This window comes from Gracilinanus agilis, chromosome 3 (assembly GCF_016433145.1).
Source record: "Gracilinanus agilis isolate LMUSP501 chromosome 3, AgileGrace, whole genome shotgun sequence".
Taxonomy (NCBI): domain Eukaryota; kingdom Metazoa; phylum Chordata; class Mammalia; order Didelphimorphia; family Didelphidae; genus Gracilinanus; species Gracilinanus agilis.
Genome location: NC_058132.1, coordinates 393,497,912 through 393,564,332, shown reverse-complemented (window position 1 = coordinate 393,564,332; position 66,421 = coordinate 393,497,912). Strand labels below are relative to the sequence as shown.

The following is a 66,421-nucleotide window of genomic DNA, read 5'->3' as shown; positions in this document are numbered from 1 at the left end:
GTGTAGAGGGTGATCTATGGATCCTTTCAATGTCTATATTGCCCTCTTGTTGTAGAACTTCAGGGCAATTTTGCTGAATAATTTCTTTAAGTATGGAGTCCAAGTTTCTATTAATTTCTGCCTTTTCTGGAATACCAATGATTCTCAAGTTGTCTCTTCTAGACCGGTTTTCTTGGTCTGTCACTCTCTCATTGAGATATTTCAGGTTTCCTTCTATTTTATCAGTCTTTTGACTTTGTTTTATTTGTTCTTGTTGTCTTGAGAGATCATTGGTTTCTAAATGTTCGATTCTAGCCTTTAAGGACTGTTTTTCGGCTTTAATGTTTTGGTTTTCGGCTCTAATTTTTTGGTTTTCCTTTTCAATCTGGTCGTTTTTGGTCTTCAGTTGTCTTGTCTCACTTTCCAATTGAGAAATTTTGCCTTTTAAACTGTTATTTTTCTTGCCAGATTTCTTCCATCTTCCTCAGCATTTCATTTTTAAACTCTTCCATAGCTTGTGACCAGCTTTCATTTTTTGGGGGAGGTTTGGATTTTTGTTTTCCTTCCTCTGTTGTCTGGATTTTCTCTGTATAGAAGTTGTCCAGTGTTCCAGAGTTTCTCTTGATAGTCTTTTTCTTCTGTACTTCCTTATTGCTGGCCATTTTTAGCCCCGCCCCTTTCAGCTTTGTATTTGCACTCAGGGTCTGCCTGTGCCTTACAAGCTCCTGGGGGCTCTGGTCTCCTTGTTCTCGGGGTCAGGCCTCCTGGTAGTTCGCGGTCTGATCCTCTGCCCGAGGTTCCTTCAGCAGTCTTTGGGGCTGCTTCCACAGCCACACTCCAGTCTGCACAGGGTCCTCACTGGAGGTCCAAGCCTGGGCTGGAGATAGTTATTCAAGCCTAGGGCACTGCCTTTGCCTGTGCTGATGCTCTTAGGGCACTGCCTTCACCCCTGCAGAAGGTAGTGAAAGTCAGTGGGCTGGAGATCTTTATTTGCACCTGAGGCAATGCCTTCAGCGTTTGGGAAAGGCTGTGTTTTAGGGGCCTTTGTCCAGGCCCGAGGCGGTGCCTTCACCCACGTGGACGCTTGGGGAAAGTCTGTGCGTGCCCCCAGCCACCTGGGGTCCCTCCTCTTGCAGCACACAGGTACAAGCCCTGGGGCTGCCAGTGATTATCTGGTTGCCCCAGTCCTGCTTTCCCACTTGTGTGTTTGCACGTTGTGTGAGGTGTGCGGTGGGGGGGTGGGGGGGAGGGGCTTCATCCTCCCGCGTTTTAGTGAGAGCTGTTTCACTCCTTTATAGCGTGGAAATGCCCCGATTCTGTATACCTTCAATGCTGCGCCCTGTTGTGGGATTCCTTCGTTCCTCTGGACTCGTTTTTATTTTCCCTTGAGGGGTCCTGTGTGGTTCTGTCAGGAGAGATTGAGCAGCTGCTCCTTACTCTGCTGCCATCTAAACCGGAAGTCTCCAAATTATCCATTTATCATTTTTGATAGGAGTGAGGAAGTATCTCATAGTTCTTTTAATTTATGTTTATCTAATCAATAGTGAATTAGAACATTTTAATACAAATATAAATATATCTTATTTCTTCTGAAAACTATAACCTTTGATCATTTTTTAATTGGGGAACATCTTAGTTTTGTTTTGTTTCTATACATTTGACTCAGTTCTATGCTCAGTATATATTTGAGAGATAAGGCCTTTATCAGAGAATCTTGATGTAAATTTTTCGATACTACTTCATTGACTATGGTTCCTTTTAGAACAATAAAGTTTCCACAAGTAACTCTTTAATTAGGTCTCATTTTGATTTTGCTTTGTCTGAGATCATTATAGCTACTCTTGCCAATTTTATTTCAATTGAAGCATATTAGGTTCTGCTCCAGCATTTTATTTTATATTTTAAATTATAACTTAATTTTTCCATGCTTAATATCAATACAATTTTTCAATGTTTATTTTTGGATATTTACAATCCATGTTCTCTCTCTCCCTCCCTGATATTCCCCCTCCCTAAGAAGTCAGGCAATATGATATAGATTATAGATATTATTCATATAATATATATTGAAACATTCATCATGTTGTGAAAGACATATATTGCTTTCACTAGAGAAAAATTCATAGATCTCATTTTTGAGGCATTATTTTCTTCAGTGAGCTTTTGTATACCTCTTCATGTCTATTTGCCAGTTCTTTATTAGTAGTTCTCATATGGATTTTATTTTATTTTTTGCCTCTTTTACATTTGGTCAATTCTGATTTTAAAATGGTATTATCTATGGGTCGTTTAGGTGACTGAGTGCTTTGAGAGCTAGGACTAAAACCAGAGGTCCTCTGTTCAAATCTGACCTTGGGGCCCTTTTTAACTGTGTGACCGCATGCCACTTAACCCCATTGTCTAGCCAATATCACTCTTCTGCCTTGGAACCAATACACAATATTGATTCTAAGATGGAAGGTAAGGGTTTTTAAAAATGTTATAACCTTTAGTCTTTTTTATGCCTCTTTTACCAAGCTGTTAATTCTCTTTTCATAATTTTCTTACATCATTGTCATTTCTTTTCCCAATTTTTCCTCTACCATTCTTATCTCTTTTTCTAATTCTTCCAGGAATTCTTGTTGTGTTTGAGTTCAATTAATTTTTTTTCTTTGAAAATATTTTCACATTATCTTCTTTTCAGTTTATGTCTTGGTATTTTCTTTCACCACTGTAGTTTTTTAAAGGCCTGATTATCTTTCTGCTCCTTCTTCTTCTTTTCATTTTCTTCTCCTCCCTCCTCCGTTTTTTAAATTTGATCATTTTTATAGGCTATTTTTAAAATTTTGAATTTAATGTTCACAGTTAGACTCTATTCACTGGGTGTGGAGAGGCATTTCCCCAAGCTTCAGGTTTTTTCATGCTGCTGTTTTCAGAGCTAATTTTGTGGGTTTGCAAGTTTTTGGAGCTTCCAAGATGGCATCATCCTGGGAAAGGTAGAGTCATTGTTTTCCTGGTCTGTCTTCTGGTCTTTACCCAGTATACACTCATAGCCAAAGTGGGAGCAATTGTCCTTGCTTTGGCACTGTGACCAGGGCCCCTGCTCCTTTGTGAGTGACCACTAGTGTTCCTCTTTTCCCTGGAGCTGTGTCCCTGAATTGCATATGAGCATTAGTTTTGCCAATCAATGGAGCTATACAGAGTGGCAGCAAAGTATTTCCTGTACTCTTTTTTTCTGACCAGTTCTCCCACATTCTTACTTTATCAGAGCTGAAAATTCCCTAAATTGATATTTCTGGTGCTGGTGTTACAGGGGGTATTGGTCCATACAGTCCTCTACCCCATGTCATAGATTTCTTCTGACCTTTTAAGGTTGATTGGGCTGAAAAAGTCTCATCCCAACCTTTTCTTGGAACTGCCACTCCAAAATTTGATTTGATGCATTATTTTAAAGATGTTTGGAGGGTAATGTAGGAAGAATTCAACTGAGTGGCTGTCACTAATCTGCTATCTTGGCTCTAGCCGAGTAATCTGGAGGGGTTTTGTTGTTGTTTTTAGTAAAATATGTGTTGAAATTCTCATCTTAGAATGAGGGGATACAAAGATAAGTTTGAGGACTGATTAAAAAATGGTTTGGGAACCCTTCTGTGTTGAGTACATAGTGAGTAATTTAGGAAGATTAAAAAAAAAAGATTGTCTAATAGCATACAGGGCACTGTTGAAGTTGTTTAAACATAAATTTGTATTGAACACAGAATGGTTGATGATTTTTTTCTACCTCCATTCAGCAGCAAGTGTGTAGAAGTGAAGGCATTGAATGGTGGAAGTGATCCAAGCCTGAAGTTTAGCAGGACACAATGAACAATATAATAAGGAGGCAAGGGACATAAGAGGAGGAGACCACTGAAGTGATTCACTAAGGGATCAAGATGGGGAAAGGAGCAGAGTGTAGTTAGTAGAGGGTTGATTACTTAGGAGAGAAAACTTCAGAGTCAAGATGTTGGAAGTCACTTTATGGATGAAAAGCAGGGTTTAGATTTGTAAGGCAAAGGGAGGGTTTTAAAACTTATAGTTTTTTCCTGTTAAAAAGATTTTTTAATTCACGAACATGTAGCTGGTATATTTATAGATGATGGCAAGATAAAGGATATAATTGTATGTGGCTGAGGTGACATGGAAGAATAAATTTATAGAAAAAGAATAAATTGAGGAATTGAGGAGTTAGAGTGGGAAAGCATCTAACTATCAGAATTGAGAGGAGAAAGAATATAAACAAGGTACTAAACTCATTGAAGAAAGAATAAAGCATCACAGAGAAGGTCTGCAGACTAAAACAACTAGTATTTAGATTGGGCGATAGATATGAGTTGTATGAACTTTAAAGGAGAAGTTATTGAATGATGGTGGTATTGCCTACAGAGTAGATTTCCAAAAGGTACAATAGAAGGCATGAGTAGTTTTTGGTTATGCCTTGGGTCAAGAGGGTTGTAGAGGAATAGGAAAAAGGAATTGGGCAGTTCAGTGGAGGGGATGGGGTTTGAATGACAATCTTTAAGGGTTGAGAATTGCTGGAAGGAGGATGCTATGTAGGGTCTTTATTAAGTTAAAATTTTAAAAGAGATTTTCAAAGTAAATAGTATTTTGACTTCTTGAGAGAGTCCTTTCTGAGCCTTTGGCAGTTCAGACAAAGAGAAGGAGTAATAATACTCTCCCTCCAAGGCAGGAGAATAGGCATCTTCTCCCCTCTGTGGCTGGAAACTGCTATGCTATAATGATGCTTCTCCTCTCCCGTCAGGAGGCTGTAGATCAAGAGGAGGATTTCACATAGATCAGACAGAAGAGTGGGGCTTTGTGGTAAGGTGCTCTGCTCTCCTCTTTCAGAGGATGGATATCAGACAGGAAATATGAGGAGCATGATGCCATGGCATTTATTTCTTCTCTGTCCCACTGCCTTCTAAGGCTGGAGACCAGGCAAGTGTCTCATGGAGATGAGGCAGGAAAGGCACAGGGCAAGATTATAAGGCACAGTATTGTTAGGGAGGATGGGAAATGGGAGAGAAAGGAGACAGTTTGACAGTTTCTTTTTTCACTTTTTATTGTGCTATTTAAGTCAGAAGATATGTGCCTATTACAGAACAACATAATCCACTACTCAAATACTTTCAGTGTCTACCCATCACAGGAAGTTCACACTTTTGTCTAGCTTTATGATTCTGACAATCTACAGACTTTCATCTCATTCCTTTCTCTCAAACATTCTAAACCTAGCCATTTGGGGATGCTCTCCAATCCCAAACACTTACCATTTTCTTTGCTTCACTCATTTCTAAAACACCCAAATGCTCTCCTCCCTCTCGACCTGTTGATATTCTACTCATCCTACCAAGCCACCTTTTCCAAAGCCTTCAATGATATGCCTCAGTGAATGATCTTCTACAGACTGTTCTTTGAATTTTTCTTATTGTTTATGAACTAATTTGTATAATAGTTTATTTGTACGTTTTTTTTACTTTTTCTGCTCCCTGAGGGCATGACTCTCTATATCTATATCTAGTCCCCCCTCCCCCCCTTATACATACTGAACTGAGTAAATTCTGTTGAGTAAATGAACTTCACAGACTAGCTCACATATGGAACTTTATGCTGTATAAGGATACCCTTCTTTGTTTCTTTTCAAAAGCATCTGGGACATCTGTTGTAGCTAGGTGCCTAAGAAAAGGCAAGTCAAAAGAAGAAAGAGCATCGGATCAATTGGGGGTGGGAGAGAGAGAGAGACATATGCTGGGAAAAGCAGAGGGGATGAGGTTTGGAAAAACAAGACTGAGACCACCCTAGGTTAGAAAAGTAAAGAAAAATGTTAATAACTTTTCTTTAACACACCAACACCTCTCCATCACACCAGAGGGCAGGGGGGATGACTGAATACTGACAGTGCAGCTGATAAATTTGTTGCCAGTAACAGCTGCGGATAGGAAACCTAGGAGGAGTTAAAAATCTGACGCCTTCTAGAAAAGGACCCCTCCTTCCCCGCTATAAAAAGAAAAACCACATGACACGGTTTGGGGGAGGGCGAGGTGACAGAGAAAGTAAAGGGTTGGTGGGGGATGGGCAATGAATCTTCTAGGAATTGTCCAGTAACAGCTCAGTGAGGAGCCTACTAAACCCAAGAGAAAGAGTTTGTGTCTGGGACCCCACCCCACCGGCTGTCCTTTGGCTTTCAGGGCTTGGGGGCGACAGAGTTATCCGCCTTTTTTCTAATCCATCCTTGGCAAAGCCCGGACAGTGACGCTGCCGCCCTACCCTGCCTCTCTCCCTCCTTTTCTCCTCCCCGCCTCCCTGCAGACAGGAGGAGGGGAAATGGGAGGAGTGAGCGAGCTGGGCAGAGCTGGAAACTGGGCACTGCACACAGTGAGAGAGCAAGAGAGCTAAAGCGCTGGGGAACCTGGTAGCCAACGTTCGGAGCTGCCGATGCCTCTGTTGCCTTCCGTGGGTACAACACCTGGAAAAGACGCTAAAGGACACTTCACCCTGTATCACATTTCACAGCTGCTGCATTCTTGATCGTTTTTCCCATCCAAGCAGGCAGATTTGGGGGTGGGGTGGGGTAAGGAAGGCAAGAAAGAAAGTGTAACTCTTACTGGATTGGTTTGTTATTTGTTATTTTTGTTTTGGTAGAGTTTTATTTTTATTTTATTGTGTGCGTGTTTCCCCCCATATCTCTCCTGGAATCGTTGTTGCATCGTCTCCTAACCCCAGAGGGGGCCAGAATTGCTGGGGGCCATATCTATTAGCGGCTCCCCTGGGCATGGCTTCAGCTGGCAGCGGGATGGAGGAGGTGCGTGTGTCGGTACTGACCCCGCTGAAGCTAGTGGGACTGGTATGCATTTTCCTGGCTCTATGTCTGGATCTGGGAGCGGTTCTGAGCCCGGCCTGGGTCACCGCGGATCATCAATATTACCTGTCTCTGTGGGAGTGCTGCCGGAAACCCGCCAACGTAGACATCTGGCACTGCGAGTCCACTCTGAGTAGCGGTGAGACCTCTTCTGTAATGTACCTCCTCCTCCCCTCTCCCGCCCCGCGCTCCTCCCTGTGCTCCTAGCTGTTCCCATGCCACAGCGCATTGACTCCCTCCCTACTTCTGCTAGTCACTAAGTGCTGCCCCCGCCTAACCCCGCTTCTCCCCCAAACAGTATCTGGTTCCTTGCAGGCTAACCCCTGCTGGCTCCCGTGTGATTCTCCCAACTAGTGGCTGCAACCTCTTTCCAACTCAAATCCTTAGTCCCAGGCTTCCCCCTTGGCACATCCCAAACGGCTTTTCCACCCCAGGCCCAGGGCCAGATCTCCCCAACCAAGCTCTTCTTCGATCGAGCACTTTCTCCACTACCCCTTCCCCCTCCCCAAACCTTACTGCTCCTTTCCTTTAACCATTCCTCTAAGCTCACGAGTAACATACGTTATTTTCTGTAATTGGCATAATTTGCGGCAAGGACCATGTGGAGGTTTTAAAAACAACGCCTCCTTCGTTCCCATTTTTGAAGGTGAAAAAGCAAAACAACTCCCCTCACCCAAGTAGTATTCCTTGATTCCATGCCCCATTTCACCTTCTTTCTTAGTCTGAGTAATTTTGCCGAGATTTTCTACCTCCTTTCTTTCTTGCTGTCCACTGTTCCCTTGTCTGGGTTTTCCCATCCCAGTTTTTGTTTGGTGTTTTATTCCAATAGCCTTGGAGAAATAATAGAGTAGCTGACTGAGAAAAAAAGTGGCATGAATTTCCTTTTTTGGTGGTACAATAAGTGATTCCCACCCCTCATCCCCAATTTCTCTTCTCTCTTTTCTCTACCCTCATCCCGCCCCACCCCCCAAATTATTCTTCTTTCTCCGGGTGAACTGCTCACAGATGGCTAGAAAGTTGTGACTTGTGCCCGCCCTATGTATAAACTGCAATGATCAGCTTCATATTGGGGAGTGAAGTGGGAGAGGAGAGCAAGTCAGTGGCTCACCTTCTCCTCCCATACAAAATATCCCTTTGCTACCCGCTGCCGCCCCTCCACACCTACCTAAGCCTGCTTCTCTCCACTCCCTTTCTTCCCACCACCTCCACCAGGCGACCCTACTGGCCCCCTCTAGCCCGGGCCTGGTGTGTATTCTCTCTTGCACAGGCTGCTGCTGGCCTCCTCTGCCTCCTCCTGATTTCTTGTAGCTACTCTATTGTCACCATTCTAGATTCTTTGGTTGTTCGTTTTAGCCCTAAGAAAAGGTAGAGTTAAAAAGGATTTTACTATTAAAAGAAATAAAACTTTGGGTACTAAGAACTGACATGGTATAACACTCCTTAGATTTCATTATGCATGGGTTAGTTTAGGCTTTCTTGAGACAACTTCGTGAAGCTTCACTAAGCATGTGGGCAAGTTACACCCCAAAACTTACCCCTGCACTAAAAACTAAGTCCCTTGGATATGTCTTTGTCCTGGTTTCCTTGACATAGAGGAAAGTAGTTTTAATTGGTCGAATATCTTGCCTTAGTCTGTTTTTCTTTTTCTCTCTGGACAGGACTTTGGAAATGTGTACTCAAAATAAATAGTAATAGTTTTGGTGGTGGAGTTTAATTCACCATCAAGAGGGCTGGCAAGAGGACACTATTTAGGGCCTTCATTTTGGCAGAAGGTTACTTGTTTATGGCTGAAGCATGAACTGGATCTTTAAAACATCTTCCTTAAGTAACAGGGTATCCAAACAAACTTTGGAAGAAAATACCTTTTCTTTCTTCTCCACACTATAAATGGAAATTTATGTAGGAATGTTAGCTTCAACATGTTTCCTTAGCAACGTGAATCTTTTGCCCCTTTCTCACTGTCTCCTGAAATAATAGCCCCTGATTGCATAAAGACTTTTTCAGATAGGTTAAAAAAATAAGGGCTTCAAATCTCCTCTTTCTTTTCATATTCTTCCCCCTTTATGTTTCCAAAGAATGTGGGGAATGGAGAGCAGCCAGATTGGGCTTGTTGAACAGTATGTTATGTTGGTTAAGCTTTCCCTAATTGCCTCAACAGGCATCTATCGCTTAATTTAAGAAATAAAAACGGAAATAATTTTTTTAAAGGGAAGGAAATAGAGACATATGATTTAAATATTTGGAAACTGAACATTTCAAGATAAAAATTAAAGGGAGACCCAATTCTTTTCCATTCTCCTTCTTCTGGTCCCCAGAAGAAATTCCTATCATTGCATTCATTTCTCTTAACATACCTAAGTATCAACTCAGTTTTGTGTTAATTAAAAAGAAAATAAATCCCAGAAGAGCTAGAGTTAACAAGCTCCTAAAAAAGAATAGTGATTGTTTTATTTTAAGGGTATTTGAACAAGCTCTTTATATCTGTTTCTTTCCTTACTATTGTAAGGAGAGGAAAACTATCCTATCCCTTTCTCCTCTCTAGAATATTGTGTTTTTCCCCCAAATTTCAAGAAAACTTTTAAGCATAAAAAAGGCATCTCTTTTTATGAAAAGAGATAGAGCCAGCACAGAAGCTTGCAGTCCTTTGCTCTCTTGTTTGTGTTCCATAGTAAGCTGCTTTTTAGCTGGTTTGCTGTGAGAAACTGCAGGAAGCAGGGATAAAGCATCTTTTCTGGTGCTTTGAAGAGATGGACTTCATTGTCCCTTGAAGTGGATTACCTCAGATAGCACTATCAAGGACAGAGTTTTCCTGAAGGCCCTTAACAGCATCTTCAAGGCTTAATTAAAAAACCTTTTTCTAAATTAGAATTAGAACTGCCATGAAATGGAAAGTTCATGTTTTTCTGAGCAGGAAATTTTCAAGAATATTTATACTGGCAGCAGCAACATGCCCTCTTTCTGTCCTGCTTCCTCAGCAGATCCCTTACATTTCAATGCAGCGTTTTAATTTTGATTCCAAAATGTGCACACTTTAATGTTTTTAATCCATTTTGTAGTTTTAACTGAGCAGAGCTCTGTTCCTATTTGCATGACCTATTGAAGCCAGAGTCAGCACTTGTAGTATGAACTAGTAATTCTGGGAGTGGGTGAATCGGCTATAATGTCCCTCTCCCATATACCCTCTTGCTATCATGCCCCACAAACATACACCTACTTGCTCTCAGGTGGGAATTCAGTGTGCAGTGAGAGAATTAGATCTAAAGGAATCTTTCTTTATTTTTCTGTGTTCCAAATATCAGATTAGGAAAATAGAGAATTTATCATCAAGTTCAAAGTGGAGAGGAAGAAAAACATTTAAAGTCTACAAACTTGGAACCATTCACATTTGTGCTTATGTGAGCATAAGATGTTATATTCACAAATATATGAGTCACTGGATTTCTTCAGAAGTACGTAGTAGACCACTTGGTTGTAGGTACTCTTTTGCCAAAAAAATTTTAACATGTCCTTATAGAGTATAGCAGTAACAATAGCCCTTGTAGATGATCATTCTTTTTTTTTTTTTTTTTTGCTACTTACTTATTATTGTAAAGTTAAGGTCTATCAAAGCCATGAAAGTGAGAAGAGATCAGATATGCCAACTAATTATATATAGGAAGATATGCACATACAAGGAGTAGGCATAAAATTTTAATCTAGTCACTTATAAAATGGTAAAGGCTTTATGTTGTGATATTTGGGAAAATGTGCATATTATATTCATGGACTTTTAAATAACTTTAAAAAATAAACTCAGACTGTCTTTGAGGTCAGTGACCTTATTGAGTAAGCAAAAATTAAGAAAAGACCCAATCAACATGGTTCACCCCTGTAGAGTCTTTTATGATATATGAAGTACATTTATCTATAAACTATTCTCCAAGTATGAGCTGATTATAATACATAGAGCTTCCCCCTCCCCTCACCAAGGGAGATGGTTATAACCATGAGTGAGGAATCCTAAAAATAGCCATTTTTGTAAAGTGAATCACTGACATAGTTTTGGAAGTTTCCTAAAGTCTATGCCAATTACAGGCAAAATACATTTGATTTTCCATCTGTAAAAGAAGTTTATTTGAAAAAGTGCTTTTGAAATGTAGTGTGACACAATAATCTTTTTTTTTTCCTAAACAGGGCATCAAAAATCTACCCTCAGTGGTGGAATGTTAGTTAATTGTTAACCAGCCGCCTGCCACATTATCAGAACATTTCTCAACTCTTGAGATTTGGTGGCTTCATATCCACAATTGCCACATCCATGCTGGCTTGGAATCTAAAGCATCCTTTTGAAACAAAATTGCCAGCTCAGAAGGTGTCTTCCTCCAGGGAAGCTGTGGCTCATTGCTTTAAATGAGTTGATGTTGACTAGTGTTTACAAATAGCTCAGCAAGATTGGTAGGCGCTACCATACACTCTCTTACTGGAAAACAGTGTAAGTAGAAGAAAAGCAATTTTGTAAAGTCTAAAAAAGAGTCAAACATGGAACACTAATAAATAGTAATTTCATTTAGTATCAAACACTTTGAAATCAATTACATACCCAAAGCAATTCTTTTAAAAATATATTATGGACTAAAGACATTAAACAGGTCATTTCAACTTCAGCAGAACCTTTTCCTCCCACAGTCTCTCAAGTTTCCAAAGGCCTTCGTTAGTTTATTCCAGTAGTGTAAAAGGACCATGAATTTAGAGTTTATAAGGAGCATTAGTGTTTTAGTCTAAGCTTCATTTCATGAGAAAACTCTGAGGTTCAGAGAAGTTGGTAATTAACTTGCACGGGGTCACACAAGTTCCAAGTAGGAGAGTTCATGTCATTTGATTCCAAATCCCATGTTCTCTACCCTCTAACATACTGAGTCTCCTGCTGAAACTTAATGAGAAAACAAATTAATATTTTGGGGAGTATATTTTCTTCAGAAACCTCATAGTTTAATCAAGACATATGCTAAATCATATTAATCAATTTGAGACAGCTAGATGGTGCAGTTTAGAGTGCTAGACCTAAAGGCAGGAAGACATCAGCTAACATCTAGACATTTACTAGCTAAGTGACCCTGGAAAAGTCATTTAAACTTTGTACCAATTTTTCCATCTGTAAAATAGGGATAATAATAGCATTATCTCCTAGTTGTGTGTGCATAAAATGAGTTAACATTTGTAAAGAACCTTGTGAATCTTAAAATGGAATGGAAACGCTATTTATTTTTCTTCCTGTAAGGAACATTTACTTAAAAAAAAAAGAAATCAAAATGGATTTTACCTGCCTACAGAGATTAATAATTTGTTACAAGTTAAAGTTAAATCAACATGAACATTTGGAAATTCCACTGAAGCATCCATGTCCAAAAGCATACTGTTGAAAAAGACCTTTGTTTGCCATTTTCCCAATAATTTATTATTGTTGCTTATTTTAGAAAGCACATGCATAAGAGCTATGTTGTATTTAGATTAGTTTAACCTTACTATAACATAATTAATGATCCAATACATGTATATATGTGTATGCACAGATATATTATTAGCTATGTAAAATATGTTAACTGTACACACACAGATGCACACACACAAATATTAGGATTACAATATTACTTTCCAAAATATCACAACTCCAGTACAAATTCTAAAGGTTTTGTATAACATAGTGCACTTCTAAATTGGGATTAGTCTTGTTTTCCACCAGTAGCTTATGAAAGAGTTCCATTGTATTTTCTGTAACATAAATCAAATGAGAGGTAAATCTTTGGGGCAAATAAGTCATCTCCTTTTTTTTAACTAGCAGAATTTTGAGTGCATTAAAAGAATTTCTCTAACAAACTCTTTGGTGCTTTATTAGCTATACAACTACATTTGAGTATTACTTTCCTTGGCAATGTAATCTTTACAATTTTACAAGCATATATTAAGGGACTGTTAAGCACCAGGCAATGGGGCAACAAAGATTCTAATTAGGAGGAATTTAGAGTCATCTAGGGATAAACCAAATATACAATGACAATTGTAGCATATGATGGTATACAGGAAAAACAAAGACAAATTGTCTTGGGAAAATTTGGGAGAGAAAGAACACTTCCAAATATAGGGATCAGGACAGACACTCTGCAGCAGATAGAATGAGAGCTGAACATTGATGGAAGAAAAAAATCTACTTTGAAGAAGATGAGGTATATGTGCATAAGGTATTAAGAGTTCAATGGAAAGAATTGAATCTGGAGTTTGAAGACCTGAGTTCAAAACCTGTGCGTGCTGCTTAATACTTATGTGAACTTTGTTAAGTAATTTATCCTCTACATACTTTAGTTTAATCTCTTTAGTCTCTTCTAGCTCTGAAATGATAACCTTATGATCCTAATCATTTAGGCATGGAATTGGGCTACATGAATGCACAGACAGAAGATGGCAGGTTAAAATTAATTTATTTGGAATATAGAACATCTAGGTGGGAATAATGAGAAATGAATCTGGAAAGGTAGGATGGACATCACATAATGATTGACCTTAAATAACAGACTAAATGTTTACCTATTCTGCTAATATGAATCATGTTTTATTTAACATTTTCTATATAACATCAACACAATCACAACATTAGGTCATATAGCAATGTGTGGCCTCAAATAAATGCCCAAGACATCTTGAATAAGATAGAAATTGGCTATGATATTAGATATATAACTTTCATTTTTCCTTTTCTAAGATATAGAAATAATAAGAATTTCATTTGTAGCTATATTCCTGGGGCTTTAAAAACATTTTTAATGACAAAGCAATTCAGGAAACATTTATTGAGTGCATATTAAATGCAAGGTACTATCCTAGGTGCTAGGATACAAACATGACTGAAGTAATCCATGCTTCTCAGTTGTTTAAATTCTTTTGGGATGAGGGTATATACCATGTTCACAGTTAAGAAAATATAAATGACCAAAATAATTTCAAAAGAGAGTACTAATACCATGGGGGAATGAAGACATAGTTCAGGTAGGAAGGGGTATCTATGCAGATTTTTGACAGAAGTTTGGGAATCTATGATTATAAAGTTAAGAGTAAGGGCGGTTTCTAAATGTGCAAAGGCATGAAGGCAGGGGTTTGTGTGAAGTAGCATTTATTCATTCATTCTACAAATGGGGATTAATTCCATACTCTGTAAAGAGCAGAAACAAGCACATTTTTATATGAGCAAAACACATATATAGTAATGAATGAAAGTAGCTGAAACTGCAGTCAGATTGTGTGGAAAATATCTGACAAATGATTAAAAAAGTTCTGGGCAATTGCTGAAATTTTATATGACCTAGTTGGATATATAGAGAATATTTCTTTAAATCAAAAGAGATTTAATCACCTCAGTTTTGAGTAGAGGGTAGATACCTTGCCAGTATTTGTTTCTAATCTGAACTATGTTATTTAAATGCTCACACAAAGTTAAATATTCAAGGTAGTGATTCCTATGGCTCCATTGCGTTTTTTTTTTCTTATCAGTATTTGTGGATATTAATGTTATTACTGACATTCTAGGTAGCCAGAAGCTTGTTTGGATGGTAAGGTATATAGAAGACTTTAGTACTGAAGTTAAGCAATACATAACAAATAGTTATCTTCCTTTTCCAAGAAAATATATGCCTTCAAGCCAGACCTAGAGATAGGAAGTCCTGGGTTCAAATATGGCCTTAGATACCTCCTAGCTGTTTAACAATGAGCAAGTCATTTAACCCCCATTACCTCACCTTTATTGCTCTTCTGCTTTAAAACCAATATGCAGTATTGATTCTAAGATGGGAGGTAAGGGTTTTAAAAAAAGAAAATATATGCCTTCAACACTCAAAGTCTCACATGAATTTTAAACTGCTTGTTCAATGTATCAAACAGAATCTGTTTTATAAAGGATCAGCTTTAGTTATACAGGTTAATTATTCATTTTGACTACCTATATTATACTAAAAGCTGCCAAAGTGTAGCACTATAGTACTGTCTAAACACAGTGTGTATGCATGCTTGTGGGTGTTTGGTGTATATGCACTTAGGTATAAAATAAAATTTCTTCATTTCTCTTACTTATTTGTATTATGGGAAGCATTGCCACAGTATTTTCATTATAGAAAAGAGCAATATATTCAGTCAAATTAAAGGCAAGCATGAGAGAGACAGAAAGATAAAGACACACACAGAGCTTACACTAGAATTATCGCAGAGGCTTACTTAGCAAAGTACACAAATATATTTTCAAATCAGACTGTCCTTTTTCATTACCAATATAATAACTCTTAATATTAATTAATCTGACAAATATTTGTTGAACACCAGTTGTGGTCAAGTCATTGAAATGGGGTATAGAGGAAGAGATGAACAATTCTTGATCCCTACCCCCAAGGAAATTGGGATCTTGAGAGACTTGTGGATAATTATGTTGTATATAAAACAATGTCACTGATGTCAAGTCCCCAGGTTATGGCTACTATGTCTCCTTAGTCTTGGATGGTTAGTATAGGTTCTTTTCTGGTTCATGCTCCTATAAATGTGTCTTCTCACTGTACTGTTTTCTCCTTTGAAGGGTGCTCAAGAAGTTCCTGTATTGTATATCATAACTGTACAACTCTGAATATGTTGATTGGAGATGTATTGGTATATGGTTAAAGTATTACATTTTATGATATATTTTCGGTAGGGTGAAGTAATTTGATTGATTTACTCAATTACTACCCCCCCCCTTATACTAGTAGAAGGCTAAAAGGTGCTAAATACACTAAGAGAAATAAATCAAGTACTATAAGAATTGAAGGGAAGGAGAGATCACTTGGGTTTGGAGAAATGTGGGAAAGTTTCAAAGAAGTATTGGTGTTTGAGGTGACATGTAAGTAGCTATATGGCACATGTATGAGTGTGTGTTTGCTTATTTTGCTCCTTTTTTTGGCTTCCCAGGAGCATACCATGAGTTTCAAATTAATTATCACAGTTTTAATTAATCAAGACATTCCATTTGGAGGATGTGGCATGGCTCAAATATAGGAAAATAAGGAGAAAATTTAGGGAAATGCTGAATGGCCCAGTTTTGGATAACTGATAGAGTTTATGTCTAGAGCAAGATCATATTGTGGATACAAAAGAAAAAGTGTAAAATAAAGCTGTAAATGAAGATTGTTATTAGATCCTAAGGAGTCTTGAGTATTATTTTAAGAAGTAAAGACAATATTTAGTAGACAATGGGAAGACACTGACAGTATAGGTGGACTCATCTTTGGAACTACAGATTCAAAAAAAAATTAATCTGTCAGGACTGTATGGAATACAAAATGGAAAGATTGCATCAGAGAAACTGAACACAAGAATAATGTGATACAATCTTGGAAAGAAAGTATAACAGTTTGAAGTAAGGTAGTCAGAGTGGAAATGGAAAGGAATATATAGATATGGGAGACATTATCAAGGCATAATTGGCAGGACTTGGCAACTCCCTGAATTTGGAAGGGAAGGGAAAAGAAAGGAATAATTTCTAGAGTGCCTACTGTGTATCAGAAACTATACCAAGTGGTTTTTAAAATGTTTCACTTGTCCCTTACAAGAACCCAGCAAGGTAGGAATTTTTATTATCACCATTTTATAGTTGAAGATTGTAAGTTGAATAGAAGAGAAGTGGCTTATCTAGTAAGCATATGAAAGTGGATTTGAACTGAAGTCATCCAGACACTAAGCCCAGCACCCTATCTACTGAACTACTAGCTGCCTCTGAAGAGTATGGCTTAGAGTGATGGAAAGCTGAAATATAACATTAAACTATTAAAATTGTGTGACTGAGTATATGGTGTCATGTCATTGACAGATATATAATAAAATAAAAGAGAAGCCCAGGGAAGTGCAGATTAGTGGTAAAAGATATTCATTTCTATTTTAGAGCTAATTATTATGCTATAACATTTATATGATTAAAACAAGTATTTTATAATTATAAATTCTTCTTAGAACTCATTTAAAAAACCTTTAGAAATATATAGATCTGCATGTCTATATTTAGAACTAAAAGATGTTTCATACAACTGAAAACTTCTCTTTTAAAGCACTATTATGACTGCTATTGTAAATTTAGTACCAAGTAAAGCAATTTATGGAAAATTCCATTAGTTTAAAGGTAGGGAAAAATAGTATTAATGCAGGTAGATTACCAAATAACAAATCAAAAATATTCTGAGAAGGGAAGAAAAAAAACCAACCACCATAAAAACCAATGGAGTTGGTGTTTTAGTAGTCATTAAACATTTTTACAGAAACTAGAGATTCAGCAATACTCAATCAACTTGATTTTTAAATCCCCCACTCTAACACATCCCCTACTTCTCAATAGAATGGCTTGTTATCGAATTGATTAGTGGTAGATTACTTGTTCTAAGGAACCAGTTGCTTTTTTGGTGTTGGCCAGCAGATAAAAGTAAGGAGAGCCAGGATGTATTGGCTGATATTTATAAGTATGATCAATTTTTCTCTTGGGTCAGAAGTGATTTACTTAGATTTAAGAAAAAACGTTATGATATAGGACAGATGAAACATTTTATTACCAAAACAACAAACAAACAAACAAACAGCACGACTTGGAAGTCCATTATTGAAGAGTGGTTTAGCCAGTATATTTCTGAGGAAGTTTTCCAGAACAGGACTTGTGGAAGTGTGCAAATTCTTGGGGATAAAGAAGAGGGGAGGATATGAAATATCTGTGTTAAAGAACCATAGTTTTTTTCTCTTTTATTCTCATTGGAGGAGGAATGGAGAGGGAGAGAAGATGAATATTCACTTGAAAATAAAATAAAATTTAATGAAAATAGAGTAACACTTTAAAAAATCTATCCTTTGTAAATTTTGATGAGGTATGAGTAACTTCTTATTCTTTCTAGTATTATTCTATCAGATCACTAAAATGAGAAATAAAAAGATGAGACTCTTAAGGGGGTGAAAAGAATTAATAATAATGGAAGAGGGGAGCTCTAGATGAAAATAATTTGCTTCATTTTTGGTCATTGGATGCCTATCATCAAGTACAGTCCCTCATGTTTAATAGATCCTTAATGAATACTACTTGATTGATTGTTTAAATGGCCAGGTTAATAAAATAATAGCAATGAATGCTGTAAAATCCCCACAATGGTCCCTTAATTCTTGACAAGCTATTTGGAACAAAGGAGATTGTATCACTGAAGGGAGTAGAGAATTTCATAGTTGGAAGAGGGCTCAAAGACTAACCAGTCCAAAATTTTTCTTTTACAGATGAGGAAAATGAAACCAATTAAATACAAACATTTGTTCCATGGTCATAGAAAGAATTATAACATTTTGGACTATGTCCTAAATTTCCTGACTCCCAATCCAATTATCTTACCATTACATTACAGTGTTATCTGGGTATAAAAGGGTCAACTCAGAAAGAATAAATTGTTATTGAAGCAGTTACTGTTGCTGCCAAGTCCTCCTAAAATAGTTTATTCACAAAATATTTGTTAATAACCCCATATACTGTCTGCATCTAGACTTAAATTGAAGATCTGAGAAATTTGAGTTATCTTGTCTTAATTAACTATTGAGAAGCTTGAAGGCAGAAATCTGTTCTTGTCTCATTTTCTTTTTTGTGGCTTCTCCAACACTCAGAAATGACTCGTACCCACGCTGCCAAGTTGCATCAGAATATCCTCTCTGTCTGTGGTATGTCCTTCATTCTCCCATCAATATAAATATTATTAGCAGCCTTATTCTGTGTGGAAAAAATATTTTCAGAAACCGACAGGAAATGTACCAACAAAACTCTTCCTCTCCTATACTTTCGACCTCAAGTTTTTTTTTTATTTCCTTCTTATTAAAGTACTCCCAGGGATAGTGATTAGCTGGTGTCAATCAAAAGATTGGTGGTGGTAGGGAAACACAGAAAAAGAAATTCTGCGTGTGTCTCGCTGTCTCTGTCTATCTCTGTTTCTGTCTCTCTTTGCTCTGTTAGGGGAAAATGAACAAGATTTTGGGCAAGCAGAAAAGAGTTGTTACTTGCATGGATGGAGGGCATATCCACTTCAATGATATCACTAAACTTGATTACTTGATTACACTGTAATTACCACACATGTTAATTATTTGGCTCAGGGCCAGTAAAGATGAAATTTAAGATGGCAACTTCTTTCCCTGAATCTGAAATAAAAGAGGGGTTTGCTGATAACTATCTCCTTTCTAAATACCATCTGTCTTATTTCCCTTATATTTGTGTGAATTAGACAAATGAACTTGGATATTTGCTACTTCTGTTCAAATTTTTTCTAAAAAGGAACTTTTTTGAAAAGTTATAAGATGCTTCTTCATCTCTGTGCGATTTATCTCTCTTCTCCAACTCCACATCAGTAGGCAAAAATATGTTATATATGCTTTGTATTCCTAAAAAGATGAGACTGTCTTTAGTGTATCCCCAACATAAATATTCCTAAATGCTTTTGCTGAATTGCCTGGGTCACTCACTTGATTTCTCACTTTTCTCCTAGCTGTGCAATGTAATGAAAACCCAGCTTTACTGGAAAAAGTCCATTTTAATCTAGAAATCATTCAAACCCTCCTTAAAAAACAGAGGACCACTGATGTTCAAATGTTTTGTCAAGTTACCTTCAGAAAAGCAAACATATAAGACCTCTCAACCCCTCAAATATGTTACTGCTTTAGTAAGTGAATATTTAGCTAAAAATATTGCCAAAGAACCATTATACAGCAGTATATTAGTCATAAGCTCATAAATATAAAGTTAGGAACTACCTTAGAAGTCATACAGGTCAGGTCCTTCATTTGATTGATGAGAAGCTGAGGCTCACAAAGGTTGGTGACTTAAGGTCCATAACTAGGATGTAGTAAAACTGAGGGTAGCTACATTACAAATCACAATTTTACCACTTTTTCATGAGGCAGAATTATGTGAAGAAGTCATTTTTTTTCTTTGACTGAAATAAGCGTATCTTCAAATGATCATTTTTGGTTCTTTGCTTGGAGACACAAAAGGAATAACTTCTATTCTGTCTGGATTTTCCTTGCAAACCTAAAACAGTTCTTTCAGATCTACATGATCATTTAGCAGCCAATTTGTGTTACTGCATTATATATTTCAGTGATAATGAGGGATTGTAAAGGAGACTAAAAAATCATTTGATTTTTGACCAATTTGACCAATTTGATTTTATGCTATAGCTTACCTCTTAACTATGGTTATTTAATACGTAAATTGTGAATTTAGTTATTGTATCAGTAATAAATATTTTTGTTAACTATTTGTCCATCAGGAGGGAAGTTAATTAGCTAATGTAGTCTAGAACTCCATTTTATAGTGAAACTCTCAGGAAGAGACCAAGGTATGTCATCAAATATCTCCCTTCCTCATTTTGTATGTATAGACAGTCTAAGAAGTTGAATATAATTTTTAAACTTTCAGGAGCAAAACATCAATTATTGTTAGCTGTGGGGACCCCATAATGATCTGGTAAACATTTTTTAAACAAAACACAAAATAGTCCTTTTGCCAGCATTTAAAGATTGTCATTTCCTTATTGTGAAAGAGTTATAAATGAAATGTGATTTTTCTATTCCAGTTTAGACATATGTATCATTAGACATCTTAAGTTACTTATGAGGAGGAGATTATTCAAAGAACTTTTTTATGAACTGGAAAGGGGAGGAAAGCTTCTTCAGTGAATTTATCAATAGACTCATATTCTAGGATCTGTAGATTCTGAAAACATGTGTTGACCCACTTTTCTGCCTTAAATAAGACACTTAACCTCCCTGAATCTATGATTCTCGATAAACTAAATGGGATTAGCAAAGTGATATCAATCTGTCTTCATGATAAGTAAAAAATATAAAACCTTTGCACTGAAAATCAGTATACATAAGGAATTTGAAGTTTTTACTTTCTTTGAGAATGATAGTGTTCTATGTTTATTAGGGTCTGTAGTGCCTACATAGTTGTAGAAAAGCTCAATTCACTACATTTATATTTAACTTAAGGGAGATACTACAAGTAGACAGGAAAAGATAACTTTGGTTAAATGAAGCAGAATGATCATTTCAGGGACAATTTTTGTTAATGCGTTTTGCTTGATTGTTTCTAGACAATGAAAATGACAGTTAATATTTCTACAATCCTGTAGGGGTCACAGAATACTTCATATATGAAGGCTATTTTAAAATGTTAATTTACCTCACAATTTTTGGAAAGGATATACTCTTTGAGTAAATCAAAGAGTCAATGTTACATTAACATAGGGAAATATGTAATTCTTGGAGGCTGGATTTTTGAAACATTAAGGAAAAAAAGAGTATGAAAGAAAGAAAAAAATTGAGACTGGTTATACATTACTAAGCCAAGCAGTGTGAATAAAATAATTGGTGATAAAATCTGATTCTTCACTGATGTCTAACTATAGTTCTTGGGAGCTGGCTATCATCAGACATTCAACTACAGAGCTATCTATATATGCAGCTTAACTAGAAATGAGTGAAAGGGGATTTTTTGAGATTTTTTTTAAACACTTACCTTCTGCCTTAGAACCAATACACTGTATTGATATACATACATACATATATATATATATATATATCAGAAGAATGGTAAGTGCTAGGCAATGGGGACCAGGTGACTTGCCCAGGGACACACAGCTAGGAAGTGTCTAAGCTCATATTTGAACCCAGTACCTCCTGTCTCTAGACCTGGCTCTCAATCCACTGAGCTACCCAGTTGCCTCCTGAGATTTTGAAAAGGAATAGAGGAGTAGTAAAAAATCTCTGGGATAAGTATAGCTATTTGGTCCAAAAGAAATCACCATTGACTCATTGACAATGGTCTCAAAGTCTGGAAGGGATATGATGTTAACTGAAAATCCCTACAATGAAATGTTCATTCTCCAGTTGAACCAGTCATAAATGGCCCCACAGAATTTTCATTTTGCAGATAGGATCTCACAGCAGGTTAGATGGTTTAAATAAATAAATCACACCATTTTATAGGATTCAGAAATAGAAATAAACATGAAAGTTTCTTGTACCATCTAAGAAAATATGCCATGAGAGTTCTTTATTAGTGCTATTGAATTGTATTTTAATGACAGATTTGATACCTTCTCAGGATGTTCAGGGGATGTAAATACATTACAGGGACTTCTAGATTGTTTTTGCTACTGTTTCATCTATCTGCCTAGATAACTACCTACCTATTTCACTATTTAGTTATTTGTTCACTCACTTGTTCATTATCCATCCAATAATTCACTCACAGTGTATTAATTTATTCATTCATTTGCTCATTCATTTATTTGTTTATTCTTTCAATTCTTTATTAGTTTATCTATTTATATATTTATTCCCTTGCTTAATTTTCTGGCAGATTCAGAAAGAGATTTTTTATAGCATTGCTATAGAAATAAAGTGCTGAGCTGCCATATTTCTCCTCTTTATAGCAATTTTAATGCCTCTACTCTCTCCTTAAACCTATCAGGTAGTACTTACAGTGAGATTTGGTCTAGAGAATGGCAGTTTAGTTTTAGCTTTGCCTCGTATCTTCTGAAGTTTTTCCTGGGACATACTTACTCTAACCAGTTTAATGGCATAATTTAATGGTCACAGGGGCTCATATTACTTTCCCCAAATAGATCAGCATATGTTCACTGCAGTCAAATCAACAAAATTCAAATTCCAAATGGGGTGAACTGATGGTGAACAACTACTAGTTTTAAGAGTACCGTGCTTTCTAAGACCATTTGGTAACCATTATGCCTGGGTCATTCCTCTACTGCTGCAGTGTAATATTTATAAATGACATATGTTTGTAAATACATGAATTAAATTTTAAGTAGTAGGTCTCTAAGAATCCGTCCTTCATGTAACATAACAATATAACACTAATAATTGGCAACTTTGGTTTTATACAGAATTCAGCTGATTTTAATAATTTAAAATCCATCCAAATTTTAGTGTTAATGGAAGTGAATAGAAGCAATTGTACAATATTTATTTTCTTGCTGTGAACACAAATTATATGACATTAAATATTGATGGAATATAAGATTCTTGAAGTCAAAAGCATAGTTGAAAAATTTTGCTGTTTTAAGTTTAATTCAGTGTTTTGATAATTTATCATAACTATCAGTATTGTTTGGTAAAAAATTTTAATTCGTTGTGAAGATATAGTTAATATTAAACTTCATTTTAAAAGTTATTTTTAAGTTTATGAGGTAAGTAGACCCTAGTTTTCATTTCACTGTGATCTAGGCAATACACTATTTTTTAACAGACATTTAAAAATGAGTGGGATGGAAGTCATAACTGGACAATGTAATGACAACATTTTACAACATGTATGGCCTCAGATATGGTACCTTTACATATGTTTTGGATGTAGCTAGGAAAGTACTAAAGCTTTAAGGATTCTGATAGACCTAAGAATTATTACTAGCTCCACCTGAGGTCACCTAACCACCTAAGTTTGTATCCTAGGGCACTTTGACAACACATTTATAGACACACACACACACAGATACATACACTCACACAGATATGTGTATATCCAAATATACATAGATAGCCACGAATGAACTCAAAAATTTTCTATTCCCCTCATGGTAGAATATTTTTCGCCATGTCTATTGGGAAGAAAAGTGCAACTTAAAATCAATAGCACAGAATTGGAATAAACCAGTAGAAGAAAGGAAATCTGTGCCAATAACAAATCTAATAGCCTTAGTATTTCTTGTGATTGATTGACTCTATACCTCACTTCCCAAAATGATTACCATATTCAAGCAATAAGCATTTATTAAATACCCGTGGTATGCCAGGCACTCTAGATACTGGGATTACAAACCTAAATATAAAATCTTTCTTGTAATTGAGGATCTTACAGAAGAGAAATACAATAAAAATGATAGAAGCTTCGCCTGCTGTTCTATTCCTTATAATTTCTTACATTCTTAGAATTCAAGAGCCTACAGGTAAATGGCCTTGTGTCACATAGTTCATCTCTCTCTGTTATTTAGGAACTTGTAAGAGTTATATTAGTTTTTTAAAAGACCACAAAAAGCATCTTTTATGATTCCAACCCAGTTCCTTTAAAGTCAAGATGAAGTCTTAGCTATTTTAGACCAAGGTTCGAACCTTTGTCCTATTCAATTTCATATATTCTAAGCTATTCACTAGTTTCTTCCATTACAGTCCTTTTGTACACAATTAATTTAAAAAGATAAATCACAGAGCATTTATTATTAGACATAGTTTTACATAAAACATGATCAGGAACTAGAAACAACTCAAATAAATAAGAGAAATCATGTAGGAATGCTTGACAACTACAGGCAAAGTAAAAGAAGGAAGATAGTTAAGTCTTTACTGTTCTTTGACTCATTTCATGGAATGACAACAGCTTATACCTTTTGTCTGATGCAGTGACACTCAGCACTTTTTTGTTTGTTTTTTAGTAAGGGTACATCATGGCTTCTTGTGCCAAGTCTTCAGTGCCTGTACTCTAATCTCTGAATTGCCATCACAAAATATTTGAAGGGGATTCCCCAATCCCTGACTGTCAATCTCTGTCTCTCAGTTTCTTTCTCTGTCTCTGTCTCTTTCTTTTCCCCTCACATTTTCCTTGACCTAGAATTAGGAAAAATACATAAACATGAGGTTACTCTCTGGCTATTATGTTGGTTCTAGAACCTCAGGCCCCTCTGCATCTGGAAAATTAAACACCATTTTTCTTCTTCTGCTATGAACTACAGTTCCAGCTCCATAACTATTCCAAAAAGTGCTCCTTCGCCATATAGTTAGTGGAGTGGAACCACTTACAGAATGTCTGTACCTGCTTCGAATCTCTCCAAGAAATATCTATAATACCATCATTTCTTCTGAAAGCAAGCTCCTTAGCCTTTTCCATGTAGGAAATAGTGTTGTAGTATAATAATAATAAAATGAATAATATCTATGATTAAAATAAAGAAGAAGATTGTTTTTCAATCATTTGTCATGTCTGACTCATCATGATCCCATTTGGGGATTTTTTTTTTTTTGTCAGAGATATTTGAGTAATTCTCCATTTCCTTCTCCAACTCTTATTTGCAAATCTTTCTCAATTAAACTGATCTGCTTTGGTTGTTGTGATTTTTATTTTCATTGTTTCTGACTCTTCATGACCCAATTGGGACTTTCTTGGAAGAAATATTGGAGAGGTTGTCCATTCCTTCTCTAGTTCATTTTATAGCTGAGGAACTGAGGCAAACAGATTTATCAAATGACTTGCCCAGGGTCACACAGCTAGTAAGTAGTTGAAGATTCTTCTGACTGCAGGCCAGTGCTCTATTCATTGTATCATCTAGTTATCATAGTCGTAGTAGCAGTAATTGTAACAGTAGTAGTAATAATATATAGATAGTACAATAGATTATGAATATAAAGGACCCAGGAAAGAACACATATGCATGCATATGTCTATGTAGATGAGAGTTAAGTTGACAGTGATTAGAGAGGCAAGGTCTTTCTTGATTCAAGTCCTACCTTTAAAATTAATAGATATGTGATCCTTGGCAAGTCACTTAATATCTTGCATGGAAGTGCATTAGTAGAGGGAATTTTTCATCCAGAAATTAAAATATAGTTACGAAATCACAGGACCAGTCATTTTCTTGTTAGTATATACATGTACTTTTGTGTATTTTATTTTCATAAAGAAATACATAGCTTGAATGTTTTTGTTTGACTTGGGTTGTGTACTTTCAGGTGACATATTGATATTTTCTTAATCCTATAATTTTCACTAGCACAAACTTTTATAACATCATAATCTTGTGGAATTGTCTTACTTGATGTGATATTTAAAAATAAAACAAAGCTGCATAGCCCTGACGCACATAGAATATTTTATAGCACTTATACATGAGAAATAATCAACCTGAAAGAATAACCTTATTGAACTTATATGCTTAGCACAGTACAAATTAAATCACCAAAAGTGCATATACTTTATAGACCTAGACAAAAGCATGACAAAATTCATTTGCCAAAAGAGTAATCTGGACTGTTAAAACTCACACTTGAATTACTCTATATCATATAGACATCAGATTTTATGCATACTAACATACTTAAAGTAGAGGTGGTTTGATATAATGACAAACAGGTAGTTCTTGGAGACAAAAAGATTCAAATCCTACATCAGAGAATAGATTGACCCTGAGCAAGTTACTTAACTACTTTGTTTTATAGGCAACTTTCTAGCATTTCTTTAATGTCATAGACTGCTACCTTTGTGAAATGAGCATCTGCACTGAAAAAATTAAATTACTTTGTGATAAACCACACCAAAAGCATTTTTATATTTAATATATTTTCTTATATAACTCCTTTATTTGAACAAATCCAACAGGTGAAAGCCCATAATTATTTAATAACACATTCTTAATTTTTTAGAAGTCATCTTAACAAAACAAAACATTTACTCTGCTACTTCATTTCAAATCTTGATTTACATGCAAGCTTTCAGGAACACATCTCTTAGAGTAGCTGAGATATATCTATATTATACATATATTTTCGCAAATGTATTTGGAATTAATTTTAAGCATATTCTTTTGTTAGGCTTTTTATTCAAATCCATATGCTACAATACTGTTATAGTATATAAAAGTTACTTTACAAATGTCTCTTTTACACACAATTGGAAGTCATGTTCTTTTGTTTTAAAATATATCACTTTAAAAAGTGAGCTGCATATATACGTATTTTTAAAGTGATGCCTTTTCTTAATATTTGCCCTTTTTGTTTTAAGGACTTTACTTTTGTTTTTCTCAACTTTTTTAAATTAATGTGAAGAATGATAGAATATACTTTTAATTCCTTTTGCTAATGGGAGACTGAGGATGATAGATCACTTGAGCTTAGAAGGATAGTAGTAGTTTGCTAAATCTAAAGGGATGTCCTAAGATTGTCACTATTATGTTGACTACCAGGAAAAAGAAGGAAGCTTCTTAAATAAGGTTGAATTGGCCAACGTGGAAAAAAATGGAGTTGATTAAAACTCTGCTAGGTAGGGAAACTCAATCTCCAATAATTCAATGAAAAATAAACCAAATAAACAAACAAGTAAATAATAAAATAATAGAAGATGCTTAGGTTATAAGAAACAGTTCTTTTGTTTTCCATCTCTGTGCCTCAGCATCTCAAAAAGCACAAGACCTTAGAAAATAGAAGTAAGCTGAACACCTACTGCTCCCACATATGGGCCACAAGCCCAGCAGTTAATTATCTTTTCCTTTTCTAAAGATGATAGGCAAAAAAAGGAAAAAATACTGAAAAAAAATAATGAATGAATGAACTCAACTCTAGAAAGCATTACAGTTACAAACCCAGTTTGTAAAAGGTAAAAGATAATTGTTGCTTTGTTTTTTTTCCTCTATGAAAGCTATGCACAAACAGAAAATACGTTTTACCTAAACCCAGAATTGTTAGAGAAACAAATTTTCTAATGTTTCAAATTCTGCAGGTGGTGATGGGAATGGAGGTACTTCAGTGGTTAAAATTTGTAAAATGCTTAGTTATTACCATACTGAGCATGTGCCTTGTAGGCTGTTGTCATGGCAAAAAGCCTTTCATTCAGTATGCAAGGGGACTGTGAGCAAACATCAGACCTAGCCCTGCTTTGATCATCCTTATTGGCCGTCATTGAGTAAAACAAGTGGTTTTTCCTGAAGCAAATGGAGTAGCTTGCCACTTGCAACAGGATGCCTGGTTATCTACCTTGTTCTTCTATGAAAAACACACCAGAAATTTGTCTTTGACATTTTCACCAGGGCTTATATTTTGGAGTGAATATTTCAAAGTATCTTACTGATGCATACTTTAAGAATAAAGAGGCTATGTAAACCTAGACACCAAAGAGATAATTTTGACACAGAAAAAGGGAAATGAGTTTACAAAGCAGTGAAAGACTGATTTTTTAAAAAGTAGACTCTCTGTTATACCCACAAATGAGAAAATTTTCTCAACACCATGACTAACTGCACTCCATTAATTAGTAGTCTCTAACTGCAGTAGATTTTATCCTTCAAAAATATTGTTGTGAGTAAGGAACTCATTAAAATATTGGGACTAAGTAAGAAAAAGTCAGAAAATAAAATAAAATCTTCTGGAGGAGAAGGGATATATAATAAATAATTATCCAAAATTTATTCAAGTTAGGATTCTGAATTATATGTAAATTAGCTTTCATTTATTGTACAAATTTTGGTACAACAAAAATCATTAGAAAGGAAATCAGGTGACCTTCTTCTACTATATATATATATATATCTATTTATTTGAACAAGATATTACCTGTCTGTGTTTCAGTTACTTCATAAGATGGAGACAGACAAGATAATGTCTTAAATCCTTGCCAACTCGAATATTCTAATTATTGGTCTTAGAAAAGCAGCTTAGAAATGTGTTGCATGTCAAGGTTGGGATTAAAAATAAATTATATCAGTAATAACAGTAAGAATCCCCTGCATTTATATTGTACTTTTAACTTTATAAAGCTTTTATATAGGCTATTCATTTCTTCAAATTACTCATTCTGACTCTAGGATAATAGAAAATGTGGATGAGACAAGATTCCAACTATCCCATTTATTTTTTTTCTTTTATACTAATGGAGGAAATTCAGTAACCTTCACACTTAGTTTGAATGAAAAAAAATCTGGAAGCATCTAAGCACTGAGCTTTGACCATAGAAAGAACTCAATAAACATTGAATGAATGAATGCATGAATGAATGAAAAATAGACCCAATAGCTCTATATAGTTTTTTGACTCACTGTGCAATCTCAATCTTAAAATATGTTTCTTAAGTATTAATGGGGCTATTATGAAGGAGATGTAATAAATATGGAAGGGAGGGAGAGGGAGACAGACAGACAGATAGAGAGAGAGAGAGAGAGAGAGAAAGAGAGAGAGAGAGAGAGAGAGAGAGAGAGAGAGAGAATTGACATATATTCCCAGGAAAATTCCCCAAAAGAAACAACACAACTCTTCTTTTAGTAATAAAAATTAGCACTTATAAAGCACTTACTATGTGGCAGAAACTATGCTAAAATATTTCATAAATATCTCTATCTGACAGGAAAATTATGAAATAATATTACAAGGATAAAATCCTCTTCTGTTGAGTTTTGAGGAAATAAGAAACATTTTAAAAATGAAATCTGAGAATCAGGATTACTCTTCAGAACTTAAATGGGCTTTATGATCATTAGAGTAGGTACTTCCCTTCACTGCCTTCTCACCCTGTAGGGTTCTTGTCTAGGTACTTTTGTAAATCTTGAACAAAGGATGTAGCTGACACACTGGAGGACTTTTCATTGAATTTTTCATAGTATGTGTGGACTACCGCTGAACTTCAACTGTCCATCTGGTACTTTTGCTCTCATTCCATGACTGACCCATCTCTTTTTTTCCAGTGATAAAGTTTCACGATTTTAGTTTATGTTACTTCTTAGATGCAAGTTATCATTAATAATTTAGTGTAGCCATCTTATATCCACTCTATCTTTTACATTGTCCTTTAAATGGATTCAGCATTGATAAATATTTGTGGAAAATACTGTCTTAAAGATCAGAGAAGCTTTGGTGAATTAAATTATCCCAAAGAGTACAAGGAATATATGATCCCGGATCCAGATCTAGAAGAAAAGGACATGCCCAAGGTCAGAGAAATAGTCATCTTCAGATGGGGATTGGAAACAAGACCCTCTAACAGAAGAGCAAGTACTCACTCCACCATATCAAGCTGCACACCTCAAATGGATTTTTCCAGTTCCACCAATCAGTTAGTTGGGCCCATTTAATTACATCACTGTATGAACTATCAAATGTTACCCCGCTTTATAATTTGTAACTTATCATTTGTTATCATTTACTTTCTTTTCCTTTTCTAGACTGGCAGATTGCTACTCTGGCCTTACTCTTGGGTGGTGCTGCCATCATTCTCATTGCCTTCTTGGTTGGTTTGATATCAATCTGTGTGGGATCTCGGAGACGTTTCTATAGACCAGTTGCAGTTATGCTTTTTGCTGCAGGTAAATATATTCATAATTTCCATGTCTGTATTAAAGTTTCATGAGGCTATCTACATCTTCATTGCCTGTGGAGAAATTGCATACCTATATTGCACCCTATAAAAAATTGGTGACCTATGTAATGTCTTAAAATAAATTGGATTAGGCATTAGCAGATTATTCATTTTTTAGTGTGTTAAATATTTTAACAGGCATAAGTTCTAAACTTTTAAACAAAAGATGAACAAATAACACTCCTTGAATGTATTGCTTGCTACTATTAGTAATTGTAACAAATTTCTTTACCAACAGCCTTTTCAAAAATTTTTCTTAGAGAAGATTTTATTTGTGATTGATCTCTTGGTCTTATTGAAATCTTATTAATCACTATTCGTTTAACTCTACGACTTGAAGCTAAGAAATTACTTCCAAAATATATGCCATCCTATGTAATTCAGTATGAAAATAAATGATTTTTTTTCCACACTGACCCACCATGAAAGTCAGCTGTGATTTTAATTAATACATGCTCATTAATTGAACAACTTTCACAATATGAAACTTTGCCCAAATTAAAACATCACCAATGAATGGATGATATTTTAAAAAAGCACTGACTAATCAAAAAGTGAGCCATTTTTTAAATGAGATTTGTAATTTCCAACAATATAATAATGATCTGAAATATATATATTTGTATCTTGAGGTGACTTCCATTCATCCTGTCAATCACATTTATGTCAAAACCAATGTTATCAGCTATCCAGGAGCCAAAAATGAATAGACTGATAGAACCATGTAAACTGCTGCATGGATTTTTAAAAGACATTTAAATTATAGGAATAGTTGGATTCTTGAATTTGAAGGGTATTGAGAACATAAAAGAAAAAGAAAAAGAGGGGGAAAATGATGAAGTGTTCTGCTGCCCCCTACCGTTTATGCTCATGGTTTTACTCTTCAGACAGTTGTATGGAAGTGAAATCTCTTTAGTGTCAGGAAGGATACTTATAAAGGACAATATTGTTCAACCAGAACATTTTAGGGATAAGAAAACTGCATCCCAGAGATAAAGTTATTAGTTACAGATCACAAACATGGAAGAACCAAAATGAGAGGCTTAAAGCAACACTGATTTCAATTTAGAAGGGGACACTTAAAAACTTTCCTATTTACCAATTAGGAAATTGAATTTTAAGACCTGAAGTGACTTAACCAAAGTTTCTCAGATAATATATAGTGGATTAAGGATTTAACTACATGTCCTCCAGGAGTCATTTTATAATCAAGGGAGTTAATTAACTTTAACCTCAAGATTGTAATTTCCTATTTTATCATATCATTATTATTAATACTAGAAATAATAACAGTAGTCATTTAATTGTTATTTATTAAAACAACTTCCATTTCACTAAACAGATAGTACTACGGAAGAATGACAAGTTGATAAAAAGAATTTCTAAGTCCAGGAAACAAAATTCTCCTATGACTAATTTAATAAACATTAATATGCCCCAAAGCCTGTAGAACTAAAGCCTAGTTTTGACTTTGAGGCACATTCTGACTCAACACTATTAGGAAAAATGAAATAATGTGGATCTCCCTGGAAGTCCATTTTAACTGAATTTGATCTTTATTGCTATTTATGGTTTGCTTCTTTAAGTACACAGAGAAACAATTATTGCTATAATTAATGATACATATTAAAGTCTTATTATTTGGGTGCATATCACATATGTGAACTTATGTTATCTCTGTATACATGTAGGCATATGTGTACATATATATACATATATATATACACACATATATATGGAGAGAGAGAAAAAGAAAGATAAAATTTTCATAGTATGATATTCCATGCTAAGCAAGTAAAAAAATTGTACATCTTTTGGTGACTTTCAGTTAGCCTTTGACTTCATCTTTAATAACCTATGAAGATATGGTGAGGGAAAAGAAATCATCACATATATAAAAGACCATTTGTCATAACAATTCTAGTTTTCAAATTCTCTTTCAAAGAAAATTCTATGCTTTTTCATATGCAGCTTAAAATCAAATATTGCTTTCCTTTTCTCTATAGCTTTGTTTTCAAATAGCCAATTATTATGTCATGCAACACGAGTTAATGGAAATTGTTCTATGAAGTCAGGAGACCTGGATTCAAATCCCAACTTGTAACATTTAGTAGGTTTGTTACTGTGGATAAATCACTTTCTTTCTCTATACTTTAGTTTCTCTACCCCAGCAATGCTCTCATAAAGAGAAGTGCTATGAAAATCTAAAAGGATAATTTATCTATGCATTAACTGGAAAATAAATCTCTTTTAAAAGCTAGTTTAATCAAAGTTGTGTAAGAATAAGAACTTGATAGTAAGTGCTTCCACAACAAATCTTAATTAATTGTTAATTCCTGAAATTTAATTAATACACCTAGCCTTTTTCAAACGATGATAACCCAAACTGAAAATTATAATAGCATCATTCCATATAGTATCTTTATAATGCTGTCACTTCATTTAACTCAATATCTTTTGACAGGCTGTGAATATAGGAGTTCTAGAATGAATCATTAACTTTGGGCTTATTATGCATTTAAATAGGGTAGAACTTCATGGTTATTTGTAACACAGCAGGTCAGGCTTTCCCTTTTCATTTGGAGAATATCATTAAAAGTACTCATAGCTGATTCCTGGAAAATATATTCATTAAAATACATCCATCATTTTCCTATGGGCCAAATGAAGGCAAGCATAGGAAAATCTGCTCACTAAAAATAAGGCAAGGTCAAAAAATACTTTCTCCTAAAGGTGCTAAAGTAATGTACCTATTATTATTGATGTTATATATGAAAAGTATTGGGGTAGCAATACTTGATTAAAATGCTATCTGCTTCTTCCTATCTCTGTGACAGTGGATGAGTTATTTAATCTTTCTCAGTCTCAGATTCCTCAAGAATAAAATGAAATGATTGAGCTAGTTACCCAGCCCCCAAGTATAGTCTATCCCCTATCTTCTACATTTTTCATTTGCTTTCCTGTATACCCACCCTCATATGAGGAAACTTCAACATTTTGATGATTCTCCCTTCAACACCTTAACTACTCAGTTCATCGACTTGTTCACCTCACCTCCACTCCATCTCAGCCACACATATATTCTTGGTATTTCCATCAACAAATGCACCATGACCATATTAAAGAATTCCAAAATATCCTTAAATAACCATAACCTCTTGGCTTTCTACTCCTGTCTTCCCTTACTAAATGCTGATTTCCCTCCACAATATATTTTCCAATTCCTTGACTCTTTAATTTTCTCCTAAGCCTCTCTCTTGCATGAGCCACTCTTCCTTTCCCTAACTTTAACTCTTGGTGAACCATTCTACATTGTCCTGCTCTCTTAAGACATTTGTACCCTTATTTATCACCAATCATACCCTGCCAAGTTTCAGGCTTGATTTATTCCCAATATCCACCACTTTTGCTCCCACATATGTGCTACTGAAGGAAGGCGGAGATCATACAATGCTTCTGATTAAACTTCTTGACAGGACCATCTATAAATACTACCTTAATTTTCTTTCTTTCATTCTCTTAATCACCTACAATCTAACTTTTGACCTCATCCAAACGACTCTCTCCTAAATACCCAATGAGCTCTTCACTGCCATATCCATTCCTTTTTTCTCAGTCCTTATCCTTCTTTGCTTCTCTTCAGGTTTTGAAATTTGGTCACTCTCTTCTCCTCGATATCCTGTTGAAAGAAGTAAAATTCAGAGACTGGCCTTAAATCTAGTAATTTTGTTAAATCAAAAGTAGTAGGAGGAAGAAGAGGGAAAAGTAGGAGAAGGAGAGGAAGGATACTTTCCTTATTGCTGCCTTTGCTGATTATCCTCAGGCCAACATAATGGTCTACTAGCTACACCACTGACCAGCAGGTCCAGCCAGAATCATCAACACTCAAATCAAAAGAGCATTTCCTCTTTTCCTCAGTCATGCAAAATCCCCCACTCACTAACTTTCCACCCACTAACTCTCACATATCACATCTCAAGAACCAAACATGGCTTTCTATTTTGTGTGAGCCTCCCAGTGGAGGGGAGCACTCCACCAATTTGACAGGAGATGACGTCAAGAGAGTAACACAGGAGAGAGAAATTTACTTCAGATACTGTTCTGTTTAGGTCATATATCAAAATCAGCAACTGAGCTCATGTCTTTTTGTATAATACCAGCCCACCAACTACCATATCATTATGACTTGAATTATAATATTTGATCAAATTCTATTCTTTGCTAAGTTCAAGACCATATTCTGTGAAACTACCTTCTTTCTTTTAGAGATATATAGAGGTGCAAAGCCAACTGGAAAATTGAAAAAGATAATTTCTTATTTTAACATCTTACTAACATTATTTAAATAATGGGTTTGTATCATATTAGTATATAGGAAATCTAAAATCTATGTCAAAGTATTCTATTAACACAAATAAAATTTAATTCATATTTTGGAAAATCACTTGGACTGCAGAGAAGGACTTATTTTCATGAAGAAATTTGCCTGTTCTAATTAAATTTGTTGGCATCTGAGTGGTGAACTCTCCCAAGAATCTGTTTGTCAGTATGCTTAGAATACTATATACTTAGAGATAAATCTCACTTGATGATTTGAAGTTATACCTTACAGAAAGTAATGATTTTTAAGTATCCTTCCTTTGAGAATTTAATCTATTCCAATAATTTTTCACTCAGAGAGAGAGAGACAGGAGACATTTTAAAATTTATTCTTTTCAGCATAAAAAAAGATTCATGATTGGGGGGAAAAAGTATTGCCACTTTGCTTTGGTGACAACTCATTCAGAAATCTTTCCAAGACTTTACAAGAACATAAATCTTAATGGGAATTATGACCTTTTGCTGACAATTTGATTGAATAGAAGAGTCAGTTCTCTTATATGATTAAACAGGTTTTCTCTCATGATGTTGTCCCTTCCATAAAGGTTAATGAACTGTGTCCATTGCTAGATTACAGTTTGCTTTCCTGTTCTACTCTCTTACAATTTGATACTTTTTTTTAACTTTCCTGAAATTTATAGGTTCTCAAAAGCAACGTAGTTAACAATTATTTACTGAATATTTACATTGTGTGTTTATTTCAGAAAGATTCATTTTCTTTAAAAATCATAAACAAGTGAGACTTTCTTACATGAATGTAATGATCCTTTATAACAAAATATAATATCAATTAAAATACATATGCAAGCTATGACACTGTTCAGTGCACAGGGCTTCCTATCAGAAGTCATTGCTTTCAGTTGTCTGTGGACTTGGAGAGACTGAATGCTCATGAAAGTCTAAAGTGATAGAATCAACATTTAAGCACAGAAATGATACTAAGTTAAAGAGATGACCCACTTGGTGTGAGAAATGGTACCAGATGGAGAGCTGCCAATCCAGGGCATGTAATGTCAATTTCACAATGAATTCACAAATTGTGGAACTTTAAGAAGGGTAACTTCAGAAAAGGGTCCTCATTCACAGTCAAAACAGCAAAGGATAAGGAAAAGATTGTTGCTTTACCTTTTACTCCACCCAACTTGTTACCTTAAACAGTTAAAAAAAGCTCTATTCAGGATGGGTCTCCTAGGGATAAGAATGTTGAAGCCTGATAATACTTCTACTGGGACCCATTGCCACCATCTAGCCTTTTTTTAGGGAGGAGAATTTTGGAGGGCAGAGACTGTATCAGGAAATTCCATTCCTCCAATTTCTTAGCACAAGCCTAGGTCCGTAGTTCACTTTGTACTGTTAACTGCCTGTTGAATTGAACTAAATAAAGAAACAAAATAGAAGCATGTTGCCTATGATGAACCAAGGCTTTAGTAAATAATGCAAACCACCAGATCAAATTAATTATTCAAGGAATGTTCTTGCATCATATTGGCACATAGGACACCTCAAATTTGTGCCAGAGCAGTTGATTAGTACAAACAAGATTTGATTTTTAAAAAATTAATAAATGCTTGGACTGGAGAGAGACTCTTATTTTCCATGAAGAATTTTTTCCATTCCATTAAAGTACAATTAATAAAATCAACAAGGACAAAGTGATATGTAGAATAAAAAAGAATGTGGAGTGATGACATCTAGTTTCCTCAAAAAGTAAGTATAGAGTCTGATTTTGAGGTAGGTAAGAGGCATAAATGACAGAGAAAAGGAAGGACATTTCAAGGAAATAAAGGGGCATAGGGAAAGGCTGTGAGGTGGTAATTTTGCAAGTCATACATATTGGGAAACCAGTAAACTGGGTTGTCTTAGTTTCAAATGCAGAGAGAGTTTCGAAAGAGATGAGAGAGATCTGAATGAGCAATGATGGAAACTAATGTGATAGACTAAGCAGTTTGGTTATGTTCACTGAGAATGAATTTAAGCTCCCTAATTTGTGAATAGCATAAAATAGGAAAAGAACTTGTTGCTGGACTTTTTCCCTTAGCAATCAAATCAGTAACTGTTAAGTTTCTACATTTCATGAACTGTGCTAAATTCTGTGGATACAAATTTAATGAGTGAAACAATCTCTATTGTTAAAGAACTCACTTACTAATGAGGAAGATAATGAGATATTATATATACATATATAGCAATAGTGGATATATATACACCAGTATAAATATGTGTAAATATATATGGAAATATGGATGTATGGATAACTATAAAAAGAATAAATAAAAAGTAGTTAAATATAGGCTATTTTGGGAGAGTGAGCACTAGAAGTTGAAATTGGGAAAGACTTCAAATAAAATATAGGGAATATGCTATACCTTAAAGGAAGAGAGATATTTTATGATGCAGACATTAGGAAGGAATGTGTTCTAGTCTTGGGGAATGTCCATTGAAAAGGTCTAGAGAGGGAGATGCAGGTAAGGAATGGAAAGAAGGCTGCAGTGATTGGCTTGCACAGTATGTGAGAGAGTATCATGAGGCCAGTGAGTCAGAAGAGTGGTGGATTGGGACCAGATTTTGAGGGGCTTTGAAAGCTAAACAGAGGAGCTTCCATTTGATCCTAGAGGAAAATGGAAACCATTAAAATTCATTGAGTAGTGTAACCACATGGTGAAATCTGACTTGAAGGCAAAGCATTAGGCAGCAGTGTTTAGGATGGACTAGAGTGGTGAAAAATTTAAGGGAAAGACACAAATCAGGAAGCTATTTTGTTAATCCAGGTAAAGGAAGTTGAAGATCTGAACTAATGTTGCATTGGTAGAGAAGGGATGAAATATAAAAAGGAAAATACTTCCTTCTCCTAAAATAGCTTTAGGAATGATTTATGGTTATTTTAAAATTTTAAGTGAATGACAATTAATTTTGTTTTGAAAATTTCAAAATGAAATTAGAATAGTTAGAGAAATTGAAAAGGGTCAAAACCAGAAGTGAGACATAATAGCTCAAGAGTTCCAAACGATATATTTAGTAATAGTAATATTTCTTTCTTTGAAAGGCATTGTGAATGGGGTCAACTGGGTGGCTCAGTGGATTGAGTGCCTGGCCTAGAGATGGGGACCCTGGGTTCAAATTTTTTTTTAAACCCTTAACTTCTGTGTATTGACTTATAGGTGGAAGAGTGGTAAGGGTAGGCAATGGGGGTCAAGTGACTTGCCCAGGGTCACACAGCTGGGAAGTGTCTGAGGCCAGATTTGAACCTAGGACCTCCTGTCTCTAGGCCTGGCTCTCAATCCACTGAGCTACCCAGCTGCCCCCTCTGGGTTCAAATTTGATGTCAGACACTTCCTAGCTATGTGACCCTGGGCAAGTCACTTAACTCCCATTGCCTAGCTGTTAACGCCCTTTTGCCTTGGCACCAATCCTCAGTATTGATTCTAAAATGGAAGGTCAGGGTTTAAAAAAACAAAAAAAGCAGTGTAACATGGTAATCATTGGGCTAGCTTTGGAGCTAGGAAGATCTAGGCTCAAGTCCTGCTTCTGACTGCCCCACTAACTATATAAATTAGATGACTATATATAACTATATATATATATATATATATAAATATGTATGCATATATATATATATATATAGTTTATGTACAACTAGAAATTAAAGATGAATTACTGATCAGCATTAGTAGTTCCTCCCAGAGGTGAAATCAAGGGTCTCTAGTAACAGTTAGGTGGTGCAGTGAGTAGAGCACCAAATCTCCTGCACTCAGGAAAACAAGGGTTCAAGACTATCTTAGATACTATCAATCAATCAATCAATCATCTTTTTTTTTTAAAGCTTACTTTCTGTCTTAGTAACAATTCTAATACAGAAGGGCAAGGGGAGGTGGGCCAGCTAGGTGACAGTGGATAGAGAAACAAACTTGGAGGTGAAAGGACCTGGATTCAAATCTGCTCACAGACAGTTTCTAGCTGTTTGACTCTGGCCAAGTCATTTAATCTCAATTGCCTAGACTGTGCCCTTTTGTCTTTAGAGAATGTAAAGGTTTAAAAAAAAAAGGAAGGACTACTCAAATGGGTTTAAGTGACTTGCCCAGGGAGGTCACATTTGAATTCAGGTCCTCCAAGTTCCAGACATGGTGGTGCTCTATCCACTGAGTCATTTAGTTGCCCCAGTAAACATTTATTAAACACTTACTATGTGCCAGGCACTGAACATACAAAAAGAGACAAAAGACAGTACTTGACCTCAAGGAACTTACAGCCTAATGATGGAGATAGCAAATAAACAAATATATACAAAGCAAGCTATATATAAGAAAAATAGAAAGTAATTAACAGAGGGAAGGCACTAGGATTAAGAGAGCTTTGGAGAAGGCTTCTTGTAGAAGCGGAATCTTAGCCATAGTGCCATCAGCAAATTACTAAGTCTTTCTCAGTTTCCTCATCTATACAGTGTAACACTAATTCCCAAGAGTTGTTTAAAGGGTAAAAGGAGATAATATCTGTAAAATAATTTACAACCTCTAAAATGTTATGCGAATGCTAGCTATTATTATTTTTATTAAATATTTCTTCAATAAAGAAAAATAATTTTATGTCAATTATGACAAATTTATAATGATCAACACCACATATTTCACCAGCTTGATTAACTAACATGTTTTGGATTTTTTTGTGAATCAGATAAATTTATTTAATAAATCTAAAGATTTTATTGGCTAAAAAAAAGTACAGTAGTACTATTTTTTCTATTTATCTTTCCATTTCTTTTCTATTTTTTCTTTCTCCTGTTTCTTTTTTCTTTAATTTTTAAGTTTTAAGTTTTCCTTTATTTTTCAATTTCTTTGTTTTATTTTGTTGTTTTTTTGTTTTAAGATTTGTTTCTTTGAAGCTTTTGACATCTTGTCCTAATTCACTGTTTTGTTTTGTTTTTTCTTCCAGTCGTTTTACAGGTGTGCAGCCTTGTCCTCTACCCAATCAAGTTCATTGAAACCGTGAGCCTGAAAATTTACCATGAGTTCAACTGGGGTTATGGTCTGGCTTGGGGTGCAACTATATTTTCTTTTGGGGGTGCCATCCTTTATTGCCTGAACCCAAAGAACTATGAAGACTACTACTAGAAACAACAGTCTCCAAAGAAAATAAACAAAGAATTATTACATCTTTTCTAACTTATGGTTTTCTAGAACACTTGCAGAGCATCAAAGCAGTTTGATCTGTTGACTCATTATCCTCTGCCCTTTGGCTGCTGTCATTATAAACAGCTTTTACATGTGTTTTGGGGACCTGCAGAAATTAAGAGAGCTGATTAAACCTAAGCAAATGCTGCAAGCTTCCAATATGTTAACGTCATCTTACTTGACAAGTGAAGGATCAACATGACAGACCATTGTCTGAAAACTAGGTGGAAAAAAAAATGCCCTCATCTCCTCTTGCCTGCAGGGGAGCAGCTGGCATAAACTCCATTTCAAAGTTGTTTTTTGTTGTTGTTTTTTGTTGTTGTTGTTTTTAACTAGGACAAGGATTCAGCTGTTAATAGTCTTTTGCAAGCTTCTCTTAAGGAGTCTTTGAATTGGTCCTTGGTCTCTTGCTTAATAATCTCTTGAAGAATGAGATTCCCTTTAGCATCAGTAGTGAATGTAACTGGTTAATGGCTCCACATTCGAGAATTTTTTGGTGATAGGAGTTTATGCATTGGCAATGAGCATCTCCTTACTAGTTGTGGCAGAGCAGGGAAGTCAAGACGTGTAGACATTTGCTTTTAATTATGTGGTTAGGAGCTGTGCCTCTGCTGTGACTAGTATGAGAGGAAAGTGGAGGGCCTCTTTTTTTCCCCCAGGCAAGCAGAAAGAAAAAAATGCATGAGTTGCATTTGTCCTAAATAATCTCTCAATCATTTTACAAACATTGCAGTAAAGAAATGTGCACATGTTACCAGTCTAATTATTTTTATAGAAAGCGATCATTTAGTACAATTTGCAATGATACATATCCCGCCTCCCTTGCACACAGGCATCGATTCCATGTAAAACCCCAATATTTCCTATAGCAAAGTGGTTTGAGCACTGCCCCCTGTGCACCTTGTTAAGCATCTTAGGCTGGTAGCCTCATCTTAGCTGACATGCCAAGATACATCTACTTAAGTCATTTGCTGTATGCTCCCTTCAAGATGTCATTTTCAGGAGAATTTTCATTGAGATGCATAAACAGAATGTTAAACTGAAATGAGGCGAATTCTAAAATGAGGTACTTTAGATAGTTCACCCAAGAGTAGGTATTAGGACTACAATTTTCTCTTTAAAGACCTTCAAAATAGAAGCTGCTCTTTTAATTTCAGGAACCTCACATGTCTAGGTGCTTTTGTTTCCTAAAAAGGAGAGAGAATTAAATATAGGCTAAAGAGTAGAGGACTAGAGTTCATCTGATAATTGCATTATCCTCTGAATGTAACCAATTGGCTGACAATTTCATGCCTTCAGCTATTCTAACACGTGTTTAAAGTGCCCCGATTATAATCCTTCATAGACTGTTTAAGTTTAAGGGAAGTGCCAACAGAAGAGAGTGCAGATTTGCAACTAAGTTCCTGTTGCAAACTGTGATGTTTATTTCTGTTTAATGCTTTCTAATTTGAGTACTTAAATTAATTATAAACATATTTTTATATCATATATACAGTTCTAATATAAAAGTTAAAATACTTATTTTTGTTAACAAAGACATGGAAAAGATATGTCCTAGTTGGCCCTCTTGCCAGAAGAGACAATGAAAATCCTTTAAAATGCTCTGCTGTGTTGTGCTGTGCTGTGCTGTGCTGTGGTGTTGTGTTCCTGGTTCCACAGAGGGACTGCAGAATCCATTAACAGCAGGACTACATCTCTAGTATTAAATGCATTGGTCACAGCTCACAAAACAGGGCCCTTGCTTCCAGCTTGTCATTGTTTAATCCCTGTTGCCAAAAAACAAAGGAACAACAACAAAAAACCAACCCGCCACAACTCTGCTTTCCTGTTTAAATACAGAACTTCTGTTTGTTGAATTTTCCAGTGTGGGTCTTGTAGAAACACAAATGAAATGAGAAGTGGAAGGCTTAGTCTTTAGTTTCAGCAACCATCAACCAAACTGGTTAAAAGTGCCTGAGGATGGCATTCTTTGGAAAATGTGCGGTTCTGTGAAGGATTTTATGAGATGGGAGGAAAATTTCCTATGATTTCCCTGAAAGGCACTCAAAAACCTTTTGAACCAGTTTTCTCAGAAATACTACTACTAGTATTTCTACTGTCTCCCGTATAAACAGCTTTACAGCTAATTCAGTATCGTTGTTGACCAGTATGAGGAACACAAACTTTGTAGAGATATTTAGACTACTTGAAACAACAGCAACAAACCCCCTCTATTGTGAGAGGATGACTTTTTTTTTTTCTTCCTTCTCAAATAATAGAACAGTCCCGTGGTGCTGGCATCAATCAGTAAGGCAATTAGTCATCCAAGAGGATACAGTGTGCTGTTAGACTGATATCACATCTATACATCTTACCAAGATTTTATTCTCTGTCAATATGACGAGCAAAAAATGATAGAGAACATGTGTTGTGGGCTAAGGCAAGCATGGTTTCAGATTACTGATAGCGTTTTCTAATAAGATTTCTTTTATCTTTCCAATGAAGAGCCCCATGTTCTATTCCTACACTGTTAACATTTGGAAGTGTTTTCGTACTGGCCCACAAGTTCAGTACAAAATAGCAATCCTTAAGGTTTCTGTGAACCCAATATGATATGCTTATGTTTCTGAATAAATACAACATAAATACTTATATATTATTCATATTTCATATTAGTATTATTGTTTTCTCTTCAAAGCAGAATTTTTGCCCTTGCACAAGCCTATTGTTTATCTTCTAGTTACACACACACACACACACACACACACACACACACACACATACATACACACACACACACATCAAGCAGGGCTACTTATTTGTATTTCTGAAGCTCAGAGTACTCCGTCCGGTACTGATCTGTACAGAGCACCTCTCTTGGATTTCTTGCACAATTATGTTTTAGCTTTTGTAAGTTCAACATGTAAATTTTAAAGACATAAATATAGAGAGACTTATGTATTTGAAATATAAATGATATATATGGATTAGCATGTAACTGTATATTATTAAACATGCAATGAAATGACTGGTAAGTGAAGTCTAATCTTATGACTAGCTATGTAATTTATTCAGACCGTATTTTTGTACAGAACTGTGCACACTAACCTATTGCCTCTGTGTCCTCTTTAAAGCCTAAAACTGTGCCTAGAGATTTCATCTGTCTTTAAAAAAAATTAAATCTATTTCATGCTGTTGATGGTATTAGTTTCTCTACTGTTGTTCTATATTTATTTTGTTTAAATGTATGGTGTGTTTATTACTTAAATGTGAATTCATGATAACTCATTTTTTAAAAAAAATCATCAATGAGAAAACTGTCTATACAAAGGTTTTAGCTTGAAAATACTCATCTAAATAACCATTTCACAACTTTTGTAGCCGACATGAAGTTATCTATTTGGGGGGAAATAAAGATAATATTGATAACATTGACACCCTACTTTAGTGTTTTGCACTGTCTGGACTTGTGGCTTTTTTTGGTTCACAGTGCATTTGCTACTTTTAAAGTATATATTTTATCTAGATTCATATATTTGTTTAAATACATTTTTAAATGAATACTTATTTTTCTCTTCAAAATTATTACTTTGTCTCTCATTTAATTCCTTTCTAATTCTTTAAAAAATACTCTTCTCTGAATAACGATGGGAAAACATTTCAAGGTCTTAGAAAATGATATAAATTTTCTCAGGGAGACAAACGGAAGAGTTGCATGTTAGGGCAATTTATGTTGTGTGACTGTGTATGTTTATGAGAATTTATATAGAGAGATACACAAGCATATGTATACCCATAAACACCTATACATTTATCATTATGCACATATGTATGATTATATAAATATACATTCCTTATATGTGCATGTATATATGTGATGCAGAGACACATGCATGCAATATGCAAATATATTTTACATATACCCATGAATGTGCATATATATTGCCCAACCATACAAATTTTTTCCCTGCTTCCACAATAGGAACAAGAGTTGCACTGGGTGGCCAGACAGGGATCAATAGCCTTTTTTCTATAAAGTCATAGATCCATTTGTGCACACATGTATACATAGTTATTTGTATATTATAAATATTATATAGAAGATTTCATATATAAAATAACAAAACAGGAATTGTAGCAGGAAGTACTTCTTAAACTTATTCTCTTTTGAGGATTATAGCAACAAGAAAATATTTGTGTTCTTGCTTATACTTATAATTTGTTTTTAAAGTAACATTAAAAATTTCTACAGAACGGAACAAAAATCTTCGATATTCATAACTTTTGAGTATACTTGGAAGCAAATCAAAATTATTTCTATAATAAAAATTCATTTGAGCAAAAGGTAGGTTTTCTTTCAGGATCACAAATTGGTTCATTTGTGTGGAAAGGAATTTATATATTAAAATCGATTTCATTGTTTTTTCTAAATATTAAAACTTAGGTCCAGTAGGAACTTCACTTTTGGATTTAATGTATTTTATAACAAACAAAAATCTATTCTTTCTTCTCAGCTACCCACCACACAGGACCAGGAGAAACAAAACAAAATAAAACCTTGTAATGAAAATTCAGTCAAGCAAAAGAAATTACCTTATTTTTCATGTCCAAAAGTATATGTCTCATTCTGCACCATGAGTCCATCATATCTTTCTCAGGATATAGGAAGAATATTTTATGTTCAGTCCTTTGAAACATGTTTACTCATTATTATGATAAGAGTTCATAAGTATTTTAATTGTTTATATTCACAAGTGCTACTGTTATTTTAGAAATTGTTTCCTTGGTTTAACTCATTTCACTCAATATCAAAAAAAAATACAAGTCTACCCAGATATCTTTGAAAATTCTGAAGCAGGAAATGCTTTAAATCATCTAATCTGAATTCATCATTTTACAGTCCAATTAAATTGAGTAAAAAATCTAAATATGACTGTTAATACAAAATTATTATCCTCTTCAGATCTCATATCTTTAGAATCTAAAGGATGCATGTTTTCAATTCAATATTTTCTTCATCTTGCATTTTCCAATGACTTAAATCATAATTTTACTTTTTTCTGACAATGTGATTAATCAGAAGTTTTTCAAGCTCTTGGGATATCAAAGCATCAAGTTTCTAATCCTATTTACTTCAGTAACTAGTATGACTTTGACTATGTTATCTCATATCTTTGGGCTTCATTTTCCTCATTTATAAATGGAAAAAATGTTAAACTAGATGATCTCTAAGGCCCCTTCTGGCTGTAAATTAGTGATGCAGTAAAAATAAAATATATTTTTATGATACAATACATTGAACAAAGGCAACTTACATATGGTATTTTAGTTTATTTTATATAGTCCTTATGAAGAAGGAAGAATATCTATTTATTGTTTTACATTTAAGTCATTTGGGACTCAAAGAGGTCCAATGGATAAATCTCAAAGAATCTTAAGAGTCAGACATGATTCAGTCCCCAGTAGGACCTGGTTAGTTTGACTAATGAATCTAATGAAATGATTACATTATTTGAATTCAACAATATTAGGATGGAAAAAAATGACCATATTTATATAACTATAATTTCCAAAAGTGTGAATGCAAATACATGTTACAATTTCATTGGAGTCACTAGTCAGGACATGGCTTACTTGGATTGTACTCCTTATTTTACTAGTAAAAACAGACTCAATGAAGGTAGTTGACATACCTAGTTAGGGGAAACTGACATTTGACTTTAGGTTCCTTTCTCTCACTACTATACTCTGTCCATTTTAAGTTTCATTTGCTTAGCTCATTGAGGTTTATGTAGTATTTTCCTTATCATAATCCTGGGATGATGGTAGTGATGGCATTGTGATTATTCCCATTTTAAAGGAGTCTGAGGATCACTAGATTGAAAAGAATTGCTGAAGAAACTTGTGAATGGTGGAGACAATACCAGCCAATATTTTTTGGAGCCAAATTTTTCTAAATATTCTCTCATGAAAGTAAAATACCTTTTCAGAATTAAAGATATTCCATTTCCAGGACAATTGTTCTCTCTTCTACAAAGTCAGCAGAGAATTTGCTAACTTGCAGAAAGTTTATTGCTTTGCTTTGAGGATAAGGAATATTGAGTTATTGATTAGTTAGCATTACATTCACAATCAAAGATTGTAATATTATGTTAAAACATTTGATAATTTCATTTTCTAAACCCTTAACTTCTGTCTTAAAATCAATACTAAGTATGAGTTCCAAGGCAGAAGAGCAGTAAGAGCTAGGCAATTGGGATTAAGGGATTTATCCAAGGTCACCTAGCTAGGAAGTGTTCAAAGTCAGATTTGAATCCAGTTCCTCCCAACTCCAGACCTGGCTTTCTATTCACTGATTTCCCCCTGGCTAATCCTGGTAATTTCATTTTAAAGGAATAAAGTCCAGAAAATTAATTAAGCCAATAGTTTTATCATGAGTACTTAAGAAAAAAAATTTTTTTTCCACAAGGGATATCACAATTACAAAACTTCATAGATAAGTCCTAAGGAATAATTTGAGGCACATAGCTGTTATGTGATTTGGCTAGTATAAATTTGCAATTAAGTATCAGTAGTGGAATTTGTACCCATGTCTTCTTGACTCTGAGAATTATTTCATCTCATATGTTGTCAACATGTAAACAAAACAACAAAAAAGAGTGATTAAATCTTTCACTGTAATCCTTTGTTCAAAATTTGTGACTTTCTATCATTAGTTCTGTTTAACTGGGACCTGAAAAATGTAAACCAAGATTTAAGGGCAAAGAAATGAGACCATGTCTGGAGTTCATTTTATTATGTTTTGGAATATTTTTATAGAAATCATTGTTTTAGTTCATTTTCTCTTTTTTTTTTCATTTTCCATGTATGAAAGGTACATATTATGTATCATGGCTTCATCTAATAAAAAATTAGAAAGGCTATGGACATTTTGTTGACAAGATTGTAGAAGTCAGCATCACCCATGACATACTTTCATTGATTCTAAGACTGATACAATCTGAATGAACAGAAAAAAAATAGCTGAAAAAGGGTTTTAATTTTAAAGATGTTAATTTTTGCATTTGTAAGGAAGCTGATGCCAAGAGAAGCAAAGGAACAAGGTCATATAGGGACTAAGAATAAAAGCCGAAATTTCAACCCAGAGCTTCTGAATCTGGATCCATACCCCCCTCTTTTTTATTTCACCATGTATATAGAAGATATTCCAAAAGTTTTATGCTAAAAATGCATTGGAATTTTTGTCACACTTTTTATAACACTTTAAAATTGTCATTCATTATCTCATTTGTACCTTGAAACCTTCTGTGAAGTATGGTGGCATTGCCCCCAATTTTTCATAAGAAGATCTGAAATTCACAACTAAAGGGGTTTCTCTGTATCTTGTAGCTATTACATATTAGGAAAAGTCTCCTGTTTTTTTAAGAGTCTGGATCTTTAACTACTGTGTAAGCTTAACTTTCTTTTTGAGAAGAGAATATTTAATAGATCATAATAATTGAATCTAATTATAAAGGAAGAGTGATTTTATCCCTTCCCTATATTTTATGTAGTTGTTGAATTTTTTAGAAGACAATCAGGTTTTAATATGTAACAAGCTGTTAAACTAACTGTAATGGTGCTGACCTACACAGTGACTCCTTTAACAAGAATTCTCTAAGTTAGACTCTAAACACTCATTCGGTGATTACAATGTTCCAGGCAAAGGGCTAATAGCAGAGGATATAAAGAAAGGCAAAAGATATTTCCTCCACTCAAGGAGAGCACAGTCTAATAGAAATAACATGAAAATAGCTATGCAGGGGGAAAAAAACCTATATATATTCTAAATGGGAGATGATTAACAGAGGAAAGATATTAGAATTAAGGGAGAATGAGGAAGGAAAAAGAAATGATATTGTATCAGAAAAAAAAATCAATACCCCTGAATTCTTTAAATAGCTAAAATCTGGGTGAGTTGAGTCTAGGTTAGAGCAGATATAGAGGGAAACATCTCCTACCTCCTTATTACTAGAACTCTCTCATTCCTCACACCTCAACCCCAACCCTACAATGGGGCAAGGAGATTTTTTTCCATCTTCTCGCTCTTAGTCACCACAATATTTAGCAGGAATTTACCCAGATGGAGACACTCCATTTACTAGTTTGAGAATATATCATTTTAACTAAGTATATCAGTTTAATTAAGATACAACTCTATACCTCTGTCTATAATATTTAGGATATTCCCTTGACTTTGGGGTTTCCAGGATTCTTTTCAGTTGCTATGATTTTATTAATAACAAACTTCTAATAGACAAAAGATTCCTCTGCCTTTTAGGTAGATACTCCTTTTGTAATCCAGTTAGGCTCTTGGAACTCTGAATCCCCACCAAAACTCTGCTCTCTGGCAGAAGGGAACAAAAGAAATCTTATGCCCTCAGACTGCCCATTGAGAGCAGAAAGATGTGGTTTGGAAAATTAAACTCCTCCCAAATTACAGAAAGAAGGGGAAGTATAAAAGAGTGAGTGCCTTTGCCAACATTTCTCCAAAGGGAAAACTCTTAGAAATATACAAAAATAGCATAGTATAATAACCCAGTTCAACCCAGAAGGCTAATATAAGATGTTAGAATATATAGGTTATCAGAATATTATGAACAGTTTTCTTTATTATGCCAAAGCTAGATTACATCATGGCCACCCAGCAGATTTTAATTCTGGCAGTCAAGTACTTCTAAGTTAAAGGACTTTAAAAAATTTTATGATTTGAAAGGCTGCTTAGGAAAACATTTGGAAATAAAAATGTCACTTAAATATTAGAAGTTCAAAATGATTCTTGGCATGAAAACATTTTGAGATTATAATGTAAAGGGCAGAAATATTAAAATGTTCTCACATTTCTTTGGTCATGGTAAAATATGTTCTTGGTCCATTCCAACTCATGATGAGAATCATAGATTTAGAACATTACATATGGAAATTTGCCTTATAGTTCATAGTGTCTTTCATTACCATCATAATAGTTAGCATTTTTATAGTGCTTTAAGGTTTAAAAAGGAATATACGTTCACACACACACATATAATATAATTTGGTTGTCACAACCAAGTAAGGTAGGTGATATCATTTCCAGTTCATTTTCAAACCCTTTCCTCCTTCCTCTTAATTCTTATGCCTTTTCTCTGTTGATTATTTCCAATTAATCTTATATGTAGCTTATTTGTATATAGTTGTTCTCAAGCTATCTTCCTCATTAGACAGGTACTGTCTTTTACCCTTCTTTGTAGCTAGTCTCAGCACTTAGCACAATGCCTGGCACTTAGTAGATGTTTTTTGACTCTCTGCCTGACTGAAAGAGGAATAGGCAGATCCAGTGCCAAAAGTTCCAACTAACTTCCAAGAGAAGATAAGTCAGTATTTTGTATCTCATTGAGATGTAGATAGTATTTTCCAGAAAGACAAGGCAGTTTCTTCCAAGTTCTGTGCCATCACAACTTTTCATTTTTATTTTTTCAAGAAGGAAAGGGCTGGAATCCTCTGAACTCATAATCACCAACTGAACAATTATTATTTTTATTTTCTAACACTGAGAGCATGATCTTCTGTTCTTATCTTTTAAAAAATGTTTATCATTTTTTCCTGGCTTTTAGTAAGTTAAAATCTGAAATACAATGTATATTTTTAAAAAGCTAGAGCAAAGTTCTTTAGCTATTTTGAAAAAGAGTCATATCTGACTGTAAAGCAGGAGCATCCTCTCAGTCAGTAATTCAATGGCCAACTGAATTTGGAGGTGGGAGGTTTTAATTTCATATTAAATTATTGTATTTATTACATTAAGATCTCAATGACTTCTGTGAAATTAACACATTTTTAAGAGTTCGGAATGAGACCGTACTAAAACTAGAAATCTTGGATCGATTATTCCCCACATTCAATCTTTGAAAAGGAAATCCTTATCCCACATGTCTCTAGACAACTTTTAGGTCATTAGATACCTTTTTACTGTCCTTTAGTGCTAGAGCTAGGGATAAAATTCATCCTTTTCCATCTATCTCTAAAAATCAATAAACATTAGTATATATTTAGCCTGATATTTGAGCTGGGAGAAATTTAATTGTGGTCCAAAAAATGACAATCCAGACTTACACAATATATCATGTCATTTCTGAGTCATAAATATTCTGAAAATGTACAAAACAGGAGGAAGTAGGTGAGACTTCTGGCACTAACTTTAGTTGAAAGGACTATTTTACTTCATTAAAGGATTTGTAATTCATTCTAGTTTTGTTTTGTTAAGAAAGATATATAACATTGGATTGTGTTTAATAATTTGCATACATTAAAAACATGTGGGATGCTTTATATATTATCTAAAGAATAAATTACTAAATTCCATTCAAAACATACTATTTTGGAGTTTTTACTGAGCTGACAAAGAAAAATGCACTGAAATATAGAACTAGGATCGGAGGAAAGGGAGTACAATTTAGGAGGCAAAAGATGTTCTTCTCAAATGAGTTGATTGTGTTTTTATGATGCTAGTGACATCTTCCTAATTTATTTAGTTTTACAATCCCTTTACAGAATGAACCCAATGTTTTGTTTTGTTTTCAGACAAATCTTTGTTGCAGTCATTGTTGTTCCAGGGAACAAATGTTTAACTTCTCCCTATATAACTTCTTCCTATATAACTTCTCCCTATATAGAGAGCAAATAGTTAAGAAATTATATGTACCCATTAGAAATATATTAACTATTTAGTGAATAGGTCGCTATAACATGAAAGTTGAAAATCTTGGAAAAACACATAAAGTACTGGGCTTAAAAGAAACTTCAAGCTCACTTAATCCAATACTTCCATTTTATAGATGAGAAAACTGAGACCCAGACTGATATGATTGAAGTGTCTGCTCTAGATCATGAAACTAGTTTGAAGGCAGAAACAGGACAGGGAACTTAAGCTCAGGGAAATAAGCTAGTGTTATTTCCATCAGGCTCCCTGCTGGCCTTATCAGATTCCTTCTCAAATTCCTTTAATTTCACTTAATCCTAAACCACTATAGAAGCACATACCTAGAAAAATTATGCAAAATATTCATTTCCATGGATTTGTTTAATATGTATATATTATGATAGGCCTGAAGTTGTCTCAGATTCTAAGATCAGAATCTTAGTGAAGAATTCACAAAAGAAAAAGAATCTAGGATCAACTGAGTGGCTCAGTGAATAGAGAGCCAGGTCTAGAGACAAGTCCTGGGTTCAAATCTGACCTCAGACACTTTCCTTGGGTAAGTCACTTAACTCCAGTTGTCTAGCCCTTACCATCCTTCTGCCTTGGAACCAATACACAATATTGATTTTAAAATGGAAGGTAAGGGTTTTGAAGAAAGAAGAAAGAGAATGTAAGCTAGACCTTGTGTAAAAGAAAAATACAGGTATCCTTTCTACATTGCAGGGATCAGGAATGTAATTCTCTTGTGATCTGGAAAATTCATGCAATGCCTTTGGCCTTCCCTGCATACCAAAGAAGATTTGAATTTTTTTCTTTTTCCTTTATAAAGTGTTTATAGTATTGATTAGTTATTAAGCTTTATAACATATCCCTGAAATTCTAACCTTTGCGTGTCATCTGCTAGCTTTCGTGTTCTTTTCATGCACTTTAACTTTTTAATTATTTTAACTTAAAAAGGGAAATGGTACATATTTATAGTGTTAAATGATACAATATATTGATATTTTCAATGCTATTCACATATTTCATGTATTTCTAAATTTCTAAACTTTTTTCTGTGTCATCTGCTGGCCTTTTCATGTCTGTGGCTTCCTCAAACCTCCAGGCCTCCAAAATTCTAATTTTATTTCTTATGCTGACCCAAGATGTATTAAAATCACAAATGGGGAAAGTTGTGATATAGAATTGACTTTATTGTGATGCATGCACGCAACTCACATAAATCCATGATCTACAGACATCCACACACAGGATAATCTGCAACCCCCAAGCTCATCGACTGCCTTATCTTGATAAATGACCTATGTGACACAAATTTGGGTTGGAGGGTGTCTGCCAAGTAGGATTTTTTCTTTTTAAGTTGGGTCTTCCTTTGGAAGCAGGGAACACTCCCAGGACTCTGCCCAGCCACCTGTCCATATATTATGATATAAAAACAGCCAAGGCCATTCCATGGTTCTGTGGTTCTTCAAAGCTAAAATGAGATAATGTGGCTCCACAGGCTCAGAAACTCCTAGATTATATCCTAGGATGCTGAAGGCATGAGCAAACTCCTCTTGGCAAGAATAACTTGCAAAGGATACATTTTCATTTTACTTATGTTATGATTATTGATTACTGATTCTCATATACAACTATTCAATCAACAATTGGGATCATTCCTTACTATTAAAAGTAATATAATTAAAACTTATTATAATACTGGATACCTAATAGGATTAATGCTGAGGATATTAAGCTATAAAGAGGAATAGAATAATGAATATAAACTAATTAAAACTACTTAATTAGATTATCCTTCATACTTTTCAGTATTCCTGCCAATACTATCATCTCCCCTTTTATTGATATAACATACTAATTTTCAGTATACTTAGTTGTTTTCTAAATTTAAAATAAAGTTACTTAACTTTTGTTCAAATCTAAGTTTTCAGCTTACATTGAGCAATTTTATATCATCAAAGGAACACTGAATTTCAAGTTGAGAGACCTAGATTCAAATTTTACTTCCCCAGTATTTCCTAGCTGTGTGACTGGAAGCAAGTCACTTGACCTCTCTGACTTTGGGGTTTCTCATCACAAGATACTTGGGGAAAAAAGTGCTTTAACTGCTACATATGTGAACCATCAAACCTTTGAGCATACTTACTGTCCTCTATATCCAAAAGAATCACTCTCCTTTGAAGGCTAGTACTAAATTTCCAGTGTAGTATAAAATTATCTGACTTAGTTTTTCCTTTTTTATTTTAAGATCAGAAAGGCAGGTCAGAGCCACTTTATATTCCAAATTCTTTCATCAGTGTTCAGAAAGTGAAATACCAGGCCACTTGCTGAACATATGACTTGACATTATGAATTAAGAATCTTGTGGTTTATAGAATGCAAAGAAAAAGTGGGAATGAGAATACAGCCTTAAAATACACCTCGTCAGGACTTGTTCCCCTTCTCTGTCTCCATCCTTTTGCACAAGCGCATATACTTAGACAGCTATCAGAAAATATCCCTAATGAGAAATTCTCCTTCTCCCAGAGGGTACCTCTGCCACCATCTATTTATGGAATAATAGCTGGGTCCCTACTTTATTCTCGCACACTACGTTTAAAAGAGCAATTTCCATTTGTGAAGCATTGCTAAAAGGAAAGAAGTCATCTTTTATCATAGTCAGGAAAGGTCAGCAAGTCAGTAATCCTCCATTCGCTTGCTGACAGAAATATCCTTTTCCCTTCCACACCATACCTAAAAAAATGATTTATTCACGATTGGCATTAATACATAAAATGGCCAGAACACAGTGCTATGCCTCGGCAGTCCTTTACATGGTCCAGGGGCTTCTTTTATTACCTGCTTAGCCTGTGAATTAAATTTCTTGAAGCAGGTACTGGAGATAAGATTCCCAAACCTCTTCTAAGCACTCCACTCTAGCATAATATCTAATCTTGGCAAGGCCATAACATTTTTATAATGAAGACCAACCATCAAGACTCATTTTCCTCCCCCCAGATACTGTTAAATTTTTGCTGAGTTTCATTTTCCCTTTGCATGTGCAAGTGTATATCGACATGAATTCATGACATATATATATATATATACACACTATATATATANTCCATTCGCTTGCTGACAGAAATATCCTTTTCCCTTCCACACCATACCTAAAAAATGATTTATTCACGATTGGCATTAATACATAAAATGGCCAGAACACAGTGCTATGCCTCGGCAGTCCTTTACATGGTCCAGGGGCTTCTTTTATTACCTGCTTAGCCTGTGAATTAAATTTCTTGAAGCAGGTACTGGAGATAAGATTCCCAAACCTCTTCTAAGCACTCCACTCTAGCATAATATCTAATCTTGGCAAGGCCATAACATTTTTATAATGAAGACCAACCATCAAGACTCATTTTCCTCCCCCCAGATACTGTTAAATTTTTGCTGAGTTTCATTTTCCCTTTGCATGTGCAAGTGTATATCGACATGAATTCATGACATATATATATATACACACTATATATATATATATATATGACTATGTATATATAGACATGTAAAAATACTTCACAGGAGCTAAAACTAGGCGTGGGTGACTGGATCTTTGCTCCCCGGCTTTGGAGAAGTAGAAGTCATTTGCCTGTAGTGGAGCTCGAATAGTACGTGTGAGCCTTCCACTGCAACAAATAATCCATTTTGGCACCTACTTAGCGTGATTTTGTTTTTTGGGGTGGGGGTTGGTACTGGAATTTTGAATTCACAAATTTAAGGCATTTCTCCTAAGGGAATTATATCTAATGAGTGAGAATGCTTCAGTGCTGCAATGGACAGTTTTAGAAAGCTGCCTAGGGGCATTGAAATGTTAAAAATTGTGCCTAGTTTCACATACCCAGTAGGTCAGAAGCAAGATTTGAAACCAGGTCTTACTGTCTCCAGAGCCAATTTTATCACTCTCCCATGCTGCTTCTCTTTAGTAAAAATGATTAGTTGGTTGATTGTTGTACCGCATACTCAAAGAAGACCAAAATGACATCTCTGGTGATATCTTTAGACTCTATTTTAAATTGGATTTAAGTGAGGTAGTGTAAGAGGCATAAGTTTAAAAGGAGGTGTGTAAGCAGGCTAGGAAAAGCCTTAACTGGAGGTCATGGACATTCTGAATGGAATGCAGGAGAAGGAGGAAGTGGCTTGTGCCTGAGAAGGACTCCATGGTGGTTGGCACAAACTGTGGCTGACCCTGGGAGATCTCAGAGCTAGGGGAGTTGTATCCAGATTCCGTCGGATCCTGAGAGTGGTGAAGGCTTACAACAGAGGACATCAGACCTGCAGAGCAGCACCGAGTAGGGAGTGGTTTGTGATCTGGTGGACAGCATTGCAAACTTTCTCTCCCTACCTGGATACCTTGGATCACCTGTTCTGGTGGAGTTGACTCCTGGCATCCTGAAACCATCCCTGGATTAGCCGTGAGATCCCAAGTACCGCCCCCCTCGGGTCCTCAGCTAAGCTGACCAAACCTGGCTGGAACCAGGTTAGGAGGAACTTTTCCCTTGTGACTCCAGTACAGCTTTCTTTGGGCCCTGTCTTGTTTAGATCATAGGAAAGTGTAGTCAAGTCCTTCCTCTGCCCCTGTGGTTTGCCCTTAGCTTTTAAGTGTAGTAAACCCTATTACCATCCTTAATCTTAGTTTGTTCTTGATTAAATGTGTTGCCTGAATTTATAAACTCCTGCCTTTACTTTGCTGATTACCATAGACCTAGTCTTGGTGCTTCAGAGTGGCAATTGGACCTAACAGCTAATTCACTAACAGACACCCCTTTGCTGTTAAACTTTAGTCTCCCTACTTGTTGGGCCCCTTCCTGTCATTCCTATCTCACACACCCACCTGAACCCATATTTACTGTTTAAGGTACCTTTCCCTGGTTTCTCCCTTAACAGTAGAGTTGTATGAGGTCATGGGCCCCCCTCTTCTCTTCCAGCATCATCGGAGTCTCATATGAAGATAACTAGCAATGGCCCATGATGCACTAGATGACCTTGACTTCTTGGAGGTTTAACCAAGCTCTCAGTGTTTCACAGAGCTGCTTTCACCAACTTCAAGGCCATTTAAATAAATTGTTCTCGTCTGCCCCATTCCTCCTGGGAAAGTATTCGTTCACATGCCTGTTGTAGACATTCCTCTAACTCACTGAGGCATTTGAGACCTGTCAGTTACTCTCAACCTGGCTTAGCCCATCTTCCAAGATGGTTTACTTGGATATGACTGCTGCACATACTACAGCTTCTTGGAGTGCTGGGAGGTGGATGGATACCAAAGGAAGAGAGGCAGCCCTGCAAAGGGCACAGCAAGCCCTCACACCAGAGGTGCTAGTCTTCCTTGAATACTTCATACACAACCTGCTTTAAACAGAATTAAAATGTGAAGTCCATAACAAAGAATTTTAGTGATAAATTCTAAAAGACTACAGAGGTTATATAAATGAATTACCTTGAGTTAAATATGAGGAAACTAAAATATTTGGAACTTGATAGACTAAAATCAAGGATTTGGACCCAGGACCTTTAACTTCAGAGTCTAAAAGACAATGGAGTAAGCTTCCCTTCTTCCTTGCTCAGCTTTTCCCCAAGCCTGTGACTATTCACTTCTGTAGTAAGGTTAACAAACCTTGCACCTAAGTATTTCTGTTTTTCTTGTAAGAGGGAGCTTTAGGAGATATAAGAAAGAATTCATGTGGCAATAAGCCTCTCGCTTGTAGAAAGAGCTATTCTCCCAACTTTAGTAAGCAGATGTCCTTGTGTTACTTGAAGATAGACAGAATAGAAATCTGTAGCCTCTTCTCCAAGGGAGATTTTCATTCCTGGCATGAAGTTTGGACCGATGCTAATCTGTTCTCAGAACCAGGCTAGTATGATTTATTTCATAATAATTATTTTTAGTTTAGGGGATATCTAACTTCTTATCACTATGTCATTTACTGGGAGAAGCTAAACCCCAAGGTCTACATCCAAGGCTTCACTTTTTTTCCCAAAATACCAATTCCACAACAAACACAAATAGAGAATAGCAAAGAAATCTATTTAGCCAAATTGTAGCAAAACAGAAACTGGAAAATGTATATATAGGAAAATATATAATGAACAAAACAAAGTGAAGATACTCTCTCATTAGGAACAAGGCAATTCAGCTCAAAGAAGAGAGAAACTACCAGATCTCATCCAGAAAGTCTCTACTGTAGCAAGTTCCAGTAGGGTCGTGATGGAGACTGTCAATTTCTTTCTCATCTTCTCAGAATCTTTTCCTTCAGTAACTGGTAATGGGGTTGGCCACCTCCATTTCCTGTCTCACAGCTGGAAGCCAAAAGCACTCAAAGTGACTGGATACTTGAAGAAACCCAAAGAAGATTGAAGTTTCTCTCTCTCTTCATCCAATACTTCATACAGGGCAGGGACTTCATCTTCACTAATAAAGATAGAGTAGCATACCAGTGGGTTTTTGAATGGGAATTACATAGAATGAAAGGATATTTTTTGTTAGGAATAAAGCTTGCCTTAAAAAGTCAGTGAAAAGCATCTATTGTTCAGTGAACAATAATTTTTCTTTCATAGGGCATGTTTCATTGCCCTGGCTAACTTTCCCTATTCCCTACTCAATAACATCATAATTAGGATCATGGGATCACAGGTTCCTAGATCTGGGGGATTTCAGAGGCCATCTAGTCAAGTTTAATAATTTTACAGATGAATCAATTGAAGCCAGAGAGAATAAACAGCAATTATTATATGCTAATAATTAGCAGAAATAGATTTTGAGCACGGGTTCTCTGACACCAGAGCCAGTACTTTTTTGCTGTACTTTTTCCTCTTTGCATTTTATATTCCTCTCATCTCTATGAAAAATTTTATCCATATAAATCTCTTCCTAAAACTTCTTTCAATCTCTCCTCATTCCCATCTCAATAAGAAAGAATGTTTAAATGTTCATATAATTTTATTGGTAATCTTTCTTTAAACTCTGTTCTTCATACTATTATGAAATTAGTCCTTCTTTTGCTCCTTTTTAATTATGGAACTTCTTTGTTCAAAATTCTTTTATTAGCTCTATTGTTTATCTATTGCAATCCAGACTCCTTGTCCTGTAAACCAAAGTCCTTTCTTTTTCTCCAATCTAAATCAATCATTGTCCTGTTTTTGCAGTTTTGAAGTCAGAGTTCAGGCCAAGTGGAAGATCCATTGCTCTCTCCAACTTCTACATATTCTATGATCTTCCAATTTTGTTCTTTTGAATACCATTGTCTTTCCCCAGGGCTGTCCCCTTCTGTTAAGATCTCACCCAAATTTAATGAACCATCTCTATAAAGCTTTTCTGGATTCCTCATACTCATCCCTAGTTGAGAATCTTCTTTCCCTTCTCAGACCTTATACGGCACTTCTGATTTTTCTTATTCATAGGTGATCTATCCTCTCTTACAACTAACTGTATATATATATTGCATCCCTCATTGATTTCAGAGCACTGAGCATATCTCAAGTAAATTTTCATCTATTCTAGCACTTAGCCCAGTGTTCTTCCTGTAATAAGTACTTGAGAGAAGTTAACTGAAATCGTAGACTTGATGTTCTATTTAATATTAATTTTTCTCTTATTTGTTCACATGCTCCTTGAAAGAATGTTGCTCCTTAAACACCTTGCTTTTCTTTCCAACAGCCAGCATAATGCTCTCAACATAGTAATTGTTCAATCCATATTTTGCAATTATGACATTAATATTGATTATAAAGAATCAAAGAACTGTATGATCACCATCCTTCATTTATTAGGAAAATGTTATATCTTTTTAAGTGAGTATGCCAGATAACTTATTGAAAGGTGACTTATTATAATCTTGACTTTTAATCACTTGAACAAAAGACTTGTTTTTTATGATAATGAATGGGATACTTCTTTGAAGACACAGAGATTCACAAGATCTACTCTAGTTGCTTCTTAACTATTAGACTCTGAAAAATTGGAAAAAGATTAATTTGGGTGTAATAGTAATGCGAACAGTTATAATACAATCATCACCATCATCATAATAACATAATTCTATTACTAATATTACTACTATTTATAATACTTTACCTCAATATAAGAAGTTTTGCATAAGAAAATTTAATCATTATTTTAGTCATGAAGAAAGATATAAGTATCCTCACTGAAGCCTTCTCTTCCAATGGTATCTAAGTGATGCTCAGTCCTCAAACAATACACAAATTAAAAAAAAAATTCCCTGGTCATACACCATGTTGGAAAGTCCAAGAATACAGATCTGGTGATGGACCATTTGATTAAACACCTGCCTCAGTTTGAGTGAGATCAAAATCAGATTTGCTTCATGCTAATTTTTAAAAACCATTATGAAAATAATAAAAAATAAAAATATTTAAAAATCTATTTTGACATTAAAGAAGGATTCCTACCAAATTAGCGGATGGTGCACTCACATTGAGAAATTACAAATCTTTGAATTATTACAATTTACAAAATACTTTGTCATTTGAACCTTAAAAGAATCTTATAGGGAAGAGAAAATGAGTATAATTATTTCCACTGTACAGAAAAGAAAATTGACTTTCAAAGAAGTGAAGATTGATATAAATATATGTGTGCAAGGACAGCTAGATTATTCAGTGTATAGAGAGCCAGGCCTAGAGATGGGAGGTTTGGATTCAAATCCGGATTCAGAGCCTTCTAACTGTGTGACTCTGGGTAAGTCACTTAAGCCACATTGCCTAGCCCTTTCTACTCTTCTGCCTTTGAATGATACTTAATATCAACAGAAGCTAGGAGTTTTAAAAAATTGTGTGCATACATACATGTAACCACAGATTAATAAAACAATGAGATTTTAACAAGAAGAGGTAGAAGATCATATATTTCAATATCATAGAAATGCTGAGACAACTGAGATTCAATGAGGTTAAATGACTTGCCCAAGACCATCAACAGAGAAAGGATTTTAACCTAGATCCCCTAATCACAAATCTAATCCTCTGACCATTTTACCAGATAAAGACAATTATTTTTGTTTGTATCAAGGAGAGTGCAAAGCAAGATTCTCTCTGTACTGATAATTCAAAACATAATTTTTGTGGCCATAATCTCAACATGAGGTAGAAAAGAAGAAAGGTAGCAAAAATTTACATAATACCTAATATTTGTTGGTTGCTAAGCATTTTACAAATATCTTATCTGATCCTCACATTAACCATAAGAAAATTTGAGAAAATAAAGGCAATCAGAGGATAACTGACATGTCCAGCACTACATAACTTGTAAGCATCTATCATACTTTATTAAGCATCACACTGGACATTAACTAGGGTTTTTGTTTGTTGTTTGTTTGTTTTTACTGGATTGGAAATTGAATTGTTCTAGGGAACTACTGGTGAGTAATTTCTTTCTAACATTACACTACTCTGCAACTCAGTTTTATAGAGTGACTTTCCCAAAGTCATTCAACCAGCATATTTCAGAGATGGAACTTGAACCTCAGTCTTTCTCCTTAGAGGCTAGCTTTCTGGACATCTTTTTCTCCTCTTTAGTTTACTCATTTGGCTGCTAAAAACAATGACTGCATCAAAAGATGTAGCAGTTTCGTTATAATCTCTCTCACTTTAAAACTTAAAAAGCAAAAGATTTAGTGAAATTATGAACTTATTTCCATACAATTTATTCAACATACAGTCATGCCTCATAAATTAAATGCCTATTAGCATCTCAAAACTTGTCTTTCTCATATTTTTTCAGTTTAAGTTACAATCAGCCTGTAGTTTTGCATCATTTGTTTTTGGATGCCATGCTATAGAGAATAACTGCCCTGCTGTTATTATCACTCCCATTGGTAGTTCATTTTAATGGCATGATGTTTGCAATGCTTCATAAAATTAAAGAATATCTTATTAATGTCTTTATTTTCTTTCTCCAGTTTTCATCTCTTTGATATACACAAGATTATGTTTATTCTATACCTAATCTATTTTTAATGACACTTGCCAACAAAGTTGAAGTTTTGTTTTTGTTTTGGGGTTTTTATAGTAGCAGTGCATGTATCTATATATATCTATATACATACACAAATAGCAGTGATTTTTCATTGATTCAGCTAGATAGCAAGTGAGATCTCAATATTATTCAGCCTGCCCTATGTGCACACACACACACACACACACACACACACACATATATGTAATTTGGAAGGGGCATTAATGAGGGTTGGGGGGGGTTGGGAGTAAGATGAAAGCTTTAATAACTTGGAGAAACATTCAGGCTTAGAAGACAACCTATGTAAAAATAGAGAGTTGGGTAAGAACTGAAATGCACATGGGGAAAACCTGTATTCTAATTTGGCTGAAACATAGAGTGAACAGTAAAGGTTAATGTAAAATTAGTCTGATAAAAGTCTCATTTCTCAGGAAAAAAAAGAACTGAGTCAAATTTATAAGACTATAAGTCATTCCCCAGATGATAAATGGTCAAAAGATATGAAGAGACCATGTTCAGATGAAGAAATCAACATTATACACAGTAATTGGAATATTGTGGAACACTCAAATGTGATAGACTTTGCTGGAAATTTTTATGAACCCAGGAGCTACAGCTTAGAGAAGATAGGAGGAAGCTCTGCCAGGGAAGCTGAGAACATATAAATAGATAGATAGAGTGACAGACAGACAGACAGAGACATAACTCTACAATTTTATGATTTATTTTATATAGGAAACAATTTCTGAAATACTTCAGTAACCTCTAAAGCATTACATTTATGTCCAACATTATCTCTCTTCATCTTCTTTTGGGAAGATATATTCTTCCTTGAGAAAAAAAGAAAATGAGAAGCTACACTATCTGAAATAATTATTTAGACTGATGCCCAGTGAAACATTACCAACAGATATCATAGCTTGCAGATCTAACCATTCTGGAAAACAATTTGTAACAATGCCCAAAGGGCTATACCATTACTAGGTCTCTATCCCAAAGACATTAAAGAAGAAGCAAAAGAACTAATAGGCAATATAAATATACATATATGTATATGCATACATAAAGTTATTTATAGAAGCTTTTTTATGGTAAGATAGATTTGGAAATAAATGAAAATTGGAAATTGGATGACCGAATAAACTGTGATATATCATTGTGAGGGGATATAATTGTGTTATAACAATGGTGAGTAATATGGTTTCAGAAAAAAAGTGGGAAGTTTTCTATGAACTGATGTAAAGTGAAATGAACAAAACCAGGACAACACTATATCAAGTAATTATAATATTTTAAGATGATCATCTGTGAATAATCATGAAGGACTTATAAAAATGCTATTTATCTCCATCTAGATAATTGATGAGTTCTATGTAAATATAGAAATATAATATTATATATAATATAATATTATATTATTATATTTTTGCAAAAAGGGCTAATATTTCAGAAGTGTTTTATGTATATGATTGATATTACATTGCTTGCCTTCTTAATGGATGGAGAAGGGTCTGGAGGTAGAGAAAAAATCTGGAATGCAACTTTTAAAAAATCAATGTTAAAAATAATTATAGTTTTAAACACTTAGTTCAGTTTCAGAATCAATATTATGTGTTGGTTCCAAGACAGAAGAGTGGTAAGGGCAAAAGAGGTTAAGCATACCACTTAAAAAGAATTAATTTTTTTCACACTTAATCTAAAACCTATGATTTGGATGACTGATTGCAATCACTTGGTTAAGGAAACAGGGTACAGCATTTTATACTTACTTTGCATATGATAAGATGATTACTGATTCATTCAATTTGCTTCACCCTAATGCCTGAATTGGAAAGATTTGTTAAATAATAGGTAGAGATACATTATATACATATAATGTTCTTACATATATCCTCCCCCCTCTAAGAAACTGAAGATGACACAGTCCTCAAAATATGATTGCTCCCTTATTTATGAATATAGTTCCTTGAGTTCAATAGGAAAACACATTCCTAAAGACTTTAGAATACACTCACAAAACCAAAACTCAGTGTACATATACAGTTAGTAAATTGTTGCAGAGCTGTCAGTTGGCATCTTGTTTACAATAGCACTCAATTTACCATTTTCCCCCCATCAAGATAGCTATAGTCATTAAATTCATAGGAAACTGCATGCTCTGTTGAGCAGCTATTTTCTGTCTTTGAGGCCTCTGAACTGTTTGCGTGTATAGCCTTTAAAATTACATCCAACCTATTTTGATGTTGTTGTTGTGAATCCAAGCAGCAAACATATATTTACCTAAGAATAGTGTGATTCAACATCTTCCCACCTACTACTGAAGCTTTCTGGACTGAATATTTTGAAAATGTCAAAACATGCTCTTTTCTACTTTATGCTCAATACTATAAGGATATATTTACTTAGAACCAATGCTTCAAGTAAATGTTGGCAAAATAGCAGACACTTGAAAAATATTTCAATTTTTTAGATTTTAGGGATCAGAATTTAGAAATGATCTAGCCCAATCCTATCATGAAGAGGTGAGGAATAGGTACACTGCAGGAAAAGATACCTTAATTGATTTTCTTAGATGCTTCCCCTCTCTGCCAGCCCTCCCCACCACCAAGAAGTTGAAGACTTCACAGACTTCAAAATCCAATTAGCCCTTTATTTATGAATATAGCTCCTTGAGTTGAAAGGAAAACACATTCCAAAAGAAGATTATAAATAATGAAGAGAGCAAATATAATGTCTAAAGTCACACAACTGTATAATGGTCTCCAATTTGTTCGGTACTTTTTTATTTTTTAATTTTATTTGTATGAGGATTTTCCAAATTGATTAAGCTATATTAGGTTAGCACATGTGATATACAGAAATAGTCAGCCATTTTCTATAGGTACAAAAAAGCAGTTTGCCACTTTAGAACTCAGAACCTGGCAAAGCAGCCCTGGGTATGTGCCAATCTGACAGTTGGGACAGGGGTATAAATGAAAGTGCACAAACCTCTCAGGGTCCACTACTTTTCCTTGGGCTGGGAAGGAGGGAGATGTCTGCTGTCTGGGCCCTGGGGGGTAGCAGTTTGGTATAGGCAGGCAGGCAGGGTTAACCCCTATTGTTAGCCATATCAATCACCTCAAAGCCATTGAGCTTATATTCTGTTTCAAGGTCATTTATGTAATCAAAAAAATTTACAACAGCCTCTGACCCAGGAGACTTTTGTACTTGGGTTCAGCATCTAAGAGATTCCATATTAAGTCTCAGAGTTAGAGGGAGACCCTCAAGGTCCCTTTGAGCTCTGCTCCTAGGACATCTTCATATTTTAAATATTATTTTAACTTATTATACTTTAAGCAAGATTAATAGGGTTTACCTACTTCCCTCTCTCCTACTCCCAACTTACCTTCCTATCAATTTACCCGACAAACCCAGTTAAACTTCAAGCCTTTAGTAATCATTTAAGAATTCAACAACTTACTTTTGAAGTCAACATCTTAGATATATGTAGTCAGATGATGGTAACAGCTTAGCTGATCACATCCAGATCAGGGTAGTGCCTAACTATTAGTCATCCCTATTGTTTCAGGAAGTCAACACTACTTCCTAGTTACTCCTTAAGCCAACTGAAAGCCAGGAGCTATCTCTAGGGCTTTGTGGTTGAGCTAGAGAATTCTAACCCTTCAAGGAAGCTTTGCCAAGCTGGTGTGGGAAGCAAATCTCTACTCCCAAAACTAGCTGTAAACTGAGCTTCTCTTCAATTACCCTGAATAAGATCTAGACCTCTAATGGTCATAACATACATGGGATTAAACACTGAGCCTAGAGTCAAGAAGTCCTGAGTTCAAATTTGGCCTTAGACATTATAGTGTGAGCATGGGCAAGTCACTTAATCTCTGCTTCAATTTCTTCATCTGTTCATAGTTTCTTCTAAACCAATTAAAATTTAGCTTCTAACCTTATAATGAAATAGTATTCTCCAAAATTACCAGTTGTCTTTTTTTCTAGAAAATCTAATGGCCTTTCCCTAAATCCTCATTCTTCCTGACCTCTCTATGGTATTTGGCACTTTTAATCTTTTCTTACCTTGGTTTTTGTGACAAAGCTTTTTTGGTTCTCTTCCCTGTCTGAATGTACTTGCACATTCTTTTGTCAGTTTGATCCTTGTTAGAGCTTTAACTTTGAATATCACAAGTGTCTCTGTTCTAGGCCTTCTTCTCTGTTTGCCCTTACATGTTGACCTTGTCAGGACCCTGGGTTTAATTTTCACTTCTATTTAGATGAGTCCCAGATCTATATATCTAACCCTGGTCTTTTTCCTGAGTTCCAATCCGTATCTCCAAAGGACTATTAGCATTTCAAATTTCATATTCTGTAGCCATTTCTAACTCAGTATTTGCAAAAGAGAATTCATTATTTTTCTCATATAAATCTTTCCTTCTTTTGAACTTCTCTATATCGTTGGTAGGTTCCAATCTCCCAAGTTAACAGCCTTTGCCTCTTTCTCCAAATATCCAATCAATTGCCACATCTTATCTTTTCTATCTTCATAAAGTCTCTATCTTCCTTATATGCACCCTAGCTTTTCATAACATAGTAATCACCCAAGTTCATATCCTTATCACCTTTCATATGAACTAGCATAATAGCCTTCTAATTGATCCCTCTGTTTCTAATTTCTTTCTACTCCAGTTTATCTTCTAAACAGCTGCCAAAGTGATTTCTCTAAAGCATTGGTCTTAGCATGTCATTCTTCATGTTAAGTAAACTCTCATGACTTCCTTTTACTTCTCGATCAAATATAAAGTTTTCTGCCTGATAAGTAAGGCTCTTCAAAATCTGGCCCATTCTCATCTTTTAAGTCTTTTCATACTTTACTCCTCTCCAATCTATGGTCCAGCAAAACTGATCTACTAAATGTTCTCAGTCACTGTTCTCTCTTTTCTGTGTCTTTGCATTGTTTGCCTGAATTGTTCTTCTTCCTAATATCCCTGTTTTCTTTTAAGACTCAGCTCATTTAACCTTCTCCAAAAGGGCTCCTCAGTCATTTGAGCCTTTTTTTTCTCCTCTTATTCTACATGTATCTTGTAGGGAACTATTTATTTGTTTGTCACCTCCTGAATTCATATATCAACTCCCTCAGGGCAAAGACCTATAGGTCTTTGTCTTTTTGCTTAGCATAGTGACTGTCACAATATAAGCACATAATAAATGTTTATGTATTTTTAAAATAATTAATTTATGTTGAACATATAGCCCACTAAATCCTACAAATAATTTTAGATAAGGTACTTTTACCAAGTTTTTTCTCATCCTCTATTTGGAAAGTCAATACTTTTAGATGCAAAACTTTTCATTTATTACTAATGAATTGAATTTGAAATTATTTCATTAAGCCCAATGCTACAGCAACTCAAGTCTTTTTTATCCTGATTTTCATTTAATCTACTATTTATCTATCCTAGCATGGTGCCACCCATACGTTTGATAAGCATGTCATTTATGCTATAATGCAAGTCACTGATAAAAAATTATATAAAAAAAGCATAGGACAAAGCACTGAGCCTTGTCTCACTTCATTGGAGATGTATTATCAAGAAAAAAGTAAAGAATTAATGATAATTTTTAAGTCTGATCATTTAATCAATTTCAAATACATCTAATGATGTTAACGCATAAATTTAATAATGGAGATTTAGGATATCCATGTTCCAGTTTCCCAGGATTTTAAGTTAATTTATGGCACCTAGAAAACTACTCAGCATGCATTGGCTACAAGACTGAGGAAGATACAGACAATACAATTATTATCTTCAGGCAAGTGAAAAAAAAACCTTCTTATTTTCTATGTTCTAATTTTGCCCTTTTTGTTTCATTATTGAATTTAATATTTGACCAAAAGTGTGGTTTTTGTGGGATTAGAGAACTAATTTTAAACAATCAAATTTAAATGTATAACAGGAACAGTTAAATGGAGTTTGGCCATTTTGTAAATACAGATTTTATTGATAGAAATCTAATACTTCCAAATGGATCCATTCTTTCCCCCAGATTATATAAATGATTCAAAATGCAAAGGATGCTAAGTCTATGAAAAAAATTCCAAGTAATTACAAGTATATAGACTTGGTCTAGATACTTGCCAACCCTTAACCTACATCTG

The 66,421-nt window shown here is 35.0% G+C and overlaps 1 protein-coding gene across 1 annotated transcript; it reads left to right on the top strand.

Annotated features, from left to right (window-relative positions):
- Positions 1-6,384: 6,384 nt before the first annotated feature.
- TMEM47 (transmembrane protein 47) lies at positions 6,385-39,809 on the top strand. The gene is made up of 3 exons (XM_044666833.1): positions 6,385-6,989; positions 29,839-29,979; positions 39,339-39,809. The coding sequence occupies exons 1-3, from the start codon at positions 6,764-6,766 to the stop codon at positions 39,515-39,517; spliced, it is 546 nt and encodes a 181-aa protein (XP_044522768.1). The 5' UTR covers positions 6,385-6,763; the 3' UTR covers positions 39,518-39,809.
- The last annotated feature ends 26,612 nt before the right edge of the window (positions 39,810-66,421 follow it).

Coding starts and splice junctions, on each gene's coding strand:
- TMEM47 (XM_044666833.1), top strand. CDS start 6,764: ATGGCTTCAGCTGGCAGCGGGATGGAGGAGGTGCGTGTGTCGGTACTG. Junction 6,990..29,838: donor CGAGTCCACTCTGAGTAGCG/GTGAGACCTCTT, acceptor TTCCTTTTCTAG/ACTGGCAGATTGCTACTCTG. Junction 29,980..39,338: donor AGTTATGCTTTTTGCTGCAG/GTAAATATATTC, acceptor TTTTTCTTCCAG/TCGTTTTACAGGTGTGCAGC.